General features: G+C 42.1%; 1 protein-coding gene across 1 annotated transcript; it reads left to right on the plus strand.

Annotated features, from left to right (window-relative positions):
• The first annotated feature begins 6,661 nt into the window (after positions 1–6,661).
• Positions 6,662–16,206, plus strand: LOC115145109 (SLIT and NTRK-like protein 6). Its single transcript, XM_029686381.2, has 2 exons — positions 6,662–7,127; positions 12,813–16,206. Exons 1-2 carry the CDS (start codon positions 7,036–7,038, stop codon positions 15,322–15,324), a joined length of 2,604 nt encoding a protein of 867 aa, XP_029542241.1. The 5' UTR covers positions 6,662–7,035; the 3' UTR covers positions 15,325–16,206.
• Positions 16,207–72,089: the final 55,883 nt, after the last annotated feature.

Consider the following 72,089-nt stretch of genomic DNA (forward strand, 5'->3'; position numbering starts at 1 on the left):
GAGTTAGTCTGGAGTCGCCTGGGTGACTCTCGTTTGATATTCGGTCAGTCTCGTTGGTGCATGTGACTCAGATCACACAAGTGATATCTGTCAGCTGCTGCAGAGAGGGGGAAGAGATGAAAGAGGGTTTAAGTGTAGCACGGGGTGCTTCCAAGGCATAGGCATTAGCTCTGGGAGCTAAGAAGAGTCTTCAGTCCTCATGCAAGGTTACCCACCACAAATCTCAATTCTCTTTCCTTGATTCCACAAGTCCTCTCTCTCCACGCCTCCTTCTCAAATCGCATTGGAGGTTCCTTCCATCTGGCCTTGTCCGACGCGATTTGCGAAGGAGATGAGGAGAGAGGACAGGAAGAATAAAGGAAATACAATTGAGAGTTACCCATATACTCGTGTGGTGGGCAGCTTTGCATGAGACCTGAAGACTCGTGTTAGCTGCCAGGGCTTAATGCTTACGTCTTAAATTGTTCAGGGTTCAATACATGCCACAGGTTTGATTAGTCACATTAAGCAGTAAACAAGAGCTCAACAGATCCAATACTGATCAGCTGATGTGCAACAATATCCTGAAATAAGTCCTAACAGCCAACCTACTGTATTGCACCATTGCAGCCTGAACATGACCTGAAAATATCACATTGTGTCCTAGTGTCAGTGGGCCTGTGTAATCATGCCTATCTATCCCTGTTGATGGAACAATTTTATCCAACTTCCTCTTTCTCCCCCTTGTCCGTTAATGGTATTCTCCAAAATGCTTAATTTATTTCAAATGTTGCACTTCTGGTGATGTTGCTGTGTTTATCCATTTTGTCTTTAATGTTGTCATTTCCCAGTAGTGTCCTGCAATTTGTGTATGCTTTTGGCAATCATATTATTTGAGTGTTTTTCTACCTTGTGCTTTCCCAAATGAAAGCAGAGCTAACTTGGTCACACGCCGTGACGCTCATGGAAAACTTTTGTTTTCTCACAGGTCACCTACCCAAAGCTTTTCTGGACACAAAGATTGTTTTCCCCATAATTTCCCTTTATCTCTGTTCTCTATTTGCAGATAACATATTTGTTCTGTCAACAATTCCTCTCACTGAAGATTACATCCCAACAGATTCGCAGCCACTGCAATGACCCAGGCTGCAAGTGCAGTCGAGCTGATAGACCAGCCACACACACTTCCAGGACCAATGTAGATGTTTTTGCATCATAGTATTATAAACACTATTTTCTCACAGCAGGTTTTCAAATTAATTGTGTAATTCCGTGCAATAAAGACAACAAAATCCTCTTAGAGTGCTATATTTTATCCACTCTATTATCTATTAGTCATGTCTATATGATGCTGCCTATATAAAACAAGGGATATGTGCAAAGGGGTTCTACAATGAATTGATGCTCAAAGGTTATACTGCATCAATGAGTGGCACCTCAAAACGTATTGAATTACGACCTCTAGACTTGCTTAACATCTGCGTCTACTTAAAATGTTCAACGGGAATACTATACCAGATAAATCAAATAAAGTGTAACTACAAACAATCATGATACGAAGAAGGAGAAGAAGGAGAAAGATAACTCTTAGAGATGTTATTTGCTATTGGGCAGGAAACACAACTCACTATGCCAAACCTTCACGTTCACTTCCCTCATCATTGGTAGCCTTCGAGCTCATTTGAACTTTGACACAAGCGACATCAAAAAGAGACAGCATGCTACAGCCTAGTGTTTTGTTGATATGCATCATAGTATAGTTAAATGCTTGTTATTTGGAAAACAATCAGAAAGCAGTAAAGTCAAATTTGACTTACTCTGTTGTAACTTTTATGGATTTAAGAATAGATCACAGAACAATCTGTTTTGTCTCATTTACAATCTTTCAGAAAAACCTTTTGTTTGATGCGGAGATGTTCCACTGTTTTATTCCAAATGGTCCTCAACTGATGCTTCAGAAAAAAAAATCAAACAAATCAAAACAAATCAACCGTATCAGTGACAAGGCAGCAGTAGGCCTGGGGTATATTCACTAGGGACCAAACTGAAGCAATGTGGCCGAAACGAGAAGGGAACTTTCTGACCTTTGTGGTCCAATAACAATAATAATGCTTGTTTTTTGATTTTCTGATGCAAAACATTTGTTACGACGCCAAGACGAATGAATAAACACAATGGGCCGGCAGAATCCCTTTCTCGAGATGTACACTGAGTGTGCAAAACAATAAGGATACCCCCTCCCCACGTTTGCCCTCAGAACAGCCTCAATTCGTCAGGCATTGACTCTACAAGGTGTCAAAAGCGTTCCACAGGGATGCTGGCCCAAATGCTTTCCATCAGTTATGTCAAGTTGTCCTTTGGGTGGTGGACCCTTCTTGATACACACAGGAAACTGTTGAGTGGCACCTACTACCATACTCCGTTCAAAGGCACTTCAATTTTTTTGTATTGCTTAAATCTTTTGTCTTGCCCATTCCCCCTCTGAATGGCGCACATACACAATCCATGTCTCAATTCTATTAAAGCTTAAAAGTCCTTCTTTAACCTGTTGTCTCCCCTTCATCTACACTGATTGAAGTGGATGTAACAAGTGACATCAATAGGGGATCATAGCTTTCACCTGTATTCACCTCATCAGTCTGTCATTGAAAGAGCAGGTGTCCTTAATGTTTTGTGCACTCAGTGTTGGTCTGCAGTGCAACACATCTCCCATTAATATTGACATTGCAATACAATTATGTGGAAGTCTGAGTCACATAATCACATCTTAAATCAGTATCCGCAAAGTGTCTCAGAGTAGAAAATTGGTTGTAAGTGCGGAAAATAGAGACATTGTACTCCCACCTCTTATAGGTGAAAATAAAAGCTATGCGTGAAGCCTCTTTCGTCATAAGACTCCCACCCAGTCGACAGATATTCAGGAGCCCTCTTGACCTGGCCTAACCAGTTAAGAGTTAGCAGCAAGTGTCTTGATAATCACAAAAGGGGGTGAGGCATTGGCTCCTGCGGTATATGCAATTGCTTTGGAGTTGTTGACAGAACGTTTTGATATTTCTATATGATCAACCCATAAGTCATCTAGACCTACACGCAACACTTGTCTCCTGCACTTGACAATGATTACACATGAGGCCTGTTCCACACGATAGGCCTAAATACCTAGAACCACTAGGCTAATACATGAACAGGTAGATTATTTTTCTTCAGATTATTGCATTTCATACGTTATGTTAATTCAAGTTATACCTCGTTACTCGACGCCTAGTGTGCCAAAGTGATTTTAGAGTTATTCAATGGTGTGATGTTTGAAGAGCATCTTGTTGTATCGGTGATATTGTCAAGATTTCGCTTTTGACAACCATCAGAATTGGTACGGAAAAAAGGTTATGCATGCCAACATATCAGGCAAGAAGAAAAGGCAGGCAAAGTGATCAACCAACATTATTGACCCCTTTAATGAAAAGAAATGTTAAACATTAAGAACTAAATGTTTCAATCCTGTTGATACTGGATCATTTTTGCTGTGACAATACAGGGCATATTAAGATCCTGTCACCGTGGTAACTTTGTGGTGCCTCAAACTGTCATGAGAGAGATGAGAGTCGACTTTACTGTCTGAGCAGTGTCTTAACATCCTCCTAAAACCTACTCTGAGCTGGGAGTTTTTTTGGTCTTTAAAACAGGTTTTAACAGGATTCCTAGGACCTTTTTTTGAAACCGTTTGTGGATGTGGCCCCTGGATTTATAGGACCTGTATGTCACATTGTTAGTGCCTGCCTCTGATGATTGAAACTGAAAAGGTCAGAATTTCAGGACATGTCTTTCCGCATTGCTGTGTGCTGAGAATCTGGTATTGCACTGTCAATGCACAGTAATAACCATAACCCATATATTTTGTTGTAATATTTGCTAGTGGTGGGTGCATGATTTCTATGCGATTGTTATTAACATTTTTTTATCAAATATTACGGTAATATAATACCATTATGATTTTCTCAAACGTTTACATTGTGATGACAAATTCCATCTAAATACTACAATAAATCAAATGTTCCCACACTTCTGGCATCGGAGAGAAGTAAAGGAATGTTTCTTTATCTTTTCCTACTCTACTGTAGGACCACCAACTACATAGAAAACAATCCTCTGTCAGTGTGGCTAATGCATTACTGGACTGTGAAACTCTGCCAGGACAGGTTATTCTGCTAGTTACTGAGAATGCGACAAGTTGTGACCTGCTTCCTGTGCATTTTGTCTCTTATCATGGGAAATGATGTGCTCACCTCACTAACCTCTCATCTCATCCCTCATCGTCATAATTTCATGTTTGATGAAGGCTGGTTCTTGAAACCAGTTACGGAGATATAGGCTCTCCGTCGTGTCACCAATATGTCTCTGTAAACAAAACAGAGAAAATAAATAATGGAACTGTCAGAAGAAGCTGTCATCGAAAGCTTTGAATTGACATATATAATACTTTATGTATATAGGCATCAGTTGATAACATTTTTCATCACAAATAAAGACAGGCGAACACCTTGACTGTCCCTAAAGATACATATATTAGTGCACATTCGGTACATACTATAATTGATTGTCTGTGATCTCTACTATCAAAATGTTATCTACAATATCAGTGTGTTAGGGCATAAGTTTAACATGCATACCCTGAATATGATCTCTGAACTCATTTGGGGGGTCAGGGTTGACGTTATACCAGTTTACAGACACCTGTGTTGCCTACTCAGATTAAAATCCCAGTGTTTCCCAGTTTGTCTTATTTCTACAGGGTAAACTTGGGTTCTCATGTAAAATGGCCAGTAGTGACATGCCTACGAGGAAGACAAAGAGGATCCGTGTGGGGTAACACGGTTGAGTCAGACTGTGACAGTGTGTGGGGAGAGTCAACAAAAACAATGAGGCACATCGTGCCTTCAGGTCAAAACAAACAAACTCTCAACAAATGTAGAACTTCCAGTGAGATTCAGTTTGCTCAAAGGTGCTATATTTGCATCACCATAAGAAAACACTGAAGCTAGACAGCTGGGCTCTAAACTTTCTGTGATACCTGCATATTGATATTTTGTCAGATATTTACCTGAAAGACTGAAATTCAATCAATAGCGGATAATGCCTCAAACCACAGAAAACATAAAAGTGTGATAATGCACACAAACGTAAACAGTCCACTTCTGTGATTCAAACGACAAGCCCCAATGGCTTACCGTGCAACTTTGATTGAATTCTAGCTATATCTTCAAATATTGAACCAGTCTCATTCAAATACCTCCAAGACCTCTACTTTCGAAAGCTGCTCATGAGGATTCGGATAACTGTAATTTACTTAACTTGGGGACCAATTCTGAATCAAATGAGATGTTTACGAAGCAGTAAACCAAATGAACAAATGTTGGACTAAATAATCTAACTACAGATGGATTATTCCAGGTGTTATCTAAATATTTTACCCCATGAGAGAGTATAATATTGTAAGTGAAGCCCAATGCATCTTCAGATCAGAGAATCATTATTTGAGCATCTTCAGATCAGAGAATCATTCTTTGAACAGTTTCCAAATGCGCCTGACACAATCAGACAGAGATATAGTAATGGTATAGAACTATGAGGTTCAATTAGTCAGATCCCATCCAAGCTCAGGCACTACTGACCAGAAAATCCAACCATTGATCTTTCACTTAGGATGAAGTATGCACAGAGTTCAATCTGTTTGTATGTATAGGCCATTGTATCATAGACTGTGTACGGACAGTCGTTTTAAGGATGATTCCTTAGCTGTCTTAGCTTCACACCTTCACACATAACTTCCCATTGTATGAGGCCTCAGTGAGTGACAGGTAGAATTATAATGGAAAGAATACACTAACTGCTAGGGTTGATGGAATGTAAATAACCAATAATGTGTATCTATGTGCTTTCAGGATGAGAACGCATTGTCAATGCGGGTGTCCTAAACACATTTACATTGCATTATTCATGACAACTGTCAAACATGTCAACTGTCTTTAATATCTAGTGGGTGAAACCATATCCATTGTCTCCTGTTATTTTGAGCATGAATAAAATATGATGTGTTGAACACCTAGCATACTGCTAGCTTCCCTGATAGGAACTGCAAAAAGCCAGCCAAGGTGAGGCTTTACTGTAAAACAGAGAGTTCAAGAGACCAGGAAACATATGTAAACACCTTTACAAGGTAACCCCTGCACAGTAAACATTCCTTGTAGTTCACTTGAAATATTAGGTTTCATGCTTACCACACATAGCCATAAAGCACACGTCTGCACACGCCTACACACGCCCACACACACACACTTTAAATACTTTAGAATCTGCGATTTCTGACAGTTGCATGACCCAAAGTGATATTCACTGTGATCATGGCTCCCAGGAAAGATTTCTGTTTCCCCAAAACAGTCATCTTCACACAAACCATAAATAAAGCAGATCAATAAGTTACATTACAGATGGAGGTGAATCTCTAATGAATCTATATATACACATTATAAATAATTATATTATATCAACATTCGTAGGTTTACTGTGGGCAATCTGACCTTCAGAACCAGATACCTTCTCCTAAACGCGTTCCACAACACCATGCAATGCCATAAAAGTCAGTGAGTCTCGGGGGGAGGAGCCCAGAACAACTACAATACTTCGGAGCTTTCCACCGCTCAAAAGCATGCAAATTCTAAGGCTCAGTATTCCAAAAAGGCTCTACAGTTACACTCACCCTTTAGTGGCTGGTAACTTAACACAGAAGAAGTTAACAGAGAGGACTGACCAGGGAGACTAATAATGATCTACATGAATCAATTAATTCATCAAAGATAAAGTGGAAAGGCCAACACATCCCAAATTGCTTCGGACGGGTCGCGTCGGGTTGAACACTTTGCAATACCGGATTGTAAACGCCGACAGTCTAATACTAAGAGAAGAGGTGACAAAAGTAAACGTTATTTACACCAGTATGCCTAGCCTATTCTCTAAAGAAGATGCTGTAAAATTTAAATAAACGGTTTGAGGGGACTTTTGATGCCTCGCATCCTTACGTCTCCACATGGATCAACCTCTCTAACCCAAGCATCATTTGGATTAGCCACAGTCTTTCTCACTCTGCACAACGGGTAAGTAGCCTATCATATCATCCGAACGAGAAGTCTCACAACTGTTATACATTCGTTACTTTCTATAATTAGTTTGTTGACAACCTTTCTTTAGACTGGTAGGACATATAGTCACTTGAACTTCCTGCGTCTATCTTGTGTGGTATCCAGGTGTCCGTTCGATATGGCGAGGTTTGATCGGACTAGCTGAGGCTGTGAGCACGCTTTCCTCCAAATAACCTACAGATATCAATTTGTATTATATTTGTATTTAAACGTCCGGAAGTGTTCTGGCCAAAGCGCTTGTGTTTTTAGAGATTGCAGTTGGAAAGACAACTTCAACAATTGTTATCCTCCATTTGCAAATTGGATTGTCTGATTCAATAATTATTTAGTTTGTGAGGGCAGTTGAATTATTCGAAATAAAATTGCTAAAGTAACGTTACACCTGGGTAGACCAGACACATTCAGGTATTTTACGCGCACCTGGCGCACCGCCATGCATTAAATTCAGCTGCACGTACTACAAATCTCCAGCAACGCATTGATTTAGTCTACTACAATCAATCGTCCTTGGAACATGGAACATGATTCAGCATATGCTCACCTAAACTGTTCCCGAGCGATTTCTATTGGTAATAATAGCACACACGAGTCTTACCAGCTTACTTGACTCAAAATGTATTTGTGCAGACGTTCTAATTTCAACATGTTTTGTGTGTAAATCAGGTAAGTTAGGCTACCTCATAACTGGGGGCATTTATAACATCGCTCTAACATGGAAGGTACCTCCATGCAACCAGAATGCAATTACTCAGCTGAGCACTGTAACTGCAGATGAAATATTGTTTGAGAATGTGTCAAATAAAATACACAGGCCTAGGTTTTAAATGGAATTACATTTTAGTCATATGTGTAGAAGAATATAATGCATTTTGGGAACAGAATAAAATGTGACCATGGAGTCCATGTAAGTGCATGGTCTTTGAGCTAAAGGATGACCAAGTTGAGTTGGTCATCACATTTATGCACTCACTGTGCATTGAAATCTAACTTAAAGCATGAAGAAAGTGGTTACAATATATGGTTATTGTGCTAGATTGTATTCCTGCTCTGGTAGGATCATGTAAATTCCCATTTGGACTTATCACCCGTGGACACCCACTAACTGTATTCCTGATTCGGCAAGTCATTGAGTATTAATTAAGAACAGGGAAAAAACAACAATCAAACACACACATGCAGACCTTATGAAAATAGTTGTAATGGGACACAGAGTGAGTGACCTTTCGTCAGTCTGGAATGATCGAATGTAAATATCATCCGTGGACTGTGGGACTGAGGACCATGGTGACGTCTCTATAGATGTATGTGGGAGTAGTGGTTTCCCTGTAGGACAAGCACATCACTTCCAATACACTGGAATAGGGAACTGTCCTTCCATTAATTGGCCTGGGAACATTGCGCAGAGGTCTTCCACCTGGGTGCATTTTCATGCACTGCACAATATAGTGTGCAGAAGCTCCTAATTTGCTCTCATGGCTTTCGAGTTGAGTTTCTCTCTGCCTTGCCTCCCTTAGAGTCCTTCAGCCATGAGCGTGGCATCCGGTGTGCAGCAGTAACAACCCCTAGTCTAGCCTCCAGTCTGCTGGCTAATCTACCTCTGTACAGAGACACTGTGGTCCTTAGCTTTCAACACTATGGCTCCATAGTATAACTAAATAAGCAATTAGAGGTCATATTGCAAATGGTGAACATACACTGAGCATGCCAAACATTAGGAACACCTTCCTAATACTGAGTTGTGCCCCCCTTTTGCCCTTAGAACCGCCTCATTTCATTGGGGGCATAGACTCTACAAGGTGTCGAAAGCGTTCCACTGGGATGCTCCAATGCTTGGCACCTACTACCATACCTGTTCAAAGGCACTTAAATATGTTGTCATGCCCATTCACCCTCTGGATGGCACATATGCACAATCCATGTCTCAATTGTCTCTAGTCTTAAAACTCCTTCTTTAACCTGTCTCCTCCCCTTCATCTACACTGAATAAAGTGTATTTAACAAGTGACCGGTCAGTCGAAGTCTTCATCTGGTCAGTCTATGTCATAGAAAGAGCAGGTGTCCTTAATGCTTTGTCCACTCAGTGTGTGTGTGTCAATACACAAATGCCAATACCATACACCATGCAGAAATACATAATCATAAACTAACAGCACTTATCTATCCAGAGGGGTCATTGGAATCATGGTGTTGATTTGAGACTGGCAAGGTGGTGTATGTGACTTGAAAATGTCATGTTTATGTTGTACAAAGTGATTATACCAAAATCACAGCCTTTTGTTTTGGGTTGTGTTTAAGTGTTCTAATCTTGGCTTGTGCAATGGATCTTACACGGATTAAAAGGAGACCAACGACTATGCCGCGTTAGGATATTTCAACATCACGTCATTTTGGATGCTGCTTCTGTAGAAAACCACATTTGTTGAGACTTTTACTGTCCCTACTTTGTGTGGTGGGGAAAGATAGTGACCAGTCAAAGTGATTTATCATGAGTCATTTAACGTTGACTAGTTTTACAAGATCTCCCAGGTTTGGGCTTGTCTGTGGTTTTGGTCATGCAGCTCAGTGATATTATGGAAGATCTTCTTCCCTTTTACCTTAATGACTTGAGTAAAGACAACTCCTCAAACAAATCACGGGCCCTATATAACCCAATGACGGCTTCTGTCAGTGTGTGTGTGATATTCCTCAAATGGCCTCCTCCAAAGTCTCCTTTAAAACAGAATAATAATACATTTCTGGTCTAACTAGGGAGTACGGGAGGAGTCTTCCTTTGGTCCAGATTCTGCTGTGTACTGTTTTACATTACTGCAGAGCCAAGTGCTTAAGACAAATCTTGGCCATTCAATTATTATGTAAAATACAGAATCCTTTCATAACCACCCATAATTATACACTGTACAAAACAGTAGGAACACCTTCCTAATATTGAGTTGCACACTCTTTTGCCCTCAGAACAGCCTCAATCCGTTGGGGCATAGACTCTACAAGATGTTGAAAGCGTTCCACAGGGATCCTGGCCCTTGTTGATTCCAATGCTTCCCACAGTTGTGTCATGTTGGCTGGATATCCTTTGGGAGGTGTACTATTCTTGATACACACGGGGAGCTGTTGAGCATGAAAAACCCAGCAGCGCTGCAGTTCTTGACACACTCAAATCGGTGCGCCTGGCACCTACTACCATATGCGGTTCAAAGGCACTCCACAATCCATGTCTCAAGGGTTAAACATCCTTCTTTAACCTGTCTCTTCCCCTTCATCTACATTGATTTAAAGTGGATTTAACAGATGACATCAATAAGGGATCATAGCTTTCACCTCGTCAGGCTGTCATGGAAAGAGCATGTTTTGTACACTTAGGGAATACAATAGTATTCATGTTAGTGTTGTTGATGGTGGTATTAGTAGATGTAACAGTAACACTAGTGGTAGAAGTAATGGTAGTGGTAGAAGTAGCAGTAGAAGTAACCGTAGGGGTAGCAGTAGAAGTAACAGTAGTGGTAGCAGTAGAAGTAGTGGTGGTAGTAGCAGTAGTGGTAGCAGTAGAAGTAGTGGTAGCAGTAGAAGTAGTGGTAGCGATAGAAGTAACGGTGGTGGTAGCGATAGAAGTAACGGTGGTGGTAGCGATAGAAGTAACGGTGGTGGTAGCGATAGAAGTAACGGTGGTGGTAGCAGTTGAAGTAACGGTGGTGGTAGCAGTGGAAGTAGCGGTAGTGGTAGCCATAGAAGTAGCGGTAGCGTTTGTATCCTGCGTCTACAATGCTTATAGGCAGAAAAGAGCAGCTATATGAGATAATGATTAACGCTTTAGCATGTATGTCATTCCCCTTTACCGAGGATGAGTCTTCAAGGCTATATTAGTGCCATGTAAACTGCTCTGCTCGGGCAGAGGAGAAGTATTAGGAGCATCAGTCACCGCAAATCAATTTAAATGGACAAACAATGGTCTCAAATGGCAATAGCTGTATTTCCCAAAAGCTATGATTTGCTATGACTTAATAACAGGGTTGATATACTACATTGTGAATATTCCACACCACTGTGACATTTACATTCGAGTCATTTAGCAGACACGCTTATCTACATCGACTTACAGGGGCAATTAGGGTTAAGTGCCTTGCTCAACGACACTTTGACAGATTTTTCACCTAGTCAGCTCAGGGATTCGAACCAACTACCTTCTGGTTACTGGCCAAACACCCTTAACCGCTAGGCTACCTGCTGCAGTTGTGTTAAAACACAATCAGTGATGCAGGATAAGGGTGCTATGGAATCATCAAGCGGGAACCCCATTTTGGCGCGAGCACTCTAACAGATTGCACTTGAGAGCAATAGGAAGTACATGGAACAAACAGTGTGAATGACCTATTTGTCTGGCGATATATGGACAAGGATCATTGTGTATATTACAAGGGCTGCAGGGGACGAGTGATACACGTTTTATTTCCGAGGTTTTTCGCTCTTTTTCCTTCGTTCAGAGTGCACTATTTTCCCAGTACATTTTTTTATGACCTCCCACTAGCAGAGTAACTGCTTGGTGATGAGTTGGCCTTGCTTACATGCATGAGAAGGCATTATAAGGCTTCACTGGCCTCCAATGGATCTGTGTAGTTGCTTCACCACAAGCTACACACATTTGATTCTGAAAATAGATGTGGGGCTGTTTTTTTCCAGTCTCCTGACCCTGTTGTCATCCATTGTATAATACACCCAGTCACCTTTCAATAGTATACATTTAATTTTTTTATCTTGTAATTTTTTTCTACCCCCCCCCATCAACATAAAGCATTTAGTGATAAAGCATTGTCTTTGATCTGTGTATTTTTTTTATTCCACCAATGCAGTGCAGCGCTGTCATCCAACAGTGTGAGGCCTGTCATATCTCACAATACACCCAACCTACAGTATCAAGCTAGTTCGGCATCTAGGGAGAATCAATGAAATCGCTTCGTGTGATGATCACACATTGCTGTGTGAAAGATTTCGAAAAGGAAAATCGCGTGGGTGAGAAAATACATGTTTGCTCATTTGAGGAAAAAAATATATTTTATTGACGCTGGCTCTTCTTGGGTTAAAAACATGGATCAAATCTATTCTAGGCCATACCCAAGTGTATTATTTAAACATATGAAGTTTTCTACAGTACCTTGTATATGAGGTATTGTGGCCATGTAAACAAGATTCCAATGTTCACTAGGCCATGCATGTTTTAAAGAATATGAATTCCTCACATTCCTTCAAAGATAACTGTATGCTCCCTTCATGCATATGATACATCAATGCATAATTCATTTAAAGTTGATTGTGTATTCTGTTTCAACTTCATTTTCTATACTGTGAGAATTGCATTGATCCTATGATCCAGGATTAAAAGTATATATGTACAGTTCGGAAAGAATGGGTCCATGTATTTCTATAATAGGAGCCCATGCTTTGTCTGTCTAAAGGGACTGATAATCTAATCAAAGTAGTTAAGATACTTATAGCAAAAATATGTAAACAAATGCTTGTGATTTATTGACTTAATCCATGTTTTTGTTGTTTTTCAAGTCCATTACATTTTGGTAACATCTTTCTCTTCCCTCCCTCCCTCCCTCCCTCCCCCTCCCTCCCTCCCTCCTTCTTCTTCTTTATGCTTTGCAGATACAACGGACAGAAAATGCTACCCCGCATCCTTTTCCTTTGCTCATTTTTCACTGCTGCTTGTTTCCAAGACATCCACCCCTCCAAGGTATTTCTGAGTGAATCCTGTGACTCATTGTGTACTTGTGAAGAAAAAGATGGCATCCTGTATCTTAACTGTGAGGAGAGAAATATCAGCAAGATCTCCCAAATCAAAGTGCCGTCAGCTCTACCTTTCCACCTCAATCTGTACAAAAACGACTTGGTGGAGTTGAATGCAGAAGACTTGGAAGGTTTAAAGAATGCCGTTTCACTTCATCTCGGGGCTAATAGCATACAAGAGCTTGAACCTGGCGTCTTTAGTGCACTGGGCTCCTTGAAGAAGCTCCACATCAACAGTAATTTCCTGGTCACGTTGAAGGAAGACACTTTTCACGGCTTGGTAAATTTGGAGTTTCTCCAGGCGGACACAAACTTCATCCGCGTGGTCGAGCCGGGGGCATTCAGCAAACTCATCCGCCTCAAAGTTCTGATCCTCAACGACAACGCCATTGAGTTTCTTCCCAGCAATATTTTCCGGTTTGTTCCACTCACCCACTTGGACCTGCGGGGGAACCAGTTACAAACCCTGCCTTACGTTGGCTTCCTGGAGCACATTGGGCGGATCATGGAGCTTCTTCTGGAGGACAACGACTGGATGTGCGATTGTGAGATCCTTCACCTGAAGATCTGGATGGAGAACATGCGGGCCCAGTCGGCCATTGGGGAGGTGGTCTGCAGCAGCCCCCATCACCTCAGGGGCACCATCCTGGCCAAAATCAAACGGGATGTTCTCTGCCCCTCGCACGCTGATATCAACTTAGAGGAGCCTTCCAAGTCACTGGACATGGTGGTCACTCCGTCTTCCAAAGTGGCAGAGATTCCGAAGTTAGAGGATGTCGTAAAGATTCCGACACCTTCTTATGTTCCAGGGAGTCCTTGTGTGGAGCACTGTTCTTGTCACAATCACCCTGTGGCTGGGTTTTTAATGCATTGTCAGGATAGAGGGATTCAACGGATTTCAGATATTGGAATACTTGAGCAAAGCCCTACCAAGCTGGTGCTCACAGGAAACATGATTCAGAGACTGTTGAAATATGACTTTGTCACATATGACAGTTTAGAGTTATTGAATTTAGCCAACAATCGAATTGATTACATTGACAATGAAACTTTTCTCAGCTTAAGCAATTTGAAAAAACTTTATCTCAACGGCAACAGAATTGAAACCCTTTCCGCGACTATGTTCATTGGACTCCACAACCTTGAATACCTATATTTGGAATATAACATTATCAAAGAAATTGTCCCAGGAGCTTTTAATCCTTTGCCAAATCTCAAACTCTTGTCTTTGAATAACAATCTGCTGACTAGTCTCCCATTGCAGATATTTCGCAACGTGCCCCTCACCAAACTGAACCTGAGAAAAAATCTGCTCATGTACCTGCCTGTAAGCAACGTGCTGGACCAGCTTGACTCTTTAGAGCAGATTTATTTAGAGGACAACCCCTGGGACTGCAGCTGTGACTTAATCAGTCTCAAACAGTGGGTTGAGAAGCTGAGGAAAGACACAGTCGTAGGTTCCATTTTGTGTCACACACCGAGAAAAGTGGAGAAGGCTGAGCTGAGGGCCCTTAGAAACGAGTTGCTGTGCCGCGGCCTAGTGACCTACTCCTTGCCCACGGATGAGGACGAGACAACCACAGTGGCGACTGACGGCTCTAGGAGCGGTTTCTTCAGCTCAATCACGGACTCAGTTCCGCTCTCCGTTCTGATCCTTAGCTTGCTCGTCATCTTCCTCATGGTCATCTTCTGTTCAGCAGGGATTGTGGCATTCCTCGTGCACAGAAGGCGAAGGAGGGTGAAGAAGAAACAGGCGGAGGAGCAGCCGCGAGAGAGCAGCAGCCCCATCCACCTGCAATACAGTATGTACGGCCAGAAAACCACCCACCACACACTGGGGCAGAGGACCGGAAACACCGTGTACGACGAGCGCTCACACAGCCCCATCGTCCAGATCTGCCGCAACCCCACCTACTGCACTCAGCATAAAGAATATGAGTCCGACCTCAATGAACTGGACGAACCAAAGCACATCTGTCGTAGCATCATGGAGACAGAGAATACTTCCCCTCTCACAGGCTCTAATTTGAAGTTCAGAGCTGTGACGTCAGACTGCCCAACTGAGTTCGTAACACTCGGCGATGCGAGCTCCCTCTATAAAAACATACTAGAGAGGGAGAGGGTTAGGGAGCTGCAGCAGCTCGGAATTACTGAATACCTCAGGAAAAACATGTCCCAGCTACAACCAACGGTAGAGATGCAGGTTCCAGGACACCACGAGGAACTGAAATTAATGGAGACTATTATGTTGTCGAGACCGAGGAAGGTCATGGTGGAACAAACGAAAAACGAGTACTTTGAACTCAAAGCTAACCTACACACCGAGCCAGATTATTTGGAGGTTCTGGAGCATCAAACTGCATTTAACTGATATAAAAACACAATTAATGGTTTTATATTCAACTCCACAAGTGCCTTGTCCAAAACTGCCATCTTATATTTTCAGTCGAAGACCTACATATCCCACAGCAGTCTTGGACATACAAGTCATTTGTAGCACAGAATGTAATGTATATTTGGCAATTTCATTGTTGTTTTGTTTTCCTATACAGTGCTTTGCAAAAGTATTCATCCCCCTTGGTGTTTTTTTTCTATTTTGTTGCATTACAACCTGTAATTTAAATAGATTTTAATTTGGATTTCATGTAATGGACATACACAAAATAGTCCAAATTGGTGAAGTGAAATAAAATTCAAAAAGGGAGAACGGAAAAGTGGTGCGTGCATATGAATTCACTCCCTTTGCTATGAAGCCCCTAAATAATATCTGGTGCAACCAATTACTTTCAGAAGTCACATAATTAGTTAGATTGCACACAGGTGGACTTTATTGAAGTGTCACATGATCTCAGTGTATATACACTGGTTTAAGGGGAAACATTTAAATGTCTTGGAATGGCCTAGTCAAAGCCCAGACCTCAATCCAATTGAGAATTTGTGGCTTAAAGATTGCTGTACACCAGCGGAACCCATCCAACTTGAAGGAGATGGAGCAGTTTTGCCTTGAAGAATGAGCAAAATTCCCAGTGGCTAGATGTGCCAAGCTTATAGAGACATACCCCAAGAGACTTGCAGCTGTAATTGCTGCAAAAGGTGGATCTGCAAAGTATTGACTTTGGGGGGGTGAATAGTTATGCACGCTCAGTTTTTCTGTTTTTCCTTGTCTTATTTCTTGTTTGTTTCACAAGAAAAAAATATTTAGTATCTTCAAAGTGGTAGTAGGCATGTTGTGTAAATCAAATGATACAAATCCCCCCCCAAAATGGAAAAATGTTAAGGGTAGTGAATACTTTCGCAAGCCACTGTAGACAGACAGCACTTGAAGTTGCTGATATAACAGATATCTTTCCCAAATGTAATTATCGGGAAGGCAAATAAGTACGGCAGGAGTAGGTTTTCGTTACCAGTTTAACTTAGATCTTTGGCAGGCCTCATTGTTTTCCACAAATTCTGTCAGGCTGTTTCAATCATATGCCATAATCAGCATGCTCAAAATGACGTAGACTCAACAAAATGCCAACATGTATTCTGAATCGCAATGATGGAGTGCACATTAGTGCTGTCGTTCATTAGATTTAGCCCTTCCATTATTTCAATATCACATTTTGTATTCCAACCAGTGGGAATGTGTTAATACAAATCCATTTTCCCCAAACTTAGCACTTAAAAGTCCCAGTACATATATAAATCATATCTTGCATCTGTACAGAAGAAATGCATTGCACTAATCAAATGCCATTTGAAAAGATGGTGCATGACAATCGACTTACTTTTCGACAGCAATTTCTGTTTATCATTGTTCCTTTCCTGCTACTGAAGGGGACAGAACTACTGATGTGTATGTGTATACGAACCTTTTTGTATGAGTGTCATTTTTACAAATCACAACTGACCAGTTTCTCTCAGCATGATAAATGTTCAGGATATTTGTTCACTTTATTATTCTGATCGAGTAAGCAACCCTGTTCAACTCTGAAAATGTTTTATGTAAACTTTATTTTATACCAATGTAGATAAAATTATTTATTCTGTAATTTTTGTATATATGTCACACATTCTATGTTATTTTGTGCCTTCAGTGTTGTGCAGGTGAACATGTATTAAATGTAAATAAAGAATTGCAATACTGCAAACTTTGAACAATCAAGATTCAATACAATAGGTAAGCTCTTCAGTCCTCTAAACAGATTGCTTGCAGGTATATTGCAAAGCCTGTTGCAAAAAGGCTACATTATGTCATGAGTTTAGCATAAAAGTGACCAAACATCTAATATTATAGCACATTATGTGCTCAACAGGGGAGTGGGTGAAATCATGATGCTATCCTGCACAGAGGGCACTTAAGATAGTAATGACATTACATTGTTATTCACACTCTTATGCATGTCGACAATGCTGCTGCATGTTCTGTATTCCTCCCATGGACTTACAGTACAGCATCATATACCATCTGTGTGCTTGTTTGAATAAATCAAGCTGATAGGTAGGTTCATCCTGGTCATTTTACTCTAAGTAGAATTTCAAATGAATTGCTATATATATCCACAGACGCACACACCGAAAATCTCTTTCGTGTCAAATCCATGCTCAAGCCTGGCTTCCCTCATCTCCCAATATGGCATGTCAAGTCTTTCCAGTTCTCTGCCTTGCAAACACAAGTCTCATTTCCCCCTTGCATTATTGGACCCCCTTCTGAGATTGCTTATCCACAGTGCTTAATTACTGCACAACAATGGGGTATAGAAAATTCCCTCTGCACTGCTCCACACGACTTCCATTTCCATCCTAGCTGGTGATTTAGTAGGCTGTTCCGGTGCTTCCATTATACATCATAATTGACAGAACTAAAACTGCTCACACGCCCCCCCCGGTGAACTGGGGTTGGAATACGGACACAGCGATAAGGCTTGGGATTTTCTCCTTTGAGAATTAAGGGAAATGTGCTCCGGTAGGTCTTTCTCTGTGACGTTTACCAAAGTGCAAAACAATGTTCCTTTGGGGGGAAATGTTTTCAGTATTTTGTGCTCATGAAACCCTTGTGGGTGTTAATATTTCAGCAACGGAAGTCGAAGTTCGAAGTCGAAACTGCTCAACATACAGAGTGCCGACAGGGGAGTAGAAAAAGTTCATTTTATGTCAACATTGGAGTAGAGATAAAATATGTATGCAGTGATTGTCTAACTGGCTCCACCTTCAGTCTATATGAAATGAATCCAGCCCAATGCCTATTATGGATGACTAAGCATGAGGGCAAGGGGCTATTTGTGGAAAATTCTAAACATGTGCAGGTATATTCTTTCCAGATGCTACATTTTGGTGCAAACTAGCATGTACAGTAGACATTCCCAGCCCTACCATTTTTCACACTACATTATACATGAAATACAAACCACGATATGTGTGGTGAAAAATGATATCAAAACAAATATTTTCTATGGGCTGAGACCACGCCACATGATGTTTATATAGTAGTTAAAACTTCAAACCTGTTATTTGAAGAGACCTTGGCCGACTTGAAACCTCTAGTTCAGCTACTGACGTGCCGACAGTTCGGTCTTTGGAGGACGTAACAAAATATACATACTTTCGGCACTGCCACTGACAGCCGGAACTGCAACAAAAGCTGACGGTAATATTGGAACACACACAAGACGTAGGCCTCTACTGTAAAATCAATCTTACATTACATTTCTTCTCATCTAGAAATCAACTATTGTACCCCGAGTCAGAGTAACTACATGAAAGTGTCAGTGCTGAATATCTTACCCCTCTCCTTTATACTCAAAGGTACATTTTATTTCAGTAATAGACCTACTTGTACAGCTAGCTAAAGTCAATCATATGAGCCATACATAGTGGGATGTGAAATTGCCAACCCATTTGCTAATAGCTACTTTTCAGACAATCTACAGTGGATCTCTGGACAGTAGACTTTGTAAAGTAAGTGGCTAATATCTTGTCTTTACCATTTTCTTTTACAGAATGCCCTCTGCCCTGCAGTTTTGAGCAGTACACTGGTGCATATAGTTCCACCACGACCCAGCTGAGCGTTACAGTATTTTGTACCGTATCACTGCGTTCAGTGGTGTAGAGAAGCTAGACTCATGACCCCAAATGTAACTGTGAATTATGAATATTTCGTCTGTTGGTTTGGACAAGAGCACTCTACCAGAAATGGTCTAGTTGGATTATGTAAACCTTTGAAAGGAAGGGCACCAGGGTCACTGCTGTTTATATACTCCTACTTAACAAAGTTATCAGAACATCAACGTTTCACATCCAGTCACAAAACAGACAACTGAATTTGAACCCTGGTAATATAAGTGTATATACAGCCATTTTAGAGGTTCGTTTGTAGGTGATGTCACCTCATTATTTGTAGAACGCGCCGACCTTGCACCGCAGTAAACATTCTGAAAAAGCTCTATTTAACCACTCTAAAGCATCAGTCGATACGATACACTTTTTATGCTTGAATTCGTCCATTGAAGTGAATTCCACAGAGGTTTCATTAGAACACATTATTGATTTTCATCTTGCCCATGAATGGTTCAGGCTATCAACAGCCCCTTATACAGTAAGCTAATGAATCCATAGCCTTTAGTGAAGCCAAATGCATACATGCATTCATCGTCTAATGTACGCCGCCACAGGGAACCTTCATCAATATATACTGATTACCTTCACACGGGTTCCTTAACCTAGAGGAGTAGCTAACGTTAGCTAGATATAGATTAGCTTACACACAGCATAAATCCATAGAAATGTTGGAAATATGAATAGAAAGCTATTTTCAGTACCCCCTCCCCACACACACACACCCTGCATATGATATTAAAATATTTGTAGGAGCCCTTGCAGCTACTGATATGGCTGAAACGATGCACACGTATCACATATTGTCTTGTTAACATGAGGTTCATATACTACAGCCCTGCATGCTCAAAGCTTCCATGACCCACATGAAACATCTCTCTCCACATTGTAAACTGTGAAAAAGACGAAGACATTAACCGAGCATACTATTGTGAGGCCGTGAGGACTGACTCTAGTGTCCGGCCCTGCGCGTGCTACAATGTTCTGCATGTTCAACTTCATGTGCATTCGTGTACGACATGCCTGCCCACGAGGAGACAGAAGTCACATTGCTGAAGACAACACCCTTTCCCTCTGCTTCGAAACGAGACATTCCTCATAAGATGATCGAACAGTGAAACTATGACATTGCCCACAGTGTTTCTAATAATATTACAAGAGTAATGATCCACTTATAGATGAGGTCTGGATTTGGATTTTTTCAAGTGATCACTGATGCTCTTTCACGGCTGAGACTGGAGAGTGTAAAGCACCCGTTCTTGTACCCGACCGATGATGCAATTAAATGTTTAATGGTTTGCCAACATATTACTATCTGTGCTCGCTCCCAGCTATCTCATTCACAAGCCACAGTCACGCACAGCACAAAGAGGCGGCGTGCATGTCTCTCTCCCTCTCTCTCACTCTTCCCCTCTCTCTCTCTCTTCCTTTCTTCTCTCTCTTTCTTTCTCTCTCTCTCACTCTCTCTCTCTCTCTCTCAATCCATTTTTTGGGGAATGCTCATAGCTCTGCAGCAATGTTCTGGCAAACATGCCTTAGATCTTGTCTGTGTTCCATCACTTTTGAGGAATACGTCTTTTCAATATGTTCAATAGGCTATCATGTAGTATTGGCCTGCAGCAACCTGAAGCAGGATTGTACATGTATCTTCTCTTTTAAAACAGCTAACCCTGATAAATGTATGTAGTTTGCAAGATGTAGATTATTGCATTGCTTTTTTTTAGTAAACTTTTGCAAAGCTAAAGGTTGAAGCCATTCGAGTAATATCTGATCCAATGTAACGTACTGTGTGGCCTTCGTTTGTCTTACCTTCAACAATAGCATGTTGGGTCCTTCTTAGTGTGTATTTTTGTCCTGACAAAAAGGAGGTGACATTTCGGTGAGGCGTTCGTGACTCATCCCAGATGTTCCAGCTCATAATCACCATTGTCACTCGCATCCGTGTTGCCGGATGCTAAAGTGTACATATTCCTTGAAACACTTTTCACTTATCTATTTCTACATCTTGGTATAGCTTAATACTTGTGTTGTTGTTTTATTTTATTTTTGTAAGTATTTTATATTACAATAGTGATGTAATTATACACCTTTTCCCTTAAAATGTAACTACATTATGATAATTCAAACATCCTATGTGATGTGTCTGAATCTGGAACAACTACTACTGTGTTTTCGCCATTCTGTTTTGTTGGCATGCTGATAGTCATTTTATAATGAGCAGCCCTCAGGACCGCAATGGTACTCTGGCTGACATCATATGGATTCTGTGCATTTCACATATCATTTGCTAGATTAGCAAGCAACCACTATGGAACACTATAAAAACAGTGTTGTATGTCAGTTGTGCTGCCACATTCATACTGGCTGGAAAGCTAGAATCCTCATTATCTCACAGTACTATCTCAGTTATTCGTTTTAGTCCATCATATTTGTTACTCCCTGTATAAGTTCAGAGTGAATGTCTCTTTGAGCGTATGTACCTTTAAGCATCAAGGGTCCCAGCTATACGCAGTACTTCTGACATCACAAGTCACAACAATGAAGTCAGCCCTCACTTGTTTAGAGACCCCCAGATTTCACTAACAGTTTAACCTCTTAAGTCGACCCTCTACTTTTTTGAACATTCTATTAAATATCGCGCAAAATTTCAGCGCCCTGCTACTCATGCCAGGAATATAGTATATGCATTTGCTTAGTCTGTGTGGATAGAAAACACTCAGACGTTTAAAAAACTGGTTAAATCACTGCTGTGGCTTTACCAGAACGGCATTTACATCGAAAAGCACAGGAAAAACTGATCACTGAAAATGGGAAAATATATCCATGCGCTACTTGAACCCATTGATAAAGGTGAACCACAATTAATTGACTGAGGTTGCAGTACCTACAGCTTCCACACGGTGTCTAGAGTCTTGTCATTTCCCTTCGAGTTTTTTCTTGGTCAAACACATGCAGGGCACCGTATCTCCTCTGGTCTAGGACCGGATATTTTCGTTGAGTTTCTAGCCGGACATTTTTCCAGACGGACAGCTAATGATCTTTACATCGCCTCCTGAATTTTATCGCTTATTAACGTTTACTAATACCTAAAGTTGCATTACAAACGTATTTCGAAGTGTTTTGTGAAAGTTTATCGTCGACTTTTTGAATTTTAAAAAATGACGTTACGTTTTGAAACAATGTTTTTTTCGTTTATCACACAGTCTACATATAACGATATCTAGGCTTTATATGGACCGATTTAATCGAAATAAAGACCCAAATAGTGTTTATGGGACATCTAGGAGTGCCAACAAAGAAGATGGTGAAAGGTAATGAATGTTTTCTATTTTATTGTGCGGTTTGTGTAACGCCGAAATGCTAATTATTTTGTTTACGTCCCCTGTGGGTCTTTTGGGGTGTTACATGCTATCAGATAATAGCTTCTCATGCTTTCGCCGAAAAGCATTTTAAAAATCTGACTTGTTGCCTGGATTCACAACGAGTGTAGCTTTAATTCGATACCCTGCATGTGTATTTTAATGAACTTTTGAGTTTTAACTAATACTATTAGCATTTAGCGTAGCGCATTTGCATTTCCAGAGCTCTAGTTGGGACGCAAGCGTCCCGAGTAGAAGCAAGAGGTTAATGTACTCTCTCTTGACAGAGACGGATGTCTAAGTAAGCAACAACGCTAGCCTTCCTGTGCCGTTGTCGCTTGCAAACGTGTTCTACCTACAGCTGGAATTGATGTTGTTTCTCCAGGAGTTTGGGGGCCGATGTAAACACTTCATGGGAAGCCGTGTTACCATCCCCACCCGACTGGCGTGTTGTTGTATCCAGGGTGCAACGAGCGGTCGGCTTCAGTTTGCACCATCGCGAGTTTCAGGTTGTTTAGAGATGAATCGTTGGGCCTCATTGCTACATGGCCCCGTCCATATCCTGCACACACACAGGCACCATCGGGGCCCCCTTCTATGACATTCCGCCATGATAGAAACCAAAACATGTGTTCTCTATTCCGCCAAAGCTCTCAGCTGAGTATAATTTGTTCATGATGAGGCAGTTTGAGGAGTAAGCTGGAAGTTAAAGGGGGCTGTTGTCGAGAGTGATGTGCGGGTATTATTTGGAGGGACTACTGATTTGAAGTGTTAGGTAAATCCCTGCTTGCAACACACATGCCTTTTTTTCTGACCCAACCTGATTTGAATGTGGTGTGTGTGTGCCGGGGTGAAGAGGACACGGTTAACACCGTTGACACTGTGCTGACATCTATCTCCGGCTGTGTTCCACCCCCACCTCTCCCTACCAACCCACTCATCTCCTCTGTAACCCCTCTTCTCTGCTGGAGACTAGCCTGTCTTGTCTGTGATGGCTGCAGTGAGAACCAGAGTTAGACTCCTCCTCTACCCTCCTCCACCAAGCCCCATGCCTCACGCCCCATCTCTGCTGTGTTCCTCCCCTCCCCACCAACCCACTCATCTCCTTTGTAACCCCTCTTTTCTACGGGAGACAGGCCTGTCAGGGCTGTGATGGCTGCAGTGAGCACCAGAGTTAGACCCCCCTGTTTGAGGAAGCTCCACGTGGACTGTCTGCTCTGTCACCCCCCCCCCCGAAGCTATTTTTAGCCGCCTCACTGCACCTTCAAAATGAGCTATAACCTCCCCAACTTATATTGAATGTGATTATGCAGTCGCGATGCCTCCTTGAGAAGTTAGATTGGTAAAAGATTAGCTCTCCTTGAGATACAATGTTGGAAGGTCGTCGACTCTGAATTCCTTTGTAACGTTGGAACTTGTTTGGCATCTCTTTGTGTACTGTACCTCACTTAGTCGAAATAACTTAGGCATGTGAACAATTTGTAAAACCTTACTCTAAGCTGTCCAGGCATCTCAGCGTTCCTGTCACCTTGAGAACGTTCCGCGGAGGCCTTTTCATCCTTCAGTCATAACATTGTTTTCCTTACTGTAGCCTTGTTGTCAGCTATTAGACGATGGTGAGATAAGGAAGATATTTGTCATGTGTTTGGAGTGTGTTAGCACCTGAGAACACAAATGTAAGTTCGACCTTTGTTTTAATATTAACATTATTTTATTATTTTTGTCTCTAGCTTGGAGGCACATGTATTTTGGGATGTGTTCTGCTCTCACAGAATGAACTCTAAGGAAGAATATTGGTGTAAAAGCATTGGACGGCTAGGACTATACAAACTGAACCGCTAACTGAGGCACTGCAGATAAATGGAGAATGTTTAGTCGAGGCTCAATGGCACAAATCTATTCAGGTAGAAACTGAATATGAAGCATGGACTCAATGCTCTGTCATATGAAATAGAGAATTGTGTCCTTTCAGTTTCCCAATTACATCAAAAACATTATGTAAGATTTATTCTGTTAAATATGACCACATTTGGGATTTGTCTTCTTCACATGTGCTTACATCTCAGTACCCAGTGCCCAAGCCCACTCATTTCTGTGGAACACGTCACATCACAAATGTTCAGACAAGGCATGGCTGTGTTATCCTGTCAGCTGTAAGGCTGCATTAATGTTTCGCAGGTGTGCCTCGTGTTCAACTAATGACAGCTGCCCTTTCATAGAGGAACAAAGGCTAAATCCCTTGGGGAGATCTCATCCACAAATCACATGCCCAAAGGTAGAACAACATAGGAGATGTACTCCCCTTACCTCAAGACACCAAGAAAGACTATTACATATGGAGGTATGGTGTATTTTTTGATAGAAGAAGAATATAGTTTTTTTTTTTAAATAACAGCCAAGAGGCAAGGCAAGCAGATGTGTATATTCATTCTGTGTTGTTCTGTGTTGTTCGGGTCAGTGGTGACTGAAAGATAGCAAATCAACTGTGGGAAATGTAATCCCATGCAGGCACTCTGATGTACATAGAAATTTATGCATTTTTCTAAATAAGCATGACTAAATGCTTCCTCGAGAACATTTGTTTGGCATTTTCCAGTTATAAATTAGATTTGAATGATGCAACGAAAGGTTTCTGTCCTTTTCTCTGCTCGCTAATTTCTTGACGGACGTATCTTATTTCAGCCAAGTGGTTGTGAGGGTTTGAGGTGTTACGTGGAGATTATGGCTCAATGGCGTCCTTCTTCTTTCCACCAATTTTCTTGTTCAAAGATTATTCAAGTGGAAAAGCTACATTTGCAGCTTCACTCAGCTGGAATGCTGTGAAAGGAGAGAAGATGATCAACGCTCGGTCTGTGTTTGTGTGTGTGTGGGTGCTTGTGTGTCACAGTGGCATCATTCCCATGTGTCCTGTTTTAAAACATTTCAGATGTTTAATTCATTACTAAACTTCATTGTTAAGCCCATTTCTTATCATAATTATTTCTAAAAACATCTTTCAGTGGTATTTTGTGGAGGAGGCACCATGTCTGGATCAGGCAAAGAGTACCCCCCCCTATTCTCCCTAGTAAATGGTTTCATCCAAGGTGCAAGGAGCACAGATCCCTAGGCAGAGAGCTAGATGCTCTAGTCCTTGCAGTATCGTCAGTGGAAGAGGAGAGAGAGTGGACTGTAGAGTAGATTGACAAACACAGCGTTTGATTTGATTTGAGCTATGAATTTGATCTTGAATTTGATTTGAAGCTATGTAGCCTATTGATTCCTTCTTGATGAATAAATCAAATGAAAACAATTTGTTGTTCCTCTGTCTAGGAATTCATGGACATTTTCCAACGTGACATTCACAGACAGAGCTTTACATGCAAAGATTGACAGATATTTATATGGTTCTTCTCAAAAATCATATGGCAATAAGATACACAATTGACTAAAATTGCTTTAAATCTTGGGTTATGGTACTATAGACCAGCGGCGCAGTTGTTAAAGAACCAATGTTTTACGGTTTTCATGATTACACATATAATTGGCTGTATTGTTACTCTGTATGTGTATGTTAGATGTGTTTATACAAACAGCTGTGCATCTACAAGGGCCAAGATATCCTGTGCGTGCCAAAGGGTTCGATAATTGGACCTTTGTTATTTCTAATCTATACTTTCCTTATTTTTTTTTGTTTTTTTACATGTTAGTAATTTAGCAGACACTCTTAAGCAATTTGCAAGAACAATTAGGGTTAAGTGCCTTGCTCAAGGGCACAGACAGATTTTTCACCTAGTCAGCTTGGGGATTCAAACCAGCAACCTTTTGGTTACTGGCCCAATGTTATTAACTGCTAGGCTGCATGCCACCTATATTCATAGCCTTGCTGCTGTGTCTTCTACCGTACTTCTCATACTCTTTGCTGATGATACCAATTTGATTTTTATCACACAATAATTTTTACCTCCCAATTAATGAAGCCAACTCAGGAATGGCCACATTTTCAAAATAGTTCCAGATAAACAAATGATCTTTAAAACTAGTTGCTCCTACCCTCTACTTTTTTGAACATTTTGTTAAAAATCGCGCAACATTTCAGCGCCCTGCTACTCATGCCAGGAATATAGTATGTTCATATGGTTAGAATGTGTGTATAGGAAACCCTCGGACGTTTTTAAAACTGGTTAAATCACGACTGTGGCTATTACATAACGTGCGTTACATCGGAAAGCGCAGGAAAACCTGATCACAGAAAATGGAAATAAATATCCTTGCGCCACTTCCAGCAATTGTTAACAGTGAGCCGAATTAGATAAGACCGAGCATTCAACTCCCACAGCATCCCCATGTTGTCGAGTATCTTGTGAATTTAATCATCTTTGATTCTTGGTTGAACCGAAAGAGGGGCACCGCTTACCTCCGGTCTCCGCCCAGATCATTCCGGAAGAGCTCTCTCCTGAAATTTTTTCCAAGACGACAGCTAATGATATTTACATCGCCTACGGATGATTTTTATCACTTATTAACGTTTACTAATACCTAAAGTAGCATTACAAACGTATTTCGAAGTGTTTTGTGAAAGTTTATCGTCTACTTTTTGAATTTTAAAAAATGACGTTACGTTGTGAAATCGCTGTTTTTTTCGTTTATCACACAGTCTACATATAACGATATCTTGGCTTTATATGGCCCGATTTAATCGAAATAAAGACCCAATAGTGTTTATGGGACATCTAGGAGTGCCAACAAAGAAGATGGTGAAAGGTAATGACTGTTTTCTATTTTATTGTGCGGTTTGTGTAACGCCGAAATGCTAATTATTTTGTTTACGTCCCCTGCTGTGCTTTTCTGTTGTAGTGTATTGGTGCATGCTATCAGATAATAGCTTCTCATGCTGTCGCCGAAAAGCATTTTAAAAATCTGACTTGTTGCCTGGATTCACAACGAGTGTAGCTTTAATTTGATACCCTGCATGTGTATTTTAATGAACTTTTGAGTTTTAACTAATACTATTAGCATTTAGCGTAGCGCATTTGCATTTCCAGAGCTCTAGTTGGGACGCAAGCGTCCCAGGTAGAGGTAAGAGGTTATTAAAGAATCCAATTGTATTGTATTCACTAGTAAGAATAAGAAATGTTGTTTAAAAAAAAAAGCCAGAATCTCAATTGGTGAGAATGAAATGGAACAAGTCACATCCACTCGATTCCTCTGAGCTATAATTCATGAAAAGTTATCCTGGAAAGATCATATTTGTCTGCAGCAAAAGTGATGAAATATGTTTGGTATCTTCAGAAAGATTAGTGGTTTGGTTCATCAGGCTTGCTTCTTAACTCTATACTATAGCTTCATTTATCCATATCTCATTTACTGTAATATTGTCTGGGCCAGTATATATATCTCCTACCTACACATATTATTGATCATCCAAATCAATTTGCAAGACTAGTCACCTCCTCTAATTACGTGGCTCCATCTGCACCTTTATTTAAGAAACACCATATCTTGTCTATTTACGACGTTAGTGTACTAAAATCATGCACTTTCATCTAAAAAAAATACTCATACCTGTCAAACAGTTTACCTAAGCCCTTCAATGGATTCTTCCAGGTTAATTCTAAAATCCATCTATATAACACCAGACACTGCGATAACCTTCACCCTCCCCCCTGCCGCACCTCACATACTCTATCAGATATAGAGGTACCATACTCTGGAATTCTTATCTTCACATTGCCAAAATGTCATCATGCCTCAATAGCTTCAAGTGAAGACTGGGGGTCAGCCTGATGAACAAAATTACTCAGTAATTTTCACGCTGTTGTCTGCCAGCAGGAAGTGGCAACATTGTCCAATGGAGAGTCTCTTGGCTTGTTTGCGGACTACTAAGTTGGATGGTGGTCTGGGCTAAGGAAATAGGTTCAGTACACCATGCTGTAAAGATGATGGAGTGGCATGTGTAAATACATTTTTTAAATACATGTTTGATTAATAGTTGTACCCATGTGGCCCATTTTGCCTTATAAAGTCCACCTCGCCAGACCATGAACTCTTTTGGTTCGTTATTTTTTCCAAATGTGGGACAAAAGTGTCAGCGTGAGGCGACATAATGTGCCGTAATAATACCACAATTGTCCTCGTCACCCACGTTACATCCTGCTATCATTAGTTTGTGCTAGATAATGACCTTGTTGTCTGTGTGTTCTGGGGCTGTCACTGGCCATCTCTCTAATGGCCCTCAAGAATATCTCTCAGACTCTTGCTGACGCCTTGGCTCCTTCCCTCAAGGATTGACTAGCCGGTGGCCGAATAACACTCTGCCCAGTCCACTGATACCCTGTCACAACCCTTCTGACCATCTATCTCCATTACACACTCTCAAATAACTCATGTTATTAATGTGACGCTCTTTATCACAGGGCTGAATGTGATTGTGGAATTAGCAGGGTGTCGTGGAGGGAAGTGTGTCTGCAAGAGCGTGGTAAATAAGGTTGTTTACACCTTGAGGCTCCGTTTGAGAAAGAGAGAACTGTCAATTGACAAGTATGAGTTCCATTTGACTGTATGTGTGTATCTCTCTGAGTTAAGCTCCTGCATGATTGGCATAAAAAGCAATGAAACAATGGAACCTGTCCAACTTCTGCTGTTGTGAGTAGACATTAATTACAGGGCCTGTGCATTTCCCCCCATAAGTCTACAGACTAACTGTCAATCTGCTGTATTCCATATGCAAAGCCAAGTCCATTTCTGTGGAAACGGTCAAGAAGGTGAGGTTCCATATCAGCTGTCAAAATGTAGCAGGGCTGCTATATAACACGGCACAACACTTTCCAGAATACAACACCTTTAACAATCCAACACTGGGACCTTTATTTCCCACACAATAACATTGGCTGGGTGTAATAGAGGTATTGAGAAGGGAACACAGTCGCTACCTCGCTATCCAAACAAGCTACATGAATTGAGATGCAAACTGAAGTGAAAAATAAATTCAGCACCTCTCCGAGGGCGGAGGAGGTTGACAAAAACGTGTCTTTACCGATAAAACGAACGCATTTCAGCCCTCAGCCTTCGTCACCTTAGCCTTAATCAAACCCTGATGAAGGCTAAGAGTCAAAAAATAAAATAGAAGTTAGTGAAAGTTAAACTCAGAGAGTGACTTCTTCCTTCCTGCATCACTCGTCAGTGCAATGCAGCGCGATTTAATGAGTATAGACCGACCCGGATGGAGGATGGCACTACCTTGTCCTCTCACATTATCCTGACAAAGAGAACTGCATTTAATATTTCAAGACTGTCCTTCCTTGTAACCCCCTGAAGGTTTCATGAGGTATTAGCGGTGCCTGGACTCAGTGTATCACTCTGGGGGGTTTGAAGACATCTGCCCGTTGTTTACACCTAACCTCTAAATTTCATTTTTTTTCCTCCAATGATTTGAGGTTTTCATGCCGTTCTCCTCTTAAGAATCGGACCCTTTTAAAATATGTGCCTAAAATGACATACCCGAATCTAACTTCCTGTAGCTCAGGACCTGAAGCAAGTATATACATATGCTTGATATCATTTGAAAGGAAACACTCTCTCGTTTGTGGAAACGTGAAATGAATGTAGGAGAATATAACACATTAGATCTGGTAAAAGATAATACAAACAAAAAAACATGTTTTCTAATTTTTGGTTTTGTTCCATCATCTTTGTAATGCAAGAGAAAGGCCATAATATAATATTGCAGTTTAGATGGCAGCAGTGTGTGTGCAAAGTTTCAGATTGATCCAGCGAAGCATTGCAATACTGGACAATATTTTGTATCAAGTCTGCCAAATGTGCCGAATTGGTCAGTTGATACATTTTCAAGTACATAACTATAGAGAACATACAAACATGATATGGTAATACAAAACGTAAGTTGACACACTCCGAGCAATGTCATACGTGATGGATCATTTGCTTTTACACTAACTTTCACAAATCTAGATGGCAGGATGTGGAGCCAGAGACAGCAGGGGTTCAAACTGTAGAACCCAGTTCATACATTTGAATGTAAAAAGGGATTTTATCAAACAAAACTATGCTACATTATATCTCTGGGACCCTCAGGATGACAAATCAGAGAAAGATTACTGAAACATTATTTACCTTCCGAGGTGAATGTATCAAACCCGTTGCTGTGGTAAACATTTTTGTTGTTGTTGTGCACTCTCCTCAAACAATAGCATGGTCTTTTTTTCACTGTAATAGCTACTGTAAATTGGACTGTGCAGTTAGAATAACAAGAATTGAAGCTTTCTGCCAGTATCAGATATGTCTATGTTCTGGAAAGTTTGCTGTTACTTACAACGTCAATGCTAATCACATTAGCACTAATCACGTTAGCTCAACCGTCCCGGTATAGGGACACCAATCGCGTAGAGGTACATAGGGTGGATTTAACTGGACAATACTGCCAAGTCACGAGGAACTTTACAAGGAACCAACTATGAGACCTCAGTTAATTAATGGGGCAATTGATGAATTGTAGTTGAAAAGTCTTCTCATTACATCCTTGGATTGTTTATGAACCGATTCACACAATGGCATAGTAGTGTGATTGAAGTGTGCCTGTCAAGGGTTAAAACATAGACCTACACTTTGTGCTTGTGGTTAGCTAGGTACCCTGTGTGTGAATTTCAGTGGCAACATGTTTTGCTCTAGGGACGAGCTGGCTCTCAGCTTTCCCATGATACCAGTTAGGGGATCGTGACTTCCCATGACACCCTAACTGTAACCATTACGAGTGAAAACGCTAACCTGACCATGGTCAAGTGAATAAATGGAACTCTAATCCACACCAAACGTTTTGAACTACATTCTCTTAATCAGAGCCTGTTTTTAGAATATCTCTGGGGCAATCGCATGCATACAATTTTGTTATTACCCCAAACCCAATATTTCCATTAAGCCATATGAAGATCGAACCTGGTTATTGTATTGTTGTAAACAAAAGTCAACTTGGAATGATTGAACCCAGATGAGAGGGGACACACATCCAGGGAGATTACTTAAAGGAAGTAGCCATAGATCTGTGGGAAAAGGGCACTCAGCCTTCCAGATGGCTGCTCTGCAATACCTCTGCACAATTACCTTCAGACATCTGGGGCCCATGTTAGACCCCATCCCCCATCTCTTCGACTCTCTTCTCTTCTTCCATCAAGGTTTACCTTTCTCTCTTTCTACTTCCCCCCCCCCCAGCTTTCACAGACTTGCTGCTCTCACTTTCCTCTCCTTTGACCCCTGTCATAACACTCGTCCCAGAGCAGCAATAATATTGCTACTTTGCTGTTCAAATGACCTTGTTATGTTTTGCCTTCAAGTGTGTTTCTAGGGACTTTATGTGTCTGTGTTTGACTGCATTGGTAATGGACATCAGGCAAAGATACATTTATCCGGAGATAATGCAATGTTCTTATCACATGGGGAACATTACTTATGTATTTGGGGATTCTTTTAATCTTATTTGCTCAATTTTGTATTTATTTGATTTTGATCAGCATTGTTGGGAAAGGGCGCATGTATTCGGCGCATGTGACAAATATAATGTGATTTGATATTTCAATTGATTCACTGAACTACCTAACTTCGTTGAATCACTTATGGCATGCCAGCGTCACGTAATACCATTTATTAAAGGTAACAGTGCTTAACAATCAACGATTGTGTGCTACAATCATCAAAACAACATTCTGGAAGATGAACCAATTACTAATTTCAATCTATTTTTATCTATTTTATGGATTCTCAAGCATTGGTTTATTCTGGTTACAAAAACACTGGGATCTGAACGTTGAGGCAAACCAAATAAAGTAGCGGAAAAACTCTCAAAGGGTATAGTAAGACAAACACGCTTGGGTAGGGGGGATTTGGACTAAAAATAAAGAAAGAGGCTTGAAGCAAACGCGTCCTGCTTGTGTCTCGGCAAAGAGAATAATAAATAATTTCTCAGTCACAGGAGGTTACATCTCCTTGTGATGATTATAGGAGCCAGAGGAGTAAACCTACCCCAGGAAAGTTTACCATGGCCCAGATAGCACAGGTAGCTGTCCTTACCATCTAAATTAAACCACTGTGGAAAAGTCTGCATGATCTAGCATTTTCTTTAGGTTCTGGTTGATAAACAGCACACTCGAAAAAAGTTTAGTTGACTCAAAGTTCTTACTTAAGTTCTTACTCAAGTTTACTCTTTGCTCGGTGTGTGGTTTTAGGATAGCGGGAACATTCCAATCGAGGACCATGGTTACCCTGAGTTGATAAACATTAGTCAGAGTTTGTGAGTTCCACAATGATAAATTAGCTTTAGAACTGGAGCCTGGAACAGGAGTGTCTTCACCTACAAGAGTATTGACCCTTCTGTTCCCTGATGGCTTTCATGAAAATGGGACATTTATTCTTAGATACTTTAGGGAGTAATTGAGCCATATGTCATCAGCATTTTCATCTCAAACACCTTCCTTTGCCTTATGTTTCAGTGCAAGCACCTCCCAACTACATACGGATTTCAAACATCTACATCATTGTCTATATCTGTAATCACTAATGAAAGAAAGAATACATAACGGATGTAAAGTGTAAGATCTATTTCCTTCATTCAACAAGACAACCAACATATCACATGCCACTGGGGACATATTATATTAAGGTTAATGAATTGTGGAAATATTGAACCCTCACGAATTATTGAATTATTATGCCATATCGAAAAATTATTTAATATGTGCAAATACCAGATTCTAATGTGAAGGGTCTGATGTCTCGTATAGATCAAGCTTGGATAGGCTTAAAGGGATGAATCAACGTATCTGTTAACGGATCAAAGGCCAGCAGCCAATGGCATTGCCAAGGAGCATGCTAAGCTCAGTTGCTTGTGCTGTTCATGTAGGGATGTCTGAATAAGCTCCCTCTTACCAGGGTTGGGTTACTCTAAAATAGCTTTTACTCTTTGTCTCCTTTCCTTCACGAAAACAGACACATAAAGCTGTCACTCTGATTCCTTTAAACCTATCAACTGCTCTTATAGCAATGGCCAAAGACGAAATGGGATGAAAAGAGTGAACTGTCTAAGACTGTTGGGACATGGCCCAGGTGTCTATTTCCAGAAATGGGATAGTGAGGCTGTCAGGTCTGTCACGTGACTCACTGACCTTTGACCCCTGACAGTGGCAGGAAGTAGGGAATGTGAAAGGCCAAGGGCAGAGTAAATTATCTCTGAAGGAAATCGGTCCCAAGTGCGAGGAAAAATCATTCAAAGAGTACCATGTTGCCCATGTCATCATAATACCCCTTTGGAAGTGGATTGATGTCCAATGGAAACCATGCCCGTTCTGACTGACTGTCATTCTACATCATTGTAATGCACCATGTAGGCTAGTCAAGGTGCTTCAGCCACATACTGCAGAAAAATAACACTGAAGTGGTCAGGATATTGTTATATTTATTGTAAGAATTTAATAGATCTACTAGACCTTAGAATATATATCTACTAGACCTTATAATAGATATCTACTCTACCTTACAGCATAATATATCTACTAGACCTTATAATAGATATCTACTAGACCTTGGAATATATCTACTAGACCTTACGGTATAATATATCTACTAGACCTTATAATATGTATCTACTAGACCTTATAATAGATATCTACTAGACCTTATAATAGATATCTACTAGACCTTGGAATATATCTACTAGACCTTACAGTATAAAATATCTACTAGACCTTATAATATGTATCTACTAGACCTTATAATAGATATCTACTAGACCTTATAATAGATATCTACTAGACCTTATACTATAAATCTACCAGACCTTATAATATGTCTACTAGACCTTATAGTAGATATCTACTACACCTTACAGCATAATATATATCTACTAAACCTTAGAAAATATCTACTAGACCTCATAATAGATATCTATTAGATATTACAGTATAATATATCTACGAGACCTTAGAATATATCTACTAGACCTTATAATATATATTCTAGACCTTAGAATATATCTACTAGACCTTAGAATAGATTTATGTGGCCTTAGAATAAAACAGGTCTCAAAGGACCTACAAGGTATCAAACGACCGCTTGTGCTCATTGCTGAAAGTTGCTTAAAGTGGCTTCAGAACATCCTCCAATGAGCAAGCCTCAGGTACAGTAGGACTTTTTTGTGTCCTACAATTGCTTTAGAATAGGTTCAAGTGGCTTCAATGAGATGATTTATGCATGCAGGCCCAGTTCAGCAGAAGAGATGACACCAAGTGACAGTCCACTCTATGACTAATGTATGAGTCACACCAAAGCATGTTTATTTAAGTCAGTGTAAATGTGAGCTTCTCTCATGTAGGGATTGGTTCATTTACAAGAGGAATGGGCAACTTTGAGGAGGGGCCGCTTTGGCTTGCGGGTCTGCGTACCCACATAGCAGTCAGAGCCGGCCCTAGTCTTTCGGAGGCTCTAAGCCAAATGTTGTTGGGAGCCTAAAAACCCTGGGATCAGTGAAGAGATTTTTTAAAACAATTTCATAGTTCCTTTCCTGAAAAAAAAATGTTTTGCCATGGTGCGTAGAGAAAATGTTACCAGTTTTAAAGCAAGTTTGCTGGAAATCTACACATTTTGCCAACGGGTGGAGAGAAGATTTTGCAATACAGCTAATTTTGCTATGGAGCGGAGAAAAAAATGCACAGTTTTACAGGTTATTTCCTGCTTATTATACACATTTTTATACCCTGATGGAGACACTTTGGACATAAATATTTTTGCATCTGAGCTCCTAGAGTGTGCGGCTCTCCTTTATTTTTTAAAGGGTTCCACTCCACTAGCCAGCACCCCTAAATAGGTGTGCGTTTCTTTCGCCTCTAGATTATTATACACATTTTACCATAGGGTGGAGACAAATGTTTGCAGTTTTTAATATGATATCTGATGATCGATGCCCCCAGCCCCCCACGTCTGACTGACGTGCCCAAAGTAAACTGTCGGTTACTCAGGCCCAGAAGCCAGGATATACATATAATTGGTACCATTGGACACTTTGAAGTTTGTATAAATGTTAAAATAATGAATGCGACTATAACACAATTGAAGGGTAGGAGAAAATCCAAAGAAAAACCAACTGATTTTTTTGTTTGTTTTGAGAGCCCATGCTGTTTCAAAGGAAAACTATGGGTCCTATGCAATTCCAGCTCCCAGGTTGCAATTCCTATGGCTTCCACTAGATGTCAACAGTCTTTGTTCAAGGTTTCAGGCTTGCTTCTTCCCAAACGAGGAAGAATTTTGAGTTTTGGTACTGGGAGTCAGAGTTGGAATTCAGTCTGTGCGCACATGACGAAGAGGACGTGCACTTTCTGTTTGAAATATTATAGTTTAATTACAATTTAGGGTAGAAATGTATTCTGACTTGTTTTAACAAAGTCTAGCAGTAGCTTTTTGGATTCCTTTCTCTGCATGTTGAATGAGTGGATTACTCAAATCGATGGCACCAACTAAACAGACTTTTTGGGATATAAAGAACAATTTTATCTAACAAAACGACCATGCAGGTTGTAGCTGGAACACTTGGGATTGAATATCAGAGGAAGATTTTCAAAAAGTAAGTGAATATTTCATCGCTATTAGTGCTGGTTGAAAAATATTTTGATGTGTGGCATCGTCTCAAACAATCTCATGGCATGCTTTAGCTGTAAACCTATTGTAAATCAGACAGTGCCGTTCGATTAACACGAATATAAGCTTTAAACCAATAAAAAATACTTGTATGTACCTAGATGTTTAATATCCATAATGTTTATGATTATTTATTTGAATTGCGCACCCTCCAATTTCACCGGAAGTTGTCGACAGGTGTCCCGTTGACGGGACCCCTAGCCCTACGATCCCACCATGTCAAACAAACAAATTGTCTGTGGGCACTTGTAAATTGTACTTGCATTGCATGATTCTATCAGCCCGGTTGTGACTTTTTTAATGCGTCAGGTAATTTAATGCGCATGAAATGCTTGGAAACGTCGTTAGTGACTGAGAAAAACTGCTGATGAATTTTATTGAAAAATAAACTATTGTAAAAATAGATAATTCACCCAAAGCTTAACATCTGTCATTATTCCACTGTTATCGCTCCACAGCTACAACCGGTAACGGTAAGCAAGTCTATTACTACCCCTGTACGTAGCCTAGCCTACTCTGGTTGGAGGCCAGGTACAGAGTCCTTCATGGGAACTTCCTGGTTGTGTAAACCAACTAACTCTTGTTTGAGGGGAAAAACAAAAGCAGATCAGTCTCCTGGCTGTAACTTAAAACAGACCCCACCACTCCATATGACCATATAGACTCGCTGTCGACTGTAAACGTCATCCATTTTTAGAACCGTTAACAGTCGACATGAACCAGAACACGGTTTAAAGCCTTGTATAAGGGAACAGTCTGATCTGATCTGTGAAGCGCTATTAGATCCTGTTTTATTATTGTAATGGCACTTCAGAAACATTTATGATAAAAGCAGAACTGTCATCCAATGGTGATGAATGCAAAAGGAAATGGTTTATTCTTGAGGTTTGTAAATGATTGTTGCTTTAGCTATTAAAGGTGCAATCAGTAGTTGAAAAAATAACAAAGTGGTTTCCCCCTCTGTTTTAGTAAAACTCTGATGAATGGGCCTGGAAAAATGTAGGCTAAGCACTCTAAAATGCATAAACAGTGCTATGGACTGACAATTTCATATACAGTGCCTTCAAAAAGTGTTCAGACCCTTTGACTTTTTCCACATGTTGTTACGTTAGTCTCATTCTAAAATAGATTAAATTAAAACATGTAAAACTCGGCAAACTACACACAGCACTCCACATTAAAAAAGTCAAAACTGCTTTTTTGAATGTTTGCAAATGTATTACAATGTTAAAAAGAAATACCTTATTTACATAAGTGTTTAAACTCTTTGCTATGAGACTTGAAATTGAGCTCAGGTGCATCCTGTTTCCATTGATCATTCTTGAGATGTTTCTACAACTTGATTGGAGTCCACCTGTGGTAAATTCAATTGATTGGACATGATTTGGAAACGCACACACCTGTCTATATAAGGTCCCACAGTTAACAGTGAATGTCAGAGCAAATACCAAGCCATGAGGTCGAAGGAATTGTTCGTAGAGTTCCGAGACAGGATTTTGTTGAGGCACAGATCTGGGGAAGGGTACCAACACATTCCTGCAGCATTGAATGGCCCCAAGAACTCAGTGGCCTCCATCATTTTTAAATGGAAGAAGTTTGGAACCATCAAGGCTCTTCCTAGAGCTGGCCGCCCGGCAAAACTGAACAATCGGGGAAGAAGGGCCTTGGTCAGGGAAGTGACCAAGAACTTGAAGTGGAATTATATTTTTCATTTTTTTTTCTAATTAATTTAAAATTAAAAGCTGAAATGTATTGAGTCAAAGTATTCAACCCCTTTGTTATGGCAAGCCTAAATGAATTCAGTAGTAAGTCACATAATTGGTTACATGGACTCACTCTGTGTACAATAATAGTGTTCAACATGATTTTTCAATGACTACCAGATCTCTGTGCCCCACATACAATTATCTGTAAGGTCCCTCAGTCGAGAATTTCCAAACACAGATTGAACCACAAAGACGAGGGAGGTTTTCCAATGCCTCGCAAAGAAGGGCATCTATTGGTAGATGGGTACAGATGAAAAAAGCAGACATTGAATATAACTTATTCATTGAATTACACTTTGGAAAGAATCATAGGGAATAAGGTTTTGAAGTGTCTGACCTACATTTAATTCAATTTTAATTTTACCTTTATTTAACCAGGCAAGTCAGTTAAGAACACATTCTTATTTTCAATGATGGCCTGGGAACAGTGGGTTAACTGCCTGTTCAGGGGCAGAACAACAGATTTGTACCTTGTCAGCTCGGGGTTTTGAACTCGCAACCTTCCGGTTACTATTCCAACACTCTAACCACTTGGCTACCCTGCCGCCCCGGAGATATAAGAAAGGTAAGAAAATATTTTTTGTTTTTTGGACACATATTTTACTTTTTTTTTTTGTCACAAAACTAGCTCCATTATTTCCATAAAAATGTTAACTTGTTCTAGATTACCTTCAGATGAGTCCCGTGACAGATATGGGGGCCGTAGAGCAAAATGGAGAACACCATCGTGTTCGAGAGAGTCCTAATCAGTCCATAGAGTGGTCATATTTTCAGGATGTCTTATGGTCTGACAAACAGAGCAGAAGCTCTGCCACTTTACACTGCAGATGCGGAAGGCCGACATAAGGGGATGTGGTGGATTGAGATGCAGCCCATGCAAAAAAACATATCTCTAGCTTAAACTGACAGATTTTGATGTGGATTTTTTTATTATTTTAAATAAATTGATGTCAATAGACTCTTATGAAACAAAGAGATCTTCTGTTGAATCTGACAATTAATCTTAATGGTTGTACAGTCGTCTCAAATAAAACTGTGAAGGACATCGGCGTTACTCTGGACCCTGATCTCTCTTTTGACGAACATATCAAGACCATTTCGAGGACAGCTTTTTTCCATCTACGTAACATTGCAAAAATCAGAAACTTTCTGTCCAAAAATGATGCAGAAAAATTCATCCATGCGTTTGTCACTTCTAGGTTAGACTACTGCAATGCTCTATTTTCCGGCTACCCGGATAAAGCACTAAATAAACTTCAGTTAGTGCTGAATACGGCTGCTAGAATCCTGACTAGAACCAAAGAATTTGATCATATTACTCCAGTGCTAGCCTCTCTACACTGGCTTCCTGTCAAAGCAAGGGCTGATTTCAAGGTTTTACTGCTAACCTACAAAGCATTACATGGGCTTGCTCCTACCTATCTCTCTGATTTGGTCCTGCCGTACATACCTACACGTACGCTACGGTCACAAGACGCAGGCCTCCTAATTGTCCCTAGAATTTCTAAGCAAACAGCTGGAGGCAGGGCTTTCTCCTATAGAGCTCCATTTTTATGGAACGGTCTGCCTACCCATGTCAGAGACGCAAACTCGGTCTCAACCTTTAAGTCTTTACTGAAGACTCATCTCTTCAGTGGGTCATATGATTGAGTGTAGTCTGGCCCAGGAGTGGGAAGGTGAACGGAAAGGCTCTGGAGCAACGAACCGCCCTTGCTGTCTCTGCCTGGCCGATTCCCCTCTTTCCACTGGGATTCTCTGCCTCTACCCTGTTACGGGGCTGAGTCACTGGCTTACTGGGGCTCTCTCATGCCGTCCCTGGGGGTGCGTCACCTGGGTGGGTTGATTCACTGTTGTGGTCGGCCTGTCTGGGTTGGCGCCCCCCTTGGGTTGTGCCGTGGCGGAGATCTTTGTGGGCTATACTCGGCCTTGTCTCAGGATGGTAAGTTGGTGGTTGAAGATATCCCTCTAGTGGTGTGGGGGCTGTGCTTTGGCAAAGTGGGTGGGGTTATATCCTTCCTGTTTGGCCCTGTCCGGGGTGTCCTCAGATGGGGCCACAGTGTCTCCTGACCCCTCCTGTCTCAGCCTCCAGTATTTATGCTGCATTAGTTTATGTGTCGGGGCTAGGGTCAGTTTGTTATATCTGGAGTACTTCTCCTGTCCTATTCGGTGTCCTGTGTGAATCTAAGTGTGCGTTCTCTAATTCTCTCCTTCTCTCTTTCTTTCTCTCTCTCGGAGGACCTGAGCCCTAGGACCATGCCCCAGGACTACCTGACATGATGACTCCTTGCTGTCCCCAGTCCACCTGGCCATGCTGCTGCTCCAGTTTCAACTGGCCTGGGCCCTAGGACCATGTCCCAGGACTACCTGACATGATGACTCCTTGCTGTCCCCAGTCCACCTGGCCATGCTGCTGCTCCAGTTTCAACTGTTCTGCCTTACTATTATTCAACCATGCTGGTCATTTATGAACATTTGAACATCTTGGCCACGTTCTGTTATAATCTCCACCCGGCACAGCCAGAAGAGGACTGGCCACCCCACATATGCTCTCTCTAATTCTCTCTTTCTTTCTCTCTCTCGGAGGACCTGAGCCCTAGGACCGTGCCCCAGGACTACCTGACATGATGACTCCTTGCTGTCCCCAGTCCACCTGACTGTGCTGCTGCTCCAGTTTCAACTGTTCTGCCTTATTATTATTCGACCATGCTGGTCATTTATGAACATTTGAACATCTTGGTCATGTTCTGTTATAATCTCTACCCGGCACAGCCAGAAGAGGACTGGCCACCCCACATAGCCTGGTTCCTCTCTAGGTTTCTTCCTAGGTTTTGGCCTTTCTAGGGAGTTTTTCCTAGCCACCGTGCTTTTACACCTGCATTGTTTGCTGTTTGGGGTTTTAGGCTGGGTTTCTGTACAGCACTTTGAGATATCAGCTGATGTACGAAGGGCTATATAAATAAATTTGATTTGATTTGATTTATGGAATAAAGTATGGTAAAAACAGACATTGTACAACACAAGCCTACTTAGTAGCCTACTTACTAGCCTACTTAGTCAACAACGCAGCCTCTGCCAGCTAGCCTACTTCAGCAGTACTGTATCATTTTAATCATTTTAGTCAATAAGATTCTTGCTACGTAAGCTTAACTCTCTGAACACTCGTGACGTGTAGTCCACTTGTCATTCCAATCTCCTTTGCATTAGCGTAGCCTCTTGTGTAGCCTGTCAACTATGTGTCTGTCTATCCCTGTTCTCTCCTCTCTGCACAGACCATACAAACGCTCCACACCGCGTGGCCGCGGCCACCCTAATCTGGTGGTCCCAGCGCGCACGACCCACGTGGAGTTCCAGGTCTCCGGTAGCCTCTGGAACTGCCGATCTGCGGCCAACAAGGCAGAGTTCATCTCCGCCTATGTCTCCCTCCAGTCCCTCGACTTCTTGGCACTGACGGAAACATGGATCACCACAGACAACACTGCTACTCCTACTGCTCTCTCTTCGTCTGCCCACGTGTTCTCGCACACCCCGAGAGCTTCTGGTCAGCGGGGTGGTGGCACCGGGATCCTCATCTCTCCCAAGTGGTCATTCTCTCTTTCTCCCCTTACCCATCTGTCTATCGCCTCCTTTGAATTCCATGCTGTCACAGTTACCAGCCCTTTCAAGCTTAACATCCTTATCATTTATCGCCCTCCAGGTTCCTCGGAGAGTTCATCAATGAGCTTGATGCCTTGATAAGCTCCTTTCCTGAGGACGGCTCACCTCTCACAGTTCTGGGCGACTTTAACCTCCCCACGCCTACCTTTGACTCATTCCTCTCTGCCTCCTTCTTTCCACTCCTCTCCTCTTTTGACCTCACCCTCTCACCTTCCCCCTACTCACAAGGCAGGAAATACGCTCGACCTCATCTTTACTAGATGCTGTTCTTCCACTAACCTCGTTGCAACTCCCTCCAAGTCTCCGACCACTACCTTGTATCCTTTTCCCTCTCGCTCTCATCCAACACTTCCCACACTGCCCCTACTCGGATGGTATCGCGCCGTCCCAACCTTCGCTCTCTCTCCCCGCTACTCTCTCCTCTTCCATCCTATCATCTCTTCCCTCTGCTCAAACCTTCTCCAACCTATCTCCTGATTCTGCCTCCTCAACCCTCCTCTCCTCCCTTTCTGCATCCTTTGACTCTCTATGTCCCCTATCCTCCAGGCCGGCTCGGTCCTCCCCTCCCGCTCCGTGGCTCGACGACTCATTGCGAGCTCACAGAACAGGGCTCCGGGCAGCCGAGCGGAAATGGAGGAAAACTCGCCTCCCTGCGGACCTGACATCCTTTCACTCCCTCCTCTCTACATTTTCCTCTTCTCTCTCTGCTGCTAAAGCCACTTTCTACCACTCTAAATTCCAAGCATCTGCCTCTAACCCTAGGAAGCTCTTTGCAACCTTCTCCTCCCTCCTGAATCCTCCTCCCCCCCCCCCTCCTCCCTCTCTGCAGATGACTTCGTCAACCATTTTGAAAAGAAGGTCGACGACATCCGATCCTCGTTTGCTAAGTCAAACGACACCGCTGGTTCTGCTCACACTGCCCTACCCTGTGCTCTGACCTCTTTCTCCCCTCTCTCTCCAGATGAAATCTCGCGTCTTGTGACGGCCGGCCGCCCTACAACCTGCCCGCTTGACCCTATCCCCTCCTCTCTTCTCCAGACCATTTCCGGAGACCTCCTCCCTTACCTCACCTCGCTCATCAACTCATCCCTGACCGCTGGCTACGTCCCTTCCGTCTTCAAGAGAGCGAGAGTTGCACCCCTTCTGAAAAAACCTACACTCGATCCCTCCGATGTCAACAACTACAGACCAGTATCCCTTCTTTCTTTTCTCTCCAAAACTCTTGAACGTGCCGTCCTTGGCCAGCTCTCCCGCTATCTCTCTCAGAATGACCTTCTTGATCCAAATCAGTCAGGTTTCAAGACTAGTCATTCAACTGAGACTGCTCTTCTCTGTATCACGGAGGCGCTCCGCACTGCTAAAGCTAACTCTCTCTCCTCTGCTCTCATCCTTCTAGACCTATCGGCTGCCTTTGATACTGTGAACCATCAGATCCTCCTCTCCACCCTCTCCGAGTTGGGCATCTCCGGCGCGGCCCACGCTTGGATTGCGTCCTACCTGACAGGTCGCTCCTACCAGGTGGCGTGGCGAGAATCCGTCTCCACACCACGTGCTCTCACCACTGGTGTCCCCCAGGGCTCTGTTCTAGGCCCTCTCCTATTCTCGCTATACACCAAGTCACTTGGCTCTGTCATAACCTCACATGGTCTCTCCTATCATTGCTATGCAGACGACACACAATTAATCTTCTCCTTTCCCCTTCTGATGACCAGGTGGCGAATCGCATCTCTGCATGTCTGGCAGACATATCCGTGTGGATGACGGATCACCACCTCAAGCTGAACCTCGGCAAGACGGAGCTGCTCTTCCTCCCGGGAAGGACTGCCCGTTCCATGATCTCGCCATCACGGTTGACAACTCCATTGTGTCCTCCTCCCAGAGCGCTAAGAACCTTGGCGTGATCCTGGACAACACCCTGTCGTTCTCAACTAACATCAAGGCGGTGGCCCGTTCCTGTAGGTTCATGCTCTACAACATCCGCAGAGTACGACCCTGCCTCACACAGGAAGCGGCGCAGGTCCTAATCCAGGCACTTGTCATCTCCCGTCTGGATTACTGCAACTCGCTGTTGGCTGGGCTCCCTGCCTGTGCCATTAAACCCCTACAACTCATCCAGAACGCCGCAGCCCGTCTGGTGTTCAACCTTCCCAAGTTCTCTCACGTCACCCCGCTCCTCCGCTCCCTCCACTGGCTTCCAGTTGAAGCTCGCATCCGCTACAAGACCATGGTGCTTGCCTACGGAGCTGTGAGGGGAACGGCACCTCAGTACCTCCAGGCTCTGATCAGGCCCTACACCCAAACAAGGGCACTGCGTTCATCCACCTCTGGCCTGCTCGCCTCCCTACCACTGAGGAAGTACAGTTCCCGCTCAGCCCAGTCAAAACTGTTCGCTGCTCTGGCCCCCCAATGGTGGAACAAACTCCCTCACGACGCCAGGACAGCGGAGTCAATCACCACCTTCCGGAGACACCTGAAACCCCACCTCTTTAAGGAATACCTAGGATAGGATAAAGTAATCCCTCTCACCCCCCCTCCCCCTGAAAAGATTTAGATGCACTACTGTTCCACTGGAGGTCATAAGGTGAATGCACCAATTTGTAAGTCGCTCTGGATAAGAGCGTCTGCTAAATGACTTAAATGTAAAATGTAAATGTAAGCCAAAGCATACCACAATGCACTCTCAAAATAGGCTTATATTTAGATTTTTGACATATTTTTCATTTGACATCCTGAGCTCATTCGTCATCCATATTTTTTTTGTTGATGACATAACTGTCAATTTGCCATGCCCTAGCCATATTGCCTATGGTGGGTTCTGGAACAGAAGCCTGTGTCTCACTATGGCATTTCCTGTGAACACTGGTGCCCATTCATTCCCAGCAAAATCACTTTGAAATCAACAGCAATGATCTGCGGTCATCTGTGTGACTGCATGAGAAAGCCCCCAATGCTTATCACATCAAAAGAAGGGGAGTTCCATAGACAGGCAATGGCATGGAAAACCCTATCATGACATATACAGTACAGTGTATTGATGTGATCTCAGAATAATTACGTATTGATGTCCAAACAAAAAGAGACAGAATAGCCTACTAACAGTAACACATTGAGTAAAAACTGCAATGAACAATGACCAGTTTAGCGATCTTCTAAACTGCAACGAAATTATTCTATTGATCTTAAGTAATTGCCTTTTGTGGACAATCAACTTTCATTTGATCATGTGATGCGTCCTACCTTAAAACACAACAGAGAACAGCAGTGTTTGATAGAGTATGTAAGCTACTTCTCAGCCGCAGTCGCCAGTCACGTATTAAGACAATATGAGAACGACAAAGGGAGATATTTTCCTCAGTCTGACCCGTCAACTGACTGGTGCCTGCTCAGAGGGACACTCCAGGGGCATCTCCGAACACTGGCATGACAAGTATTGTGCAGATCGGCAGTTTTTGCATAATTCTCGTGGAATGGTCTAAATGACTTGTGCTCCCCATGAATATCAATGTCAACCATGTCAGATGATATTAGATCTGGGATGGCTTGATGTGTGTCATCCCGCTGCATAATTAAGTCAAGATGTGACTCTGCCTGGGCAGGAAGAGTGATGTTGATGTTGATGCAGACCTATGACATGACATGCATCTTAACATATTATGTATTATGTATGATTTATAATAGCCACCTAGTACATTGAGACATTGATCTGATCATTTGCATATAGTCATTTTAAGGACTTAGCTTTCACTTATCAGTCAAATCAAGTTCATATCTTTGGGACAAAATGTGAAAACATGTGATTTGCATTAATCAAGAATAGAATGTATCCGTGGTTGCCATGGCACCGTGAAGTCGCCTGGGCAGAGAGCTCTGTAAATATTGTACATATTTTTGTTATTTAAGTGTTTTTTGTTAATTCATGAATTAATTGCATTTGTAAAGCACTTTTCATTGAACAGAATTATCTCAAAGTGCATAAAATAAAAAATAATAACCAAATAGAAAATGTTTCACAAATAGGCAGGGAAACTGACACAAAGAATACAGCTGACACTACAAGGGACAAGGACACTAAGGTATCAACAGAAAGTTTTCCGAAAGAGAACGGTCTTTAGGCTTGTTTTAAATGAGCCTAGAGTCTGTGGGGCCTGCAGGTGGTCTGGGAGGGCATTCCAGAGGCTGGGAGGCTTGTTGCATTTTTTAAATGATCGTTTGAGGGTTGACTGCTCTGGGGTTTGATCACTTACATTGTGTGGTCTCGACTCTCCGAATTGCAGAATTAGAATGAAAAGTCTACCTTTTTGGCTTATAGCTAGCTAGCTATCTGGCTGTTTGGCTGTTTGGATTTAAAATAATGCAGCCCCAGCTTTTTTCTTTCATCTGTCAGGAAGAATAACACTCAAGGACTGCATGCTTTGTCCAGAGGTGGCAGAGGCTCAGAGGCTGATCTTAACCACTGCCAGGATATAGTGGCTTTTGTGCACTTTTCATTAGCCGTGGCATCGCCCAGGTAGGTGCTACATGTTCAGCCTTGGAGGACCAGTACCTACAGAGGAGCGGCTCCTATGGCAGAACTGACCGTCGGTGGAAGGAGTTGTGGTGCACTAATAAAGAGCCTCGGGCCTGTCTGTCAGACTGTCTTTCTTTCTCCCTGGCTTAACCATCAATGCCCCCTCCGTTGAAGCTACACTTATTTCCCAATCCAAACGACCTTTTTGTGATCTGAAGCCAACTAGAGACATTGAATCTCCAACTCCATCGTCTTCATTGAACTGTTTCTTCGTTAGTTTTGCTCTATGCACTTTAGGGACTAAAATGGAAATAAGCCTTTGACTTTGTGTTATGCCTGTCATGTTTTTAAAATGTATGTACACTGTATATGTTTTTTTTTTTACTGTAAATACTATAAATTGAAATAAAAATCGGATTATTTTTGGGACTGGGAAGCCATGGGTAGACTGAGAACCAGTGCCCTTTGAATAGTCTGTTCATGCCAACTCTCAACAAGCAAGGCCACAGGCTCTGGCCTTAGTTCCTTTTGACCTGTTTTAAGAGCTGTAGAGTACATCATGCATTCACGATTATAACAGTAGGGCTGGTGACGCAGTCTTAAACGTTACCTTCATCTGTAAAAAACTTACTAATTTCATATTGTGATATCAAAACACTTGGGTGAGACTGAAATAAGCAAAGCCAGAGAAAGTAACTATCTTAAGTCTGTTGTGCCTTTAAAAGTATAGACCAAAGCTGCCTTGAGCTATTTATAGTCATTCTATGCAGTTGTCATTGCAGTGATTTTGTTAGATATTCAAATTAACCAAGATGGTCCATCTGCAGAAACTACACCATGTCTCCAGGGAGATGTTCTACCTTGTATTATTGGTTCTGACAGTATTTCAAGGAAGATTCACTGCCCCTGTGGTTATTTGTTAAGTTAAAATGAAAAGTTAGGACCTTGTTTTCGCCCTCGGTCCAATTGTTGCGTGCACACTATCCCTCTCCGGGTTAATTGCAAAGACAAGCACACAGTGTGAAACGTGAAGAAGTATCTAGGATTTTTGAGATCTCGTCCTATGTCAGAGTTTAGGAACAGTGGCTTTTGTGATGGATTCTATTGTTTCAAAGCAGTGTGGATGGGTCCCTTGAAACCCACCATAGCAATGTTCACGCAGTAACTACTCCCTGTAACTACACACTTCTTGTAGGTTTGGTTCATAAAATGGATATACACAATAATATATGCTGAGATCTTTAATCAAATATCTTAATTGGCTGAAGATTGAGTGAAAATGTCTAGTAATTACTATTATTTAAAATGCATACAGTACACATCTTTGCCTATAAACGTAGCAGGAACAAGGCATTTAGCTACATATAGAGCATGGCGAAAGCTTTATGAAGGAATGTAATCCTTACAATGTTATTACTTACAATTGCATGGATAGTACCCTTTGGTCAATATTATGTAAGCTTGTTTACCTGTGGACTTCACGCTGTGTGTATAGTTATATAATGCATGCAGTATGAATGTAAGACTTTTTCAGATGTAAAGTGTTCCTCATTCTGTCTTCTCGCAGGCCTTAATAGTGTCTTTCAGGTGAATGATATTTTGAACAAGCAATTAATAATTCATTGCATTTTAAGTTAGAACAAGCTGTGATAACCTTCAAAGAGAATTGTGTATTCTCACAAACATTTCCTTCCAAACCTTCATTTAAGACTTGTTCGGGGCTTCTTGGTCCTGGTAGACTAGTAAACTTAAATGTTTACTAAATTCTATTTCCTTTACTCTCATTTACTTTTCAGTCCAAACAAATTGCAGCTTTCAGTGCTAGCTTTTGAACAGTTAACAGTGAAAATGAATGGTAGCATATTGTGTAATTGTATGTAACATACACAGTCATTTCAGCCAACCATAACCACAGTGATACTGATTTTTATCCAAGGGAAAAGGGCATATTATATAATGGTTTTTTTTGCAACCAAGATCAGGGTACTTTTTCATGGAGCAACAGCATCAGTTGAGCATCACAATTCTGAGGAGGAACAGAGTAAAACCCTGATTTAATTAACTATGGATTAAATCCTGCGCAATAGAAACACAGAGATAAAGGAAAGCTATGAAATGCTACGGTCCAATTTATCATTCATGTTGTATATTTACACTCTGAAAAGGGGGCCTCAGTGAGCAATGAGCAAAATACACTGGAAATGTGCCACCCAAAATCAGCTATTTGTGCAAAAACGGAACTGTTACGTCAACTAGTTGAAGAGTAGCCCTGTGTTGACAACTCATACTAATAGTATAAGGCAAATGTGTAACATGCATACCAAACAGGTCTGTGTAAAAAAAACTCTGTATGCTTCTCAAATGTTCTAGAATATCTCCATAACTGGAGTGATAGGTCCTCAATACTGACACAGTTATAGAACGCATGAAAGGAAGATATACAATACATATCAAAGTATGTTATACAGTACTCTACACGTGCATTTGAAATGTAGAACCATGATAAGCTATACTACATATCCTTCCTTCTTCTTCTTCTTCTTCTTCTTCCCCCCATAAGTGAGTCCAGTTTCTCTGGAGGAGCTGGGCTGACATGTATTTTACATGATACATGTTGGACGAAGTGGCCACCAACCACTGCAACGCATATACTCTAAAAGGCAAGACATGGCCCCAGCATACAGTTGGTGCCTGTACAGTAGATTACACATGACGTCTTTCCCATTGCTCGTAGCGTTTGTGCTGTGGATCATGAGTTACGTTCCCATGGACCTTGGGAACCTTTTAATGTCACAACGTCAGGGAGAATGGACGAGAACCAATAGGAGCCTACATTAGGGATGGGCAACTGGCGGCCCCCCTTTTGAAGGCCCTCGGATCAACCCCCCACCCACCCCCCCAAAAAAGTATATATACATGTAAGTTAGAATAGTAGAATACTTCCTGTTGCAAGTTAGAATAGTCAAATAATAGAATACACAAGGTGCAACTTCAAAATTTGGTTGTGAATCTAGAGTTTTTCTCTTGTTATGTCAGTCACTGACAGTCACTCAATTAGCCAAAGTCAGCTAACGCACATGTGGGAACACAGACCTGCATGATGAGTTCCGATTTTTGTGGCCCCCACCCCCATCAAAGTTGCCCATCCCTGGCCTAGATTATGATAGGATGTTGCCTTTGAGGACCAGAGGAATTATATGCTATTTATTCTACTGGTTGACCTTGTCACTACCCACTTTATATTTGTAGATACAGTGTAAATACAGTCCTTTATTGATATGCAACTACCTCTATTACTTCTAATAGTGATTCATGTACTGCACTGTTGAGGGAGCTAGCACATGCTGTAAACTGTGTATGTGATGAATACAATTTGATTTGATTACGTAGAGGGAACGACAGTGCAATTGCTGCCATTTCCCTTAGCCCCATCTCGGTTGTATTAATCTATTGTTTAACCTCTACGAGATCGGTGTGTCCCCCCCCCCCTTCCCCGGGACGGTTGAGCTAACGTAGGCTAATGTGATTGGCATGAGGATGTAAGTAACCCAAAAAAATCTCAGGACATAGACATATCTGATTTGGGCAGAAAGCTTAAATTCCTGTCAATCTATCTGCACTGTCCAATTCACAGTAGCTATTACAGTGAAATAATACCATGCTATTGTTTGAGGAGAGTGCACAATTATGAACTTTAAAATGTATTAATAAACCAAATAGACACATTTGGGCAGTCTTGATAGAACATTTTGAACATACAGTATATGCATTGTTTCATTGGATCAGTCTAAAAACCTTGCACATACATTGCTCCCATCTAGTGGGCAAAATCTAAATTGCAGCTGGGCTAGAATAATACATTATGGCCTTTCTCTTGTATTTCAAAGATGATGGTATCATATTTTCCAAGATCTAATTAGCTATATTCTCCTTCACATTTCCACAAACTTCAAAGTGTTTCCTTTCGGTATCAAGAATATGCATATCCTTGCTTCAGGTCCTGAGCTACAGGCAGTTAGATTTGGGAATGTCATTTTAGGCGTAAATTGAAAAAAAAAGGGGCCGGGATGCTCCTTAAAGAGTGAGTTGCTGTTCCGTTTATAGTGAAACGAGGCATATTTAAAAAGCTGTCTCGTCTTGTATCAACGACGACAAATGGAGAACTGAAAGCCTCAAGTAAAGGGAAATGCTTCCTGCATTGCTATTCGTAATTAGAAGATCATCCAAGAGAATCAACCGATATAACATAACTGTGATATCACAAAAGTAAATTAAGATATGTTTAATTGTAAACTTTTCCTGGCAAGATATGATAATACAGCGGGGAGAACAAGTATTTGATACACTGCCGATTTTGCAGGTTTTCCTACTTACAAAGCATGTAGAGGTCTGTAATTTTCAAAATCCAGAAAATCACATTTTAAATAATTAATTAGCATTTTATTGCATGACATAAGTATTTGATACATCAGAAAAGCAGAACTTAATATTTGGTACAGAAACCTTTGCTTGCAATTACAGAGATTATACGTTTCCTGTAGTTCTTGACCAGGTTTGCACACACGCAGCAGGGATTTTGGCCCACTCCTCCATACAGACCTTCTCCAGATCCTTCAGGTTTTGGGGCTGTCGCTGGGCAATACGGACTTTCAGCTCCCTCCAAAGATTTTCTATTGGGTTCAGGTCTGGAGACTGGCTAGGCCACTCCAGGACCTTGAGATACTTATTACGGAGCCACTCCTTAGTTGCCCTGGCTGTGTGTTTCGGGTCGTTGTCATGCTGGAAGACCCAGCCACGACCCATCTTCAATGCTCTTACTGAGGGAAGGAGGTTGTTGGCCAAGATCTCGCGATACATGGCCCCATCCATCCTCCCCTCAATACGGTGCAGTCTTCCTGTCCCATTTGCAGAAAAGCATCCCCAAAGAATGATGTTTCCACCTCCATGCTTCACGGTTGGGATGGTGTTCTTGGGGTTGTACTCATCCTTCTTCTTCCTCCAAACACGGCAAGTCTATTTTTGACTCATCAGACCACATGACCTTCTCCCATTCCTCCTCTGGATCATCCAGATGGTCATTGGCAAATTTCAGATGAGCCTGGACATGCGCTGGCTTGAACAGGGGGACCTTGCGTGCGCTGCAGGATTTGAATCCATGACGGCGTAGTGTGTTACTAATGGTTTTCTTTGAGACTGTGGTCCCAGCTCTCTTCAGGTCATTGACCAGGTCCTGTCGTGTAATTCTGGGCTGATCCCTCACCTTCCTCATGATCATTGATGCCCCACGAGGTGAGATCTTGCATGGAGCCCCAGACCGAGGGTGAATGACCGTCATCTTGAACTTCTTCCATTTTCTAATAATTGCGCCAACAGTTGTTGCCTTCTCACCAAGCTGCTTGCCTATTGTCCTGTAGCCCATCCCAGCATTGTGCAGGTCTACAATTTTATCCCTGATGTCCTTACACAGCTCTCTGGTCTTGGCCATTGTGGACCGTTTGGAGTCTGTTTGATTGAGTGTGTGGACAGGTGTCTTTTATAAAGGTAACGAGTTCAAACAGGTGCAGTCAATACAGGTCATGAGTGGAGAACAGGAGGGCTTCTTAAAGAAAAACTAACAGGTCTGTGAGAGCCGGAATTCTTACTAGTTGGTAGGTGATCAAATACTTATGTCATGCAATAAAATGCAAATTAATTACTTAAAAATCATACAACGTGATTTTCTGGACTTTTGTTTTAGATTCCGTCTTTCACAGTTGAAGTGTACCTATGATAAAAAATTACAGACCTCTACATGCTTTGTAAGTAGGAAAACCTGCAAAATTGGCAGTGTATCAAATATTTGTTCTCCCCACTGTATATGACATGCTTTGTGTTGAAATAGTAGTCTCACAGGCGTTTACTGTAGACATTCTTGTTTATGTGTTCAGGAGCAGATTTGTGCTATAGCCTGTGAAATGTCATAACGCAGAGGGGAAGCAAAGTCTGCAACAACCACCTCCCGGAAGTGACCAGACGGTCCAACACACACTCTCAGAAGTTCCCTTGGTCCGGAACTCAACGTCTCCAGCAAGGGAAACAGAAAAAGTTTCATGTTTGATGTGTAGTTTTGTCTTCTTTCTCTGTTACCTCAAGACAGTACTTTGTTCCTTCTCATTGGTTAAAGTGAACCACGTGTCTTCAAGATGTGTTTATTAACGACATTCTCAAATCAAAATCAAATCAGAAAATGTTCTTTGTCACCTACACGTGTTTACCAGATGTTATTGCGGGTGTAGTGAAATGCTTGTGTTTCTCGCCCCAACAGTGCGGTAATATCTAACAAGTCATATCTAACAATTTCACAATACATACACATCTAAAGTAAAGGTATGGAATTAAGAATATATTAATACGTGGGTGAGCAATGTCAGAGCGGCATAGACTAAGATACAGTAGAATAGGATATGTTTCAGCTGGAGTGTATAAACATATCAGAAATATCAAGTCCTTTCTCTTTCACTTATCCTTATCCAAGACAGAAGCCATAACATGCTCAATGATTGCTTCAAGACTGTTTTGGGCCGTGTTGTAAATAGAGAACATTTAGCTCTGTTGACGTTAGGTGAGAGGATTTTGGGCCTATTAACATGAAACCCAAAGCGTAGAGATTATGAAGAAATTTTAGGGCTATTTTGGGGAAAACAGGATTAATCTTTTTCCTCGTTGCTTTCCACTGAAGATTAGCATGTTGGAGTCGTGAGTTGGGCAATCTAATTTGATTTACATAACATCAATTTCCCTTTTTCCAATTTTATAAATATTAGAATATGCATAATATTTAATCACAATCAATTAACCACAAGATTAGTATGACACGCCTTTAAATATACCCTTTCTTCCCTGCAGAAAAAAAATTGCTTAAGGCTTAAACAGAAAAAATAGACACTTTGAATGTACACTAATTTTAATGCGTGAACAGCCCTCAAGGGCCTAGTCCCTGAGAACATACTGTATCTAAGTGAGTTGTGTAAGTGAGTTGCGTTTGTTAAGATTTGGTTGGGATTAAGCTTGTATTTTGTTTCAGCTAGTTATGATTGGAGAAACAGGATGTATCCATATCATGTTTCTCCTGTATACGTGCACTGCTATGTGCAATATGCTTACTACAGAGGTACTTCATCTTTATAAGTCACACAGAACTGTGGTCCAGTTGCATTACACACATTTACCACAATGTCATGCGATACTGTAATTGTACAACATACTCTTCTCTAGGAGTCACTTTCAAAGCCACACAACCTTGTAAGACTATTGTAGACACAAGGCTGTTGGTAAGGGATCCACATTTCTATTCTCCCCAGTGAAATACAAGCCTCAAAAGGGATTGCTGGAAGGTGAAAGTCAAACTGAAAAGCATTCCACAGGTTCGGGGGCTGTTGACCATATCAAAGCTCTATACCTAGGCGGTGGCATGAAACAGATACTGTGTTTCATTGCTGTCATCTTTGTTCCAGATGATCAGGTTTTGCCGTGTATTATGGCACTCTGTGGTTTAATGCTTTGGTGAGACTTGGTTTGACCCAACATGACTGGGGGGGGTTTTAAGGCATATTTAACTGTATTGGCTAAGTGCCATTGGTTACCAACAATCTGTGTCTTTCCAGAATGTCACGTACTTGCCATAGTGTGGTTGAATGTCAACCTAGTTTTACTTGGTATGTGTGTTTCTGTGTGTACAGTGCATTTGGAAAGTATTCAGACCCCTTGACTTGTTCCACGTTTTGTTATGTTACAGCCTTGTTCTAAAATGTATTAAATTGTATTTGTTTTCTTCTCATCAATCTACACAATACCCTATAATGACAAAGCAAAAATTGCAAATGTATAAAATAAAAAAAACTTAAATATCACATTGACATAAGTATTCAGACCCTTTACTCAGTACTTTGTTGAAACACCTTTGGCAGTGATTACAGCATCGGGTCTTCTTGGGTATGACGCTACAAGCTTGGCATACCTGTATTTGGGTAGTTTCTCCCATTCTTCTCTGCAGATCCTCTCAAGCTCGGTCAGGTGTGATAGGAAGCGTTCCTGCACAGCTATTTTAAGGTCTCTCCAGAGATGTTCAAATACAGACATCCGGACATTCAGAGACTTGTCCCGAAGCCACTCTTGCGTTGTCTAAGGTTGTTATCCTGTTGGAAGGTGAACCTTCACCCCAGTCTGAGGTACTGAGCGCTCCAGGGCAGGTTTTTATCAAGGATCTCTCTGTACTTTGCTCCATTCATCTTTCCCTCGATCCTGACTAGTCTCCCAGTCCAAGCAGCTGAAAAACACCCCCGCAGCATGATTCTGCCACTGTTTTTCATGAATCTGAGAGTCTTTAGGTGCCTTTTGGAAAATTCCAAGCTTGCTGTCATGTGCCTTTTATTGAGGAGTGGCTTCCATCTGGCCACTCTACCATAAAGGCCTGATTGGTGGAGTACTGCAGAGATTGTTGTCCTTCTGGAAGGTTCTATCATCTCCACAGAGGAACTCTAGAGCTCTGTCAAAGTGAGGCCCTTCTCCCCCGAATGCTTAGTTTGGCCCGGGCGCCAGCTCTAGGAAGAGTCTTGGTGGTTCAAAACTTCTTCCATTTAAGAATGATGGTGGCCACTGTATTCTTGGGGATCTTCAATGCTGCAGACATGTTTTGGTACCCTTCCCCAGATCTGTACCTCAACACAATCCTGTCTCAGAGCTCTATGGACAATTCCTTCGAGGTATTATGTGTAAATTGATGAGGATGTATTTTTATTTGATCCATTTTAGAATAAGGCTGTAACTAAACAAAATGTGAAAAAAGTCAAATGGTCTGAACAATTTCTGAAGGCACTGTATGTATGTGCATGTGCGGGTGGGTATATGTGTGTGTGTGTGTGTGTGTTTGTGGGAATGTGTGTTTGTGTGTGTGTGTGTGTGTGTGTGTGTGCACGCGTGTGCATATGCTTTTGTTGCCTTAGCGTAAACCTAGAGGACAACAACAATTGCCGTGCTTTCACTATAGATGGTCGATGCACTTTCAGTTGTGAAGAAGTTGTTTCACTTCCTCCATGCCAGTGATACTGTCACTTGTCATCATAGTAATACACCTTAATGTCGTTCCTTCAGATAAGTGTTCTAAACTCAAGGGCATTTAATGACAAAAACATCAGATGTAGAAAAATGCTGCAACATATCTAAGAACATAAGTCATCTTTACTTCTGCTCGCCCCTCAACAACAGTGGTGTTGGAAGTAGACAGTTGACTTTTAGAACAAAAGCACAATGATTCAAGAAGTGATTTGAAGGATAAAGAACATTTTCAACATTCAAATGAATTTACATTCCGAAGACAAGCTGACCATCCCATGCAGTCTCCTTTGCTCGGAAATAACGAATAACAAAATGTCGGTATGATAAAATCCCCTTATGAATATATTACACTTGTATTGTTTGTTTGCAGATACATTTGTATCTCTTTACATCTAGCCTATGGGCTATGTTTTACTGCTAATCTGTGACGAGAGGTCAAAATACACAAGACAGGTTACACTATTTAGTACAGATTTAGGTCCACACTCACGGCACTGAGCCTTCGGTCTACTGTACCTAAACTCACGCACACTGTGCACACCTAATTGCCTGGGTCAGTCTCGTCTGATTCACAATGCAAATCTAATGCAGAGTGACAACTCATTTGGGGCGAGAGGCTGTCCCCAGTACTCCAGGTCAATCAAGACAATTAGCATGAGAGACCAAAATACCCAGATGGAATACCCAAGTAAGAAGCTCATGATGAGGGATGATATCTTTCTGTTGCTATTTTTAGTCATACATTAGAATGTCATTTATTGTGGGTTTATTTGGGTATATCGTATTTTACGTGAAATTCATTATGGAAAATTATGTAACCATGGTGACATGAGCTAATGTACAGTTTTTGTTGTTGTCATTTTACAAATCCATGGTTTGTTCATCTGTCCTTGTTGAGATCAAGTAGCAGTCAGGTCATGGAGTTTTTTAAGAGCTTGCACTAAAGCCAAAGTCCTCAGACATGCTGACGTCTCTATACACCATGACATTACAGAGGGCCTTTTTTTAATACTGGCACTAGTTTGAATGCAAAGCTGAAAGTTAGCCTATTGACTGGAGGGAATGAGATCTGGCCGGATACTCTCCTGGCAGCACTGCATCGTGTCCTCTTTGTTTTGTATGCCTTATTTGCATAGACTGAACAAACAGTACTATGTGTGTCAATACAAGTCAAACCTGAGTAGCATAGTGTTTATTTATATTCTTTAATACTTCCTCTTGCACATATGTTAGGTAGAATACTAATTCCAACACAAAAGTTAGGAACATTGATTGATCTCTCGAAATTCAGCTTTTTCTTTTTTTCAACTCGGGATATCCAGCACTAGACCAGTGTCTACATATGTGAAAATGGCACGTTTGTCACGTTCTGACCTTTATTCCCTTTGTTTTGTCATTATTTAGTATAGTCAGGGCGTGAGTTGGGGTGGGCAGTCTATGTTTGTTTTTCTATGATTTGGGTATTTCTATGTTTCGGCCTAGTATGGTTCTCAATCAGAGGCAGGTGTCATTAGTTGTCTCTGATTGAGAATCATACTTAGGTAGCCTGGGTTTCACTGTGTGTTTGTGGGTGATTGTTCCTGTCTTTGTGTTTGCACCAGATAGGGGAGTTTTGAGTTTTCACGTTTCTTGTTTTGTTAGTTTGTTCATGTGAAGTGATTTATTAAACATGAATCAAAATAACCACACTGCGCTTTGGTCCGCCTCTTCTTCAAGTCATGAAAACCGTTACAACGTTTCTACGATCTGTGGTTAAAATTATAAGAAAATGATAAGTAAAAATAAATAAAAATGCTTCTCTGTGACATCACAGAGTAGGATTAAATGTCAAAAAGAATGATTTTCAAAACCTGCAACAGGTGAGGGTACTTTCTTGCTCCTCACGTCACTGCAAATCTCAGTGTTTGAAAATCAATGTTTTGAAACTTTTGATGATGTCATCGGGTAGAACTTTTGAACTTTATATTTTTTTCGACAAAACTTAGAAATGCTCAGTTTTCACATATGTTGACAGTGGTATTGTGCCGGAAGATTATGAAAATGAGGTTTAAAAGTGGTGGAGTTGACCTATAAGGGTATTCTCTTACCTAGACTCTTTGTGCGTATGAGTTGCTGTTGCTGCCTCATCTGTTCATGATGCATCATAACTCTCCTCCCTATGACGCCTAAAATAACTTGTCTCATTATTCTAATCAAGGTGGGTCTTTTCAAATCGAGGGGTGTGGACACTTGGGACAGATTCCAGGGCAGAACTATTCCAAAGAACAAAAGTTCCTTTGCCAATTAGAACATTTCAATTCACTTTTTAAAAACGCAATAGACTTTTTTAAAAATCAGCTTGACAGCATAGTCCAATTCTTATCAAAAGTCAGTCAGAACTGTGGCAGAAATACCGTTTGACTCAGTTTGACAGATGGCTATGCTCCGTCCCAGGATGGCGAAATGAGACACAAGGCAAAATTTCTTTGAGAGGAACTGAAACTCGAGCAAGCTGGAGAGGCGTTGTATTTCTCAGTGAAGTGTGTTCTCTTTTCCAGTGTGTTTGGGGACCTGACAGATTAAAGACGTGTATTTATAGTTGGATATCTGTAGTTTGAAAATGTTGCAAAGAAGACACCATGTGGTGCAGAACAATAGTTGCAGAGGGACACTCTGGCCAGCAGAATGTCTAAAGTAGATCTTTACTGATAGTAGATGGTTCTGGGCTTGGTGGATGGTACCTTTTATGGTACTATCTAAGAGACCTTTGAAGAACAGTGCCAGAGAAACGGGCTCAATGTGTTTGACCAAGCTGATGGACTGCTTGCGTCACCTGTCATATCTTTATTATGGAGTGCATACATGTTTAAGATGTATGTCGATGTGAATTTTGTTCCCCCAAATATTATCAAGCACTCTTGAGAGTGCAGGCCTTTGTTCCAGCCCAGTACTAATATACCACCAACTTTCCAACTATTAATAAGATGAGTTGGTATTGGGCTGAAATAAAAGCCTGCACACCTTATGGGGTGGATATATTTTATAGTTACTTCGTAAGCATGTTTAATTCCAACGTGTATCATTTATATTGTGTACTTAAACTTTAAAGCCGTGCCCAAAAAAGGATAACAAATGTTGTAAAGCAGAGGATGGACTTTGGTTTGTTGAATAATTCAAGCTAATGTCAGACACAGAAAATTCTAGAAGAAGGTGAACACCAAATGTGCATCAGTTTAATTGTCTTATGGAAGGTGTCTTGGCATGCTGAATTGGAGGATTTGACTCATGTATGTTTGACTTTGTTTATTAATCAATTACATTTCCATATTAGAAACCGTGGTTTGCTATTTCCAGAGCAAGCCTTGCCTTTCATCTGCTCGCAGCCATTCTTTATAAAATTGTGGCCCAACAAGAGTATTGCTCATTATTTTAGTGAAGAGGCTTTCTCTGAGCATTCATGGTTGGCTATACGTTCTCAATTATGGAATTTTTAATGACTTAGCTTTTTTATGTCTGCCTTTCCGCACTCAACAATAAAACCAACATTAGGAAGATTTAGATTTTTGGAATCTGGGTGAAAACATGTATTGGCTCTGAACAATTATGTCTGACCTCAGATTAGTAAACATAAGGCTTGCACCTGGCCCTAAATGGAGGCACGTTGTAAGGGGTGCGTAACTGGTGGCGGCGAAGTCAGACGCAGGAGAGCAGAACTGGGTACTATCCGGAGCAGTTGAATATATATATATATATATATATATAACCACCGGCATCCAGAATAATAAAGAATGGGTACAAAACCCATCGCGCACCAGAACAACAATGTGCTCAAGCACTTAGAACAAACAATACCACACAAAGACATAGGGGGTACAGAGAGTTAAATACACAACACGTAATCAGGGAATGAAAACCAGATGTGTGGGAAAACAAGACAAAACAAATGGAAATGGAAATGAAAAATGGATCGGCGGTGGCTAGAAGACCGGTGACGTCGTCCGCCGAACACCGCCCGAACAAGGAGAGGAACCGACTTCGGCAGAAGTCGTGACACACTTATGGTGCATGTGGCAAGAAAAGGAGGTCATTATTTTATTGTCAAAATGTGTTTGAATGTAGAAAAGTATTGTAATTTTCAGTTTTGTTTGAAGAATAAAGATCCTGTTATCCTTGGTGTGTGTATGTGTGTGTGTGTGTGTGTGTGTGTGTGTGTGTATTTGCTCTAATTACAATAGCCCTATGATGATTGCATGCTGCAAATGTTAGCCCTTCATTGTCTCTGCACTGCTTTGTGTTGGCGTCACTTTTCTTCACACACAGCACATAATCTGATTTTCCAGCACAGAAAAAATTAAGCTGAGGAAGATTTGGCTGTTCAGTATCTTTTGACTCACATTTCTTCCCTTTTAGGCACAGTAAACCCCTCCTACAATACAGGGTAATTCATACGCTGCCACCCTCTGCATCCCATATGAAGCAGCATTGAGAAAGACACCACACATACAGAGAAAGGAAACTACAGGACAGTCTATACTCTAAAATGTGCTTTCTGTGGCAGTTTGTGACTGATATTTTGGACATTATGGAGTTCAAGGGTGTAATGGATGTTTGGAACTGATCTATCTAATAGTATCATGATATCCTGACTTTCTATGAATACATTATTGAACTTCTGAACATTTAGTGATGAATTCATGCGTCATCGGACAGCATGCAGATACTATCATTTCAATTAACTGGTACATGAAACAACACTGCTTTGCATATTACTTTCAACTTCACTATCTTTGCTAACATCTACAGCAGCATAGTCCTTACCAGAAATGCCAAATGAAAGTATGTTTGTTTGTGTGTGTGTGTGTGTGTGCTGGTAGAGCATGGCGCTAGGAACGCAAGGGTTGTGGGTTCGACGGGGGACCGGTCGGAACATGCATGCACTCACTACTAAGTCGATCTGGATAAGAGCGTCTGCTAAATGCCTAAAATGTAAATGCAATATTTCTGCACACGTGCCTGCCTGAGTGTGTATGGGAACTTATGGGGCCTGTGCCAGGTGCACACTGTAATTTAGAAAGTGAAAACAACACAACTTCTTTCTTGGTCTCATAACAGAGCTGAGACTGCTAGGCACCTTTTGGCACTTAACAATTCATGTTTACACAGGACAAGACCATTTATGGCCTAAGATTCCTCAATTTTTGAAAAGGGTGTCCATAGACACGAGTGTTCAGCACAATCACACACTACAACACACACTTACATAAATGCGCACACACACACACACACACACACACACACACACACACACACACACACACACACACACACACACACACACACACACACAGAGAGCTGGGTTGATATACACTACAAAATGAACATGGATTTCAGTGTTCTCGGGAGAGATTTTTGCTGTTGCTGTGCAATCCTACTTTACTCTATACATAAGACCTGTTCTAGGACCAGTAGAAACCAGAGCACTCACCGTGTGCATATTTGATATGTAATATTCTGTGTGTGTGTGTGTGTGTGTGCCCACAGACACAGATTTGCCACATAATCACACATTACAACACATACTTGCATAATGCACACACACGTGCGCGCTCACACACGCACGCACACACCAGCAAATGGGTGCGCACACAGAGTAATGCAAACTGGTCAGAGTTTGCGGAGCATTAAGCTTGTGCGCATAGCCTTGCTGAGCCTTGCTACTTTTGCCTAAAGTGCAGCTGAGATTCCAAAGTAGAGCAGTTGAAATGAAATGCTGACCCACTTGGCTTTGTTGTTTAGGAAGAAAGTTTGTGTGAGAAAAGGCTTCCTCTGTAATTTAAACATACGCCCCCACATCCTTCACGAACAAACACAGCTGCAAGTTGTAAATATGTTGTTGCAAAATAACACAACATTCATTGATTTGTGGGTGCGTTTTTTTGTTGTTTCATTCAGTGGAAATGGCGACTTCAAAGGGATGAAGCCTCTATCAGCCTCCGAGCCACCAACACCATGTTATTCCTTTGATATGAGTTGGTCTGTATGTTTCCCTGAGGGTGTACAGCCCTTTGAATGATCTCGGTGTGGGTACTCAAACCACTTTGTGACCAGAGGACTCTGAAACCCCTGCTGACCCAAGTAATGGCATGTTCATGTTCTAAAATTGAGTGACATAGTAAAAACAAGTCAAGTGGCACCATGCACCTCGTCTGTCTGTCTGCCTGTCCGCCCGTCTGTCTGCCGCCCATCTGTCTGCCCGCCCATCTGTATTTCTGCCCGTTTGCCCATCTGTCTGTCTCTCTGCCCGTCAGTCCGTTTGCCTGTCTGTTCATTTGAGTGCCCCAGTGTGTGTCTAGTCTATGGAAAATACCTAATAATTTGGGAAGGCATAAAATCAGATTAAGTTTCTGTGGTGCTATTCAATCTGGGTTAATATCTCTGCCTCACAAATCAGGATGTTATTCTATTGCATTCCTCTATCCCCCTTTTCTCTGGTGATTGGTCTCTGCTTGGCGAGAAGAGCTGATCTTTGGGCTCAGAGAAACAATGGCAGATGGGCAGCATGAGAGATTACAAAGCTAAGGCAGCTGGCATAGCTAATAGGATATCCCAACCATTTCCTATACTCAAACCCGTGCACTGTACTGGATGTTGTAAAAAAAAGTTACATGGTGGGAGTGACAAGGCCCATTAAGAGTCTTTACATGCATTTCAATGGGAATTCATTTTTCAAACGTAAAAGTAGCTAGTTCTCCGCACAGCATTATCGCTGGCGTTTTGAGTAAACCCTGGTGCGTAAGAGAAAGAAGCAATGAGTAGACCAATCAGTGCATGAAATGTACAATGTGTGTAGCTGCTTCAGCCTAATTTAACAATGTGCTATTCAGAGAAGGAGGGAAAAAGCCAACTGACATTTACTCCTGAGGTGCTGAACTGCTGCATTTTCTATAACCACTGTGGTTATCATTAGACCCTGCTGGTCATCTATGAACGTTTGAACGTCTCGAAGAACTATATGGCCATATACTCTCATAAATCGCCATCTGGCACAGCCTGAAGAGGGTGGAAACCCCTAAGAGCCAGGTTCCTCTCTAGGTTACTGCGTTTCTAGGGAGTTTTTCCTAGCCACTGTGCTTCTGTAAATGCATTGCTTGCACTTTGGGTGTTTCTGGCTGGGTATCTGATTAATTAAAATGTACAGTTACATTTTATTAATTTAGCAGACGCTCTTATCCAGAGTAACTTACAGAAGCAATTAGGGTTAAGTGCCTTGCTCAAGGGCTCATCGGCATATTTTCGGGGATTCGAACCAGCAACCTTTTGGTTACTGGCCCAACACTTTTAACCGCTAGAATACCTGCCTCCCCATTGAATGATTGATTAGCCCAATAACTAACCAATGATACACTGAGTACACCAAACATTAGAAACACCTGGTAACACTTTACTTGACACCCAGTGGTCATAACCATGTCATAATATGTCATAACACTGTCATAATATCTACACCTGTTGTGACATATATTGCATTAATTTAGGGCTGGTTATGATACCTACATCATAGTGTCAAAATCCACATGTATTCAAATTAGTTTTTTCACTTCCAAGAACTTTCCTTTCGGTTGAAAGTTTGTTTCTTAAATCCTTTGTTGTTGTTGTAATAAATTACTTAGACATGTTTTTTTTAATCATATTTTAATTAACTCGAAGGTTTCATAACCAGCCATAAGATAACAGAGAATCAGACAAATTATGCTACCATCTGCCCACTGGCTACTTTGCTTATTCAACCCTGCCTCAAAATACAACACTGCCCCTTTAAGACAAAAAAAGCTCTTTACCTGCCTTGCTTTTCAAACACGTCTAGAAATGTAGACGTTTTGTGCTGTTGTAAGAAGCAATCACTTCCCTACAGCTGACTACAAATTATCTATAACTGTCTATAATTAACGAAATGTGCATATGTGGCTACATGCAGCTCTTGTTTTGACCTCAAAACAAACGCATCTACTCATGACCTCTTATGCTGTAAACACAGTTCTGTTCAAAGTTGACGGCACAGATAGATATACGGCAATAGTTGACTTGCATATAGGCCTACTGCAGCTTTGATTGGTATACCGCACAGTCGGTGTAGAGTACAGGCTGAGAATTGCGTGTCAATGCAATAGGGCTGAGTCGTGCGTTCTGCCTACAACAAAATCTCTGATATTTCTTCTGCAGCTTAGAGGGAACATTGATTATGACCATGTCATAACGTGTTACGAAGGCGCTGAAGAGGATGTCTGTCGTTTTACATACATTTACATTACATTTAAGTCATTTAGCAGACGCTCTTATCCAGAGCGACTTACAAATTGGTGCATTCACCTTATGACATCCAGTGGAGCAGCCACTTTACAATAGTGCATCTAAATCTTTTAAGGGGGGTGAGAAGGATTACTTTATCCTATCCTAGGTATTCCTTAAAGAGGTGGGGTTTCAGGTGTCTCCGGAAGGTGGTGATTGACTCCGCTGTCCTGGCGTCGTGAGGGAGTTTGTTCCACCATTGGGGGGCCAGAGCAGCGAACAGTTTTGACTGGGCTGAGCGGGAACTGTACTTCCTCAGTGGTAGGGAGGCGAGCAGGCCAGAGGTGGATGAACGCAGTGCCCTTGTTTGGGTGTAGGGCCTGATCAGAGCCTGGAGGTACTGAGGTGCCGTTCCCCTCACAGCTCCGTAGGCAAGCACCATGGTCTTGTAGCGGATGCGAGCTTCAACTGGAAGCCAGTGGAGAGAGCGGAGGAGCGGGGTGACGTGAGAGAACTTGGGAAGGTTGAACACCAGACGGGCTGCGGCGTTCTGGATGATTTGTAGGGGTTTAATGGCATAGGCAGGGAGCCCAGCCAACAGCGAGTTGCAGTAATCCAGACGGGAGATGACAAGTGCCTGGATTAGGACCTGCGCCGCTTCCTGTGTGAGGCAGGGTCGTACTCTGCGGATGTTGTAGAGCATGAACCTACAGGAAGGGGCCACCGCCTTGATGTTAGTTGAGAACGACAGGGTGTTGTCCAGGATCACGCCAAGGTTCTTAGCGCTCTGGGAGGAGGACACAATGGAGTTGTCAACCGTGATGGCGAGATCATGGAACGGGCAGTCCTTCCCGGGAGGAAGAGCAGCTCCGTCTTGCCGAGGTTCAGCTTGAGGTGGTGATCCGTCATCCACACTGATATGTCTGCCAGACATGCAGAGATGCGATTCGCCACCTGGTCATCAGAAGGGGGAAAGGAGAAGATTAATTGTGTGTCGTCTGCATAGCAATGATAGGAGAGACCATGTGAGGTTATGACAGAGCCAAGTGACTTGGTGTATAGCGAGAATAGGAGAGGGCCTAGAACAGAGCCCTGGGGGACACCAGTGGTGAGAGCACGTGGTGAGGAGAGACGGATTCTCGCCACGCCACCTGGTAGGAGCGACCTGTCAGGTAGGACGCAATCCAAGCGTGGGCCGCGCCGGAGATGCCCAACTCGGAGAGGGTGGAGAGGAGGATCTGATGGTTCACAGTATCGAAGGCAGCCGATAGGTCTAGAAGGATGAGAGCAGAGGAGAGAGAGTTAGCTTTAGCAGTGCGGAGCGCCTCCGTGATACAGAGAAGAGCAGTCTCAGTTGAATGACTAGTCTTGAAACCTGACTGATTTGGATCAAGAAGGTCATTCTGAGAGCGATAGCGGGAGAGCTGGCCAAGGACGGCACGTTCAAGGGTTTTGGAGAGAAAAGAAAGAAGGGATACTGGTCTGTAGTTGTTGACATCGGAGGGATCGAGTGTAGGTTTTTTCAGAAGGGGTGCAACTCTCGCTCTCTTGAAGACGGAAGGGACGTAGCCAGCGGTCAGGGATGAGTTGATGAGCGAGGTGAGGTAAGGGAGAAGGTCTCCGGAAATGGTCTGGAGAAGAGAGGAGGGGATAGGGTCAAGCGGGCAGGTTGTTGGGCGGCCGGCCGTCACAAGACGCGAGATTTCATCTGGAGAGAGAGGGGAGAAAGAGGTCAGAGCACAGGGTAGGGCAGTGTGAGCAGAACCAGCGGTGTCGTTTGACTTAGCAAACGAGGATCGGATGTCGTCGACCTTCTTTTCAAAATGGTTGACGAAGTCATCTAGGTAGGATGGATAGGATGGAAGAGGAGAGAGTAGCGGGGGAGAGAGAGCGAAGGTAGGGACGGCGCGATACCATCCGAGTAGGGGCAGTGTGGGAAGTGTTGGATGAGAGCAAGAGGGAAAAGGATACAAGGTAGTGGTCGGAGACTTGGAGGGGAGTTGCAATGAGGTTAGTGGAAGAACAGCATCTAGTAAAGATGAGGTCGAGCGTATTGCCTGCCTTGTGAGTAGGGGGGGAAGGTGAGAGGGAGAGGTCAAAAGAGGAGAGGAGTGGAAAGAAGGAGGCAGAGAGGAATGAGTCAAAGGTAGACGTGGGGAGGTTAAAGTCGCCCAGAACTGTGAGAGGTGAGCCGTCCTCAGGAAAGGAGCTTATCAAGGCATCAAGCTCATTGATGAACTCTCCGAGGGAACCTGGAGGGCGATAAATGATAAGGATGTTAAGCTTGAAAGGGCTGGTAACTGTGACAGCATGGAATTCAAAGGAGGCGATAGACAGATGGGTAAGGGGAGAAAGAGAGAATGACCATTTGGGAGAGATGAGGATCCCGGTGCCACCACCCCGCTGACCAGAAGCTCTCGGGGTGTGCGAGAACACGTGGGCGGACGAAGAGAGAGCAGTAGGAGTAGCAGTGTTATCTGTGGTGATCCATGTTTCCGTCAGTGCCAAGAAGTCGAGGGACTGGAGGGAGGCATAGGCTGAGATGAACTCTGCCTTGTTGGCCGCAGATCGGCAGTTTCAGAGGCTACCGGAGACCTGGAACTCCACGTGGGTCGTGCGCGCTGGGACCACCAGATTAGGGTGGCCGCGGCCACGCGGTGTGGAGCGTTTGTATGGTCTGTGCAGAGAAGAGAAAACAGGGATAGACAGACACATAGTTGACAGGCTACAGAAGAGGCTACGCTAATGCAAAGGAGATTGGAATGACAAGTGGACTACACGTCTCGAATGTTCAGAAAGTTGAGCTTACGTAGCAAGAATCTTATTGACTAAAATGATTAAAAATGATACAGTACTGCTGAAGTAGGCTAGGTGGCAGTGGCTGCGTTGTTGACTTTGTAGGCTAGCTGGCAGTGGCTGCGTTGTTGATTACGTTACGTTGCGTTAAAAGAACGACAATAGCTGGCTAGGTAACCTAGAAAATCGCTCTAGACTACACAATTATCTTTGATACAGAGACGGCTATGTAGCTAGCTATGTAGCTAGCTACGATCAAACAAATCAAACCGTTGTACTGTAATGAAATGAAATGAAAATGTGATACTACCTGTGGAGCGAGGCGGAATGCGACCGGGTTGTTGAGTTCTAATCGGTAGACGTTGGCTAGCTGTTAGCTAGCTAGCAGTGTCTCCTACGTTAAGGACGACAAATAGCTGGCTGCGTTGTTGATTCAGGGGCTAGCTGGCTAGCTAGCTAGCAGTGTTGATTACGTTACGTTGCGTTAAAAGAACGACAATAGCTGGCTAGGTAACCTAGAAAATCGCTCTAGACTACACAATTATCTACACAATTATCTTTGATACAGAGACGGCTATGTAGCTAGCTATGTAGACGGTGGGCGTTAGCTAGCTGGCTAGCTGCTGGGCAGATACGTTAGGACGACGAAATACGATAATTACGCAATTATCTTTGATACAAAGACGGCTATGTAGCTAGCTAAGAAGAAATTGCTAAGATTAGACAAATCAACCCGTTGTACTATAATGAAATGTAATGAAATGTAATGAAAAGTTATACTACCTGCAGACCGAAGTGCAGACCAGCTAGCTGCCCGTAACCAATTGTGCTATTTTTTTACTTTATTTTTGTTGGAACAAGCTTTTGCCTACAACAAGTCAGATGAGAAAGATATACTGCTCTCCCGGGAACAGGCCCAGATCCCCATTATTTGCGTGAAGAAAAGACGGAGGAAAAGAGAAGGCAGATTGGGCTGCCTTTTGAGAATCCATAGGCGAGCGAGTAAATTCCCACTGCCATCAATTATACTTGCTAACATGTAATCATTGGAAAATAAAATTGATGACCTACGATTACGATTATCCTACCGACAGAACATTAAGAACTGCAATATCTTATGTTTCACTGAGTCATGGCTGAGCGACGACACAGATAATATAGAGCTGGAGGGATTTTCAATGCACCGTCAGAACAGAGAAGCTACGTCTGGTAAGACAAGGGGTGGTGGTGTGTGTCTTTTTGTCAATAACAGCTGGTGCATGATGTCTAATATTAAAGAAGTCTTGAGGTATTGCTCGCCTGAGGTAGAGTACCTTATGATGTAGACCACACTATCTACCAAGAGATTTCTCATCTATATTATTTGTAGCTGTCTATTTACCACCACAGACTGATGCTGGCACTAAGACCGCACTCAACCAACTCTATAAGGCCATAAGCAAACAAGAAAATGCTCACCCAGAAGCGGCGCTCCTAGTGTCCGAGGACTTTAATGCAGGGAAACTTAAATCAGTTTTACCAAATTTCTACCAGCATGTCATGTGCAAACAGAAGGGAAAAAACTCTAGACCACCTTTACTCCACACAGAGATGCATACAAAGCTCTCCCCCGCCCTCCATTTGGCCAAACATGACTCCAACACTATCATTAAGTTGCTGATGACACAATAGTGGTCGGCCTGATCATCGACAACGATGAGACAGTCTGTAGGGAGGAGGTCTGGCAGCGTGGTGCCAGGACAACTACCACTCCCTCAATGTAAGAAAGGAGCAAAGGAGCTGATTGTGGACTACAGGAAAAGGCGGGCCGAATAGGCCCCCATTAACATCAACGAGGCTGTAGGGGAGCGGGTCGAGAGTTTCAAGTTCCTTGGTGCCCACATCACCAACGAGCTACCACGGTCCAAACACACCAAGAGTCGTGAAGAGGGCACAACAACACCTTACCCCCCTCAGGAGACTTTGAAATATTTGGCATGGGTCCCCAGATCCTCAAAAAGTTCTACAGCTGCACCATCGATAGCATCCTGACCGGTTGCATCAACACCTGGTATGGCAACTGCTCGGCCTCAGACCATAAGGCGCTACAGAGGACCTATATAATAGGCGGTGTCAGAGGAAAGCTCCTTAATTTGTCAGAGACTCCAGTCACCCAAAGACTGTTTTCTCTGCTCCCGCTCGGCAAGCAGTAGCGGAGCACCAAGTCTGGTTCCTTAACAGATTCTACCCCCAAGCCATAAGACTGATGAACAATTAATAAAATGGCCACCGGACTATTACAATGACCCCCCCTCCCCCCTTAATTTGTTTTGTGCACTGCTGCTACTCGCTGTCATTATCTATGCATAGTCACTTAACCTCTACCTACATGTACACATTACCTCTAACCTGTACCCCCGCACACTGACTCGGTAACGGTTCCCCCTGTATATAGCCTCGTTATTGTTATGTTATTGTGTTACTTTTTATAATTTTTTACTTGTTTATTTGGTAAATATTTTCTTAACTCTTCTTGAACTGCACTGTTGGTAACTAAGCATTTCACGGTAAGGTTTACACTTGTTGTATTTGGAGCATGTGACATAAAGTTTGATTTGATTTGAAGCTAGGTGTCAAGTAAAGTGCTACCGAACACTTTCCTAATATTGAGTTGCAACACCTGCTTTTGCCCTCAGAACAGCTGCAATTATTAAGGGAATGGACTCTATAAGGTGTTGAAAGTGTTCCACAGGGATGCTGGCCCATGTTTACTCCAATGCTTGCCACAGTTGTGTCAAGTTGTCTGAATGTCCTTTGGGTAGTCGACCATTCTTTATACACACAGGAAATTGTTTAGAATGAAAAACCCAGTAGCGTTGCAGTTCTTAACAATAACCATTGTGCCTGGCACCTTCTACCACACCCCATTCAAAGGCACTTAAATCTTTTGTCTTGCCCATTCCCCCTCTGAATGGCACACATACACAATCCATGTCTCAATTGTCTGAACGCTTAAAAATCCTTCTTTTAACCTGTCTCTTCCCCTTCATCTACACTGATTGAAGTGGACTTTACAAGTGACATCAATAAGGGATTATATCTTTCACCTGAATTCACCTGGTCAGTCTACAGTATATAATGGAAAGAGTTCTTAATGTTTTGTATACTCAGTGTATAGTACCAGTCTCAGTAGCAGACCATCATTATACCCAATGTTGAATATGTAAAACAAAATTCTTTAGGTGTTCATACTTGTTTATGTGCCCTAAAACCAATCACATCTTGTACATACCTCAACAACAAACTTTGCAAAGGGACACAACTATGCTCTCCAATATATCTTGTCAGTGCAGGTTAAGTGGTTAGATGGGCAGAACTCAGAAAGTAGTGACTACAATGTATGAAATCTATGCCAAAGGCAATGCAGCTAGGTGCAGATGCCAAAAGGCTGTTTCCCTAAGCAAACATCAAATCAAATTATTTATATAGCCCTTCGTACATCAGCTGATATCTCAAAGTGCTGTACAGAAACCCAGCCTAAAACCCCAAACAGCAAGCAATGCAGGTGTTGAAGCACGTTGGCGTGCAAAAACTCCCTAGAAAAGCCTAAATCTAGGAAGAAACCTAGAGAGGAGCCAGGCTATGAGGGGTGGCTAGATTATAACAGAACATGGCCAAGATGTTCAAATGTTCATAAATGACCAGCATGTTCAAATAATAATAATCACAGTAGTTGTCGAGGGTGCAGCAAGTTCGCACCTCAGGAGTAAATGTCAGTTGGCTTTTCATAGCTGATCATTAAAAGTATCTCTACCACTCCTGCTGTCTCTAGAGAGTTGAAAACAGCAGGTCTGGGACAGGTAGCACGTCCGGTGAACAGGTCAGGATTCCATAGCCGCAGGCAGAACAGTTGAAACTGGAGCAGCAGCACGGCCAGGTGGACTGGGGACAGCAAGGAAACATCATGCCAGGTAGTCCTGAGGCATGGTTCTAGGGCTCAGGTCCTCCGAGAGAGAGAAAGAGAGAAAGAGAGAATTAGAGAGAGCATACTTAAATTTACACATGACACCGGATAAGACAGGAGAAGTACTCCAGATATAACAAACTGACCCTAGCCCCCCAACACATAAACTACTGCAGCACAAATACTGGAGGCTGAGACAGGGGATGTCAGAATACACTGTGGCCCCATCCGATGATACCCCCGGACAGGGCCAAACAGGAAGGATATAACCCCACCCACTTTGCCAAAGCACAGCCCCCACACCACTAGAGGGATATCTTCAACCACCAACTTACCATCCTGAGACAAGGCCGAGTATAGGCCACAAAGATCTCCGCCACGGCACAACCCAAGGGGGGGGAGGGCAACCCAGACAGGAAGATCACATCAGTGACTCAACCCACCCAAGTGACGCACCCCTCCTAGGGACGGCATGAAAGAGCACCAGTAAGCCAGTGACAGCCCCTGTAATAGGGTTAGAGGCAGAGAATCCCAGTGGAAAGAGGGGAACCGGCCAGGCAGAGACAGCAAGGGCGGTTCGTTGCTCCAGAGCCTTTCTGTTCACCTTCACACTCCTGGTGATGAGTCTTCAGTAATGACTTAACCTGTTGCGACGAGCCATCCCGGATCCGGGATCGTGAATACAGCCTCAAGCTCATTACCATAACGCAACGTTAACTATTCATGAAAATCGCAAATTAAACGAAATCAATATGCTAGCTCTCAAGCTTAGATTTTTGTTAACAACACTGTCATCTCAGATTTTCAAAATATGCTTCTCAACCATTGCAAAACAAGCATTTGTGTAACACTATTGATAGCTAGCGTAGCATTTAGCGTAGCATTTAGCATTAGCATTCAGCAGGCAACATTTTCACAAAAACCAGAAAAACATTCAAATAAAATAATTTACCTTAGAAGAACAGATGTTTTCAATGAGGAGACTCTCAGTTAGATAGCAAATGTTCAGTTTTTACAAAGATATTATTTGTTTAGGACAAATCGCTCCGTTTTCTGCGTCACGTTTAGCTACGAAAGAAACCTGTATCCAGGATTGTGTTAATCTATCCGCAAGCTCATTAGCATAACGCAACGTTAACTATTCATGAAAATCGCAAATGAAATGAAATAAATCTATTTGCTCTCAAGCTTAGCCTTTTGTTAAAACCTGTTAGGGCTAGGCTGAATACTGCCCCCTTTGGAGGAATTGTGTGCCCATAGTAAACAGAAAATAAATCTGTCCAGAATTGCTAATATATGCATATAATAATTATTATTGAATAGAAAACACTATAAAGCTTCTAAAACCGTTCAAATTATGTCTATATGTAAAGCAGAACTCTCAGGGCAGCCATTCTCCCAAACTCTCTCTTGTCATCATGAAAGTTGGACCAACTTTGACGTCATCGCCCCCACCCTTCCCAACCAGCTACGGATCTGGGAACAGTTTCTATCTCTTCAGCGCGATGTCTCCTTTCAATGGGGCGTTTCATTGTGAGAATCACGCGCTCCCTCGCCTTTTGGCGGGCTGAAACCTTCGTGTCACGCGAAAATACATGTACGTTCATGCGCGCGTCGGGTCTGGAGCTCTCTTTGTTCCAGGATTCACCAAACGAAGTCAGTTTGTCTGTTCGAGCTAAGAATTGTTTTGCACGTTTAGAACATGCTAGAGCTTGATTCTGCACTTAGTTTGACCAGTTTAGTTGACATATAATATGTAATTTTGAAGTTTTGATGCGCATCCACTAGAATTTTGGCTGCATTTCAGCCGGAATTTGTCGCGTTTGATAACCCAAAGACACAGACTTGAAAACCAAACGCAGTTTTTGGTAAGTATGACTCCTTCCACGGCTTCTGATCGAAGAACATCAAAGGTAAGGGAATATTTATGTGGTAATTTTGTGTTTCTGTGGACTCCAACATAGAGGAGACATATTGATAATGTCT

Source organism: Oncorhynchus nerka, linkage group LG2 (assembly GCF_034236695.1).
Source record: "Oncorhynchus nerka isolate Pitt River linkage group LG2, Oner_Uvic_2.0, whole genome shotgun sequence".
Classification (NCBI taxonomy): domain Eukaryota; kingdom Metazoa; phylum Chordata; class Actinopteri; order Salmoniformes; family Salmonidae; genus Oncorhynchus; species Oncorhynchus nerka.

What these genes read in the sequence shown, in the direction of transcription:
- LOC115145109 (XM_029686381.2), top strand. Translation starts at nt 7,036, where the DNA reads ATGCCTCGCATCCTTACGTCTCCACATGGATCAACCTCTCTAACCCAA. An exon ending in TTTCTCACTCTGCACAACGG is followed by an intron (nt 7,128 to 12,812) that starts GTAAGTAGCCTA and finishes TATGCTTTGCAG; the next exon opens with ATACAACGGACAGAAAATGC.